This window comes from Vidua chalybeata, chromosome 4 (genome assembly GCF_026979565.1).
Source record: "Vidua chalybeata isolate OUT-0048 chromosome 4, bVidCha1 merged haplotype, whole genome shotgun sequence".
Classification (NCBI taxonomy): Eukaryota; Metazoa; Chordata; class Aves; order Passeriformes; family Viduidae; genus Vidua; species Vidua chalybeata.
The window spans coordinates 31,811,344-31,872,291 of record NC_071533.1 but is presented as its reverse complement, the minus strand read 5'-3'; the positions used below and the strand labels follow the sequence as shown (position 1 = coordinate 31,872,291).

At 39.5% G+C, this 60,948-nt stretch overlaps 2 protein-coding genes across 5 annotated transcripts; one reads left to right on the top strand and one right to left on the bottom strand.

Annotated features, from left to right (window-relative positions):
- Positions 1-5,113: 5,113 nt before the first annotated feature.
- On the bottom strand, positions 5,114-19,211 carry TMEM144 (transmembrane protein 144). 4 transcript variants are annotated; one of them, XM_053941686.1, is made up of 13 exons: positions 19,149-19,211; positions 17,933-18,045; positions 16,682-16,878; positions 15,437-15,559; positions 15,006-15,105; positions 14,333-14,413; positions 12,262-12,343; positions 11,474-11,547; positions 10,477-10,595; positions 9,077-9,196; positions 8,495-8,592; positions 6,487-6,540; positions 5,114-5,593 (listed from the first exon to the last, which is right to left on the bottom strand). In XM_053941686.1, the coding sequence occupies exons 3-13, from the start codon at positions 16,818-16,820 to the stop codon at positions 5,510-5,512; spliced, it is 1,074 nt and encodes a 357-aa protein (XP_053797661.1). In that variant the 5' UTR covers positions 16,821-16,878; positions 17,933-18,045; positions 19,149-19,211; the 3' UTR covers positions 5,114-5,509. The 4 variants fall into 4 exon arrangements, with proteins under 4 accessions (XP_053797661.1, XP_053797662.1, XP_053797663.1 ...); XM_053941687.1 differs by having other exon boundaries at positions 16,688-16,878; XM_053941688.1 differs by lacking the exon at positions 6,487-6,540 and having other exon boundaries at positions 5,114-6,440.
- Positions 19,212-24,151: 4,940 nt separating this feature from the next.
- GASK1B (golgi associated kinase 1B) lies at positions 24,152-36,298 on the top strand. The gene is made up of 4 exons (XM_053941871.1): positions 24,152-25,292; positions 31,939-32,153; positions 35,089-35,315; positions 35,615-36,298. Exons 1-4 carry the CDS (start codon positions 24,296-24,298, stop codon positions 35,820-35,822), a joined length of 1,647 nt encoding a protein of 548 aa, XP_053797846.1. The 5' UTR covers positions 24,152-24,295; the 3' UTR covers positions 35,823-36,298.
- Positions 36,299-60,948: the final 24,650 nt, after the last annotated feature.

The window sequence follows — 60,948 nt, the reverse complement described above, 5'->3', positions numbered from 1 at the left end:
TCCTTCTGCCTTCTCCTGTCCTCGCTGAACCTTCAATAAACCCTTGGGAACAACGGCGCTCTGAGTGTCCTCCCGTCCTTTGGTGGATTGGATCTTGCGCTATCTGGGCTCCTGTTGATCGGCCAGCAGTGGGCTTCCCTGTAGGACCAAGGTCCAGGGCGGCCTACACTATACATAAACTGGTGAAGAGTATGCACCTCACTGCCATATTAAAGCCTATCTGTAAATCTGAGGAGCCTGAGGATATGGTGTTTTGGTTTCTCCAGTTCTTTGTCTATCAGCAATTTTCTGGCATGGAATATATTTCCGGAATATTTAAGAAGGGAATCCTTAAGATTGTGATCTTTAAGAAATTAAACAGAACCAAGGAAATTAATAGATGTCCCATTTAATTCAAGTTATTTCAAAACCACAGTGAATATATTACTTTTCCTTGTCTGAGTCAATAGAATAATGGCTAGGTAAGTAACAGTCAAGTGTCTGTCAAGGAGAAATTGTGCCTGACCTGGGTACTGGACAGAAAAAAATCCAGTTTTCAGTTCAACATCAGGTATTAGGATAGAAAACATCATGTACCTTGACTTTTCTACCAGATGTTATGTAAAAGCTCTGAGAACGCAGTCTAAACAAAAGCACTGCAAGATACAGGAAAATTGTACTCAAAGGTTAATTAATTGTTCCCTGAAAAGTAAAAAGAAGTATTAGATACCAAAATGTAAGTAAAGACCAGTATCATGCAGCATTTTCATTAATTATTTATAGCAATTAGAGAGTACATGTATTAAATTTGCAGATTACATCCGGCTGAAAAATGCTGCCGCCTTGTTGGAAGACAAGGTTAACATAGAGACCAAAATTGGAGAAATGCCTTAGAGGGGAAAAAAAACTGTCAGACACTAAGTTCTGACATCTACGTAGAAATAAACACAAAATGGGAAAAAGCAGGTTGAGTAACAGTTCTAAAATCAAATTTGGTGCAAAGCAGACAAACAAAGGTGGAAGGGAGAAAGGACAAATTATTATTGCAATCTAAACATGTTAACAATATCAAACCACGATGGCAAACAGCTGTGATGTGTAACTATGAACAAAGCTTGCAAATTGGATGGGGAAAAACACCCATAGTCTTACAGCTGCTCTTCTTGGTTTTTGGCTACAAGACTGTAGCCTGACTGCCATGTTTTGGAACTCTACACAGACCCAGTCCACTTAGTGAGAGATCAGCATGGAGACGGCTTCAGGGAAACCTCACTGCAGCCTTCCAGCAGCTTAAGGCAGTGTATAAAAAGGAGGGAGAGGGACTTTTTATACAGGCAGACAGCGACAAGGCAAGGGGCAATGGTTTTACACTGAAAGAGGTTGGGTTTAGATTAAATGTTAGCATGAAATTCTTTACTGAGATGGTGGTGAAAAACTGGAATAGGCTGTCCAGAGAAGCTGTTGATGTCTTGTGGGAGGGGCCCCTGAGCTGCCATGGGAGGTTACACAAGTATAAGGGGACTTGTCCATCAGATGCTGTACCATCCCCGGTCCATGTCAATCAACAGCTGTTCTACTCCCCTGTTCCAGAAAGTTCATTGTTCTCATTACCCCTATTGGCTCTTTCTGTAAAACCACTCCTTTCCCCTTTCTCCATTGGTTCTGTGTATGTCACCCCATCCTTGTTCCTCCCCTAAGCCTTTCCCCTATTGGCTCATTTGTACCCCGACCACGCCTACCCCTCCCCAGTTATATACCCTAGCCCCGCCTTCCCACGGGGCTCTCAGAGTCTGCTTCCCTTCCGAGCAGTTGTCTTCCTGCACCTTTCCCTCCTCCCTCGTCCTCAACACTGCCTCTCCTTCAATAAAACCCTCGAGGATCACAGCAGCCTGAACATCCTCCTGTCTCTTTGGTGGGGCTACACATACCTATCTGGGCACCGGCTGATCAGTCCGCTGTGGGCCACCCTGCTGGACCAGATCCCGGGGCGGCCTACAATTGGCGCCCAAACACTCTGACCACTTCCCTGGCCAGTTTTGAACATCTCTTTGAACTTCTTGGATCTGTGACCCAGATTTTCAGGAATCTAAGTGTCGTTCGGAGCCAATCCCGGGAACAGTCGTGCTTTTATCAAAGAAGACTTCTGCTTCCTGGCCCTGCTGACACCCTGTAGAAGTCCAAATCTGCAGCTTCAGGGGAAGCTTTGGACCCTACTGAACCTGCAGGACTCCACTGCCCCTCCACTGCCCCTCCAAGGCTCCCTTCTTTTCGCCTGTGTCTTCGTGTTGTGTGGTGAGTTTTTGCTGCTTGGGCATAACAGCTGACACAGGCCCTTTTCTTTTATTTCCGTCCTTTGCTTTGGTGGGGAATTTCACAGCTGCGGGAATCACGGGCAATCGCCTTTCCCCAGCTAGACAGGAGTTCTACTCCCAAGTTAAATCCACCCTTGTCCCTGGGAACATTTGTTTTAAGAAGAGGGAGTTAAAAGCTTTTGTTAATTTTATTTTTGAGCATTTCCCAGATGTAACTAAGGAAGATACTTCATCTGTACTGTTCTGGGGAAAAGTTGGGAGGTATATTTATGACTTGCAAGTAGTGGGGAACTTTAAAGCGGGCTGTTATTTTCCTGTTTATGATTCAATTTTTAATTTAGTTAAATTGAAAGGGGAGAGTTGGGTCCCCAGTTTTCCTAGCCCTTGTTCCTCCCTCCCCAATCCTAATCCCACTTCCCCTAAGGGTGGGTTGGGAGACAGATCCTGCCAAAAGGCGCAGGGTTGCTGTCGTCTCCCTGCTGCCTCCCGTCCCACTCTGTCCCTCTCTTGTGCTGGGACTGGTCACCCCAGTATGAGCCTTACCCACACCCTTACTCCAAAAACCCCTGATCCCAGTTTTAACCCAGATTGCTCTGACAGTTTTAATACGGGGTATATGGCACAAAATGGCGACGGCCACATGGCCGATTGTCAGACCCCACAAAATGGCGCTTTCCCTCCTTCATCGTTCCCTTGGGTTCCCGCTACTCCACCGCCACTTCCTCCTTTGTTGGGTGCCGCCCCTCTGTCGGGTCCCTCCCTCGCCATCGTGTCGACTTCTGTGTCATCGGGACCCTCCCCTCCTGCCTCCCTGACCACTCCCCTGGGTGGGCCCCTTGTGGGTGGGACAGGCCTATGGGAAGGCCACGCCCCAGTGGGTGGGTCAGGCCACACCTCCTCTCCTGCCACTTCTGCTCCCCACGCCACCGGAACCGGAAGTAGACCTGGCCGGAAGCAGGCCATCTTAACTTGCAGGGTCTCCCATCACCAAGTCCCGCCGGTCAAGGAGAGGCTCCACACCCTAGCCTGTCCTGCTTCATCCTCAGATGAGGATGAGGACAGTGACAGCCCCTGGCCTACCACCACATCGGGGGGGGAGGGGGGGGGCTGGGCTCGGATTAGGGAAGAGGCTGTCAGGGATGGGGACCTGGATCTCGCCAGGAATCTAGGAGCGTTTGCGGCACGTGTGGTTCTAAAGAAAGGGAAAGAACCCAAGTGGGAACAATTGCCTTATGTCAAAGTAAAAGAATAGCGGAAAGCCACCAAAGATTACGGACATAATTCACCATTTTTTAAGAATGTCTTAGATCTCACATTCTTGGGCCACACACTAGTACAACACGACTTGCGGTAGGTATATTGCAAAGGCCCTTCTCTCTCCCATGGAGCTCCTCTTATGGGAGATCCATTGGAAAAAACTACTAAAACCACTTCTTAAAAAATATGATTTAACTGAAGTACTGGGAGAAGGGACTGAGGGACTTGAAGCCCTCGCTGGAGAGGGGGAGTCCAGTCGGCCTGAACACCAGATATTACTACCAAATGCACTGTTAGATGAGATCCGAGATGCTGGTAAAGCCGCACTTCTTAAGATCCCTGATGGGACTACCCCCCTCCAGAACTTTGCATCCATCATACAAGGTTCGGAAGAGACATTCATAAAATTTGTGGAAAGACTGAGGGAGGCTATTGAAAGGCAGATTGACATTGAAGCCAGAGATGAGCTTCTCTGCAAAATGGCCATGTCTAATGCCAACTCAGAAACTAAAAAGGTGCTTCGGGCATTGCCTCAGGGTCCTGAACCCACCATCACTCAGATGGTTGAGGCATGTTTGAAAGCTGCATCAATGGAACACACTGTAGCATTGGCTGTGAGGAAGGGAGTAGGAGAAGCCATGATCAATCTCAATAACACCAGATGCTTCAAGTGTAGGCCGCCCCGGGATCCGGTCCAGTAGGGTGGCCTACAGCGGGCTGATAAACCAGTGCCCAGATAGGTATGTGTAGTTCCACCGAAGAGACAGGAGGATGCTCAGGCTGCTGTGATCCTCGAGGGTTTTATTGAAGGAGAGGCAGAAGACGAGGGAGGAGGGAAACGTGCAGGAGGACAACCGCTCGGAAGGGAAGCAGACTCTGAGAGCCCCGAGGGAAGTCAGGGCTAGGGTACAATGGGAACAATGAACTTTCTGGAACAGGGGAGTAGAACAGCTGTTGATTGACATGGACTGGGGAGGGTACAGCATCTGATGGACAAGTCCCCTTATACTTGTGTAACCTCCCATGGCAGCTCAGGGGCCCCTCCCACAATGCCTCATCTCTGGAAGTGTTCAAGGTCTGGTTGGATGGGGCCCTCAGCAACCTGGTCTAGTAAATTGCATCCCTGTCCTTGGCAGAGGGGTGGGACCTAGATGATTCTGAAGTCCCTTCCATTCTATTATCAGGAGAGACACAGAGAAATTGCAAGCAAGTTACAAGCAAGAGAACACTGAAGGAGCTGGGGTTGTCTAATGTACTGAAGAAAAGGCTAAGGGGAGATTCAGATAACATGCTCTGCACACATAAAGGTTAGCTGCCACAAGTAAGAAAATACACAGTTGTACCTGTTAGTGTTGGTTATGGAAAACGTTGTGAAACAAAAGTATTTTATTTTGCAGCACCATTTTTACTCAATTTCCTTCACAAATCTGAAGTGACTGGAAGATAACATTTTCATGTAAACTAATGAATTTAAAGAATAATGCTTCTAAATAAAAGAAAATCTTTATTATCTTCATGTGTATCAGTTTCATAAGGAATATTTCAAGATTTATCTTATATTTAAGTCAGTAAGACAAAATGTTTTAATAAAACAAATCAGCTTGCAAACACATACAGTATTATTGACTAAAATTAAAATCATTATCCACCATCACAGCAATAAACTGCAATTTATGATGACATGAAGTTTAGCACCTGAATGAAAAAAATATTTAGTAACAATAAAATCATTTAGCTTTGATTAATAAAGTCCTTTGATTTTCTTACTATTCCGAGAAAAACAGGAACAAGTATTTTCAGATTTTCTTTCATGCCGAATGTTTTCATTTTCCACTTGGCTGAAGTAAGTTAGGGTAAATGTTGGACATACATTTTGAAAATTATTATGTATTGTGATCTACCAACACAATCTTTTTATTTGTGTTAAATGCTAGCACCATCTACTGGTCCAGAAGGTCTTTTCAAACTTTAGAAAAAGCTGTGGAAAGTGATCCAGCCAAAATGATGCAAAATGATACTGACAGTAACACATAGTTTTTCAGTCCCTGTACAGGCAAAAGAAGAGAAAAAGGAAAATACCATATTGTCATTATTGATACCACTTGAAAAAAGAATAGAACAAAGTACTAAGTTTAATTTAGGCAGAGGTTATACGAAAAGAATGAAAGGCTTAGAAAGTTACGGATTTGGGTAATGAACATTATGATCTTCTACTGTGGTCCAACACTAATCTGCAGGGGGAGACACAGAACTTCTAGTTCTAGATCCAAGTCAGGTACCTATGGATCCTGGATAGATTGGCAAAAAGAACCTGGTATTACACTGCTAGCATTCAGTGCTACAGATTCCACTAGAAAACTAGCTTCTGCCCTATATGTTAAAATCCAGGAAATTAGGTTGTTGTAGACAACCACTGCTGTATCAATTTAGTACCCTTACATTGCACTGTAATTACAAAGGTCATTACAATAATAATAATTACAATGTAATAATAATATTACAATGTAATAATAATTGTAATTACAATACCTGTTGCATTTTTTACATCCTTTGTTGACCCTGACCCTAAAAATATAATATATTTGCTTATGCATTATTGGGACAACTGCTCATTCCCTTGCTCCACTGAAAAAACTGGCTGAAATGAAAACTGTCTTCAGGCAGTGCCTGGCATCCTGCCTCCTTGGCTGTGCTACTGTCTTCATTTATATCCACTGCTCCTCATTCAGTTATGTAACTAAAATCTTCATTCCCGTGAAAATTTTTCACAGTTCTTCAGGTTTCTTGGAAAACTTAATATGGCATGATATCACTTTCAGTTTCATAATGTAATACTTGCAAGGAGGAGGAATCTGAGATAAAGCTGTATACCAAGTAATGCTGTTTCTAGAGCTAGAGGCAAGCAAGAGATATTGGGTGAGAGACCCAATTACATTACCTTGATTTCCTTAAATACAAGGACTCCCCACATTGCAGCAACAAGGCCAGGACCCTAAAGAATAAGATTAATTTGTACTTTACATCATTTCATTAAAATTTACTCCATCTCATTACTGCTCTCAGGGTGGTTTAATTTTGTCTGGATAACACATTTAAGTCTTTCCATTCTGTGTAAATAAAGCACTCATGACAAAAGCATAAACATCACTGAAATATTTACTAAGTATGATACAATAAAATCTTCAGGAAGGCCTAAAGAGTCAAGAAACTGTTGGGTTTTTTGGTGGGTTTTTTTTTTTTGGGTTTTTTTTGTTTTTATTTCAGTAGGCACAACATCTTTCTAAATTACACTGCGGAGTCTGCTCCAGCTGTTACATGTTCTTTCAGTAGACTCCAAATAACATGCCTCACTTTAGTCCAAATTAGAGTCCACAATGTTTCCTTTATTAGCATGACTAACTACTGGACAAAGTTTCATTTTATTGCTCAGTATGATATCAAGAGACTGAATGAAACACAGATGTATTTCCTGTATAGCTGGCATCTGGACAAAGCACAAAGCCAGGTCAGGAAAACTCCTGATTTTCAGTGATGTTGTTGTAGAGGTTTCCTGGCTAACAGCAAACAGTGAAACACAACAGCAACTTCCAGGCACTCTTGGTAATAGAGTTCTTCCCCTGAGGGAGAAATTATCTGAATTTTCATGTCTGATGAGAAAATATCTGACCATGAAGCAAAAACTGGCTCTGTTAATGCTGTGCATTAGAGCTGTTCTGAGAAACACTTGACAGATGTTTGGCCAGTGACCTTCCTCTCTTCATCCTCAATACAGCTGATGGGACACAGATATAAACAGCACAGTGTCTCATGCTGCATGTATGTGTGGGTGCTGTTTCCTAGTGACTTTTCCAACTATTACTTGAGGGGTTATTTCACTTTATAGATAATGTGCGCTGTGAGAGGAATGTACTTTAAAAAAATGGAACGAAGTGATAAAGGGATGTAATGAACACATCTCTAAAAATTTTCTCCAGAACAGAATTAAGCAGCAGTTCTGAAGCTGTGGAAGTTTTGAAACTATAAGGAAGTTTCTCATCAGTGCTTCCTTGTATTTAACATTTTGTGATTTTACATCCTTGCCCTTTAGGCATACTGATAACTAAATTACTAAAGCTGCTTTCCATTAATCCTTCAATTTCTAATTAGAATGATCCCAAGTTTTCTTTTCATTGCATACTGCAGAGTATATTTTGACTTACTGCATCTTGAGGCAAAGCTTAATCCCTATTAAAGTTGCTTCATTAGTTTGCTTCCAAAATACAGCTGTTAAGCAAAACTTTGGTCTTAATATTTATTTACTCTCATTTGGCACCTTTGTGTTACTAACTAGTGCAGCGTCAAGAGAGTAAATGCAAAGTTTACTTTACCTAGTAAATGGAATTTATGCTTTAAAGGCACATCATAAACAGGAATAAAACAGAGACAGAACAGGCCAACCTATTTTCCACCCATTTGCATAAGAACATTATTTTCAGTAGTACATAATCTGTTCTGTTTGTTCAAGAACTATAAAAAGAAAAAAATGCCTGAATTAAGCAAGCAAAACAACTACTACGGGATAAAATTCACAAATACAAAAATATCCAGACCAAAATGTACTTCCTGGGATGAAAGCATAAAAAATCCTTCTTCTAATCACTTCAATTAAATAGTTAATATTGATATAATTCTGCTTACAATGCTTTGGCTTTTACATAACCTGAAGACTCACACTCTCAATTTGTCTGGTTTTTCTAATGCTTGACATTGACCAAGAGGGTGCTTGCCACAGTCATTCATGTTCCTAAAAATCCAAAGCCTAGTGCAGACAAGCAGAGGAGGCACTGTATACTTTTGACTAACAATGCTCTAGACCCATCATAATTTCAACTCAGTTCCAAAGACAGAAGGGTAAAAACCCATTCACTTTTAATTCTAGTTAGAGATTTTATTTTTTATATACTTACTGCAGTAATTATTGGAAAGCTGACGACAGCACTGAGATAGTGATTGGCTAGGAACCAGCAGCAATTGGCTATTGCCCAAAGCACACCAGAAACAAACCCTAGAAAAATAAATCCCAATCAAAAACATGCATAGCAAGGTACAGGCAGCACTTTGTGGAAGTTTTATACTTATAGCATAATACAGCAATTGTATGTAAGTATTTTAGTATGTTAACTACTTCAACAAGCAGGCTCTGGCAAACTAAACCAAAGCTCGAAGGATAAAAATCAGCTACTCCAACTGAAGTAGCAAATTAATTTAAGTATTATTTTCTGGGCAATGCGCTCTCCACTCTGGCAATCAGTTTTTGAAAATTTGCAATGTCACCTTGTTCTTGTTTCAGATTAGAACAGAAGTTATCACTGTCTCCTAACCTTAATTAATTAACCTAATAGTTGATTTCAAAAGAGACAAGAAGTCAAATGAAGATACTGGAAAGGTGAACCACAATTCCAACACACAACTTGAACTAATCACTGCAAAATGGCAAAATGGTCCAAAGAGTAGCTGAAATGAAATGCTGATTTAAAAAACAGTCATACCTGGCAATATGGCTTGGGGATAAACATAAGGTTTATTCTTCCTGACTGCACAATAGATCAAAAAGTAGATGGTACTAGTAAGAAATATTCCACTGAAGTGTGCAAAAACATAATCTAAATCTGAAAGAGAAATTACAAAATGTTAGTAAAAACACCAGTTATTAATTTTAACCAAATTATATTCACTGATAACATTCATATAGACAAAAATGCATAAAGGTGCTACTCCTAATAATTCAAAATCAAATCTCATTGTGATGAACACAGCTGCCAGTCTGTGGATGCATACAATCAATGACACCTATTAAACATGAACTAAATGCTGTGTTGACTTATTACAGGCTTCTAAACATTTCTATGAGCTGTTATTTTCAGAACTCTATTACATATTCCTGAATTAACTTAATAAAACCTTGAGAAAATCCTCAGGTGAGGCTACAAAACTGGGGTGGGGATTTTATATAATGGTAGATGGTCAAGAGAAGTTGTAATTATGTTCCTGTATTTCTGTATCCTTGTTTGGTTCTGTACATTTAAGGGCAAGACAACTGCACAGACTGTGTAAGCTAAATATAGCTCAGTTTTGTCCTTTTTTAATCTTGAAGGATGTATCACAATTTTGATCACTAGAATTATGAACAATAACAAATCCTTTATGGATTTTGTACGTGCTAAGAGAGTATTTCCCAACATGGTAAAGCACAAGCATGTAGCAAGGTGATCCTTGTCTCCTTGGAGCTATAAATTCTCAACAGGAATGGCAGCTATGGTAATGACAACATTTGTTTTGCCTGGCTGGGGAATACATACGTTGCAGTATTCAAGAGAAATTGTACATGACAATGGCAACATTATGTGTTCTCAGCAGTGCTTTGCTCTTAAGGTGCTTCACGCATTACCTGATAGAGTAGAACCTGAACCTTAAGGAAAATGTTTCTGGAGGAATGTTGTTTGAAAATGGCAATTAGGCTTATGTTAAACGGTTTCAATTAAAAAAAACCCATGGTTTTAATTATGTTTTTACGTATCTGCTCTCCTCATCAGCTATGATCAACCTTCTCTTCCTTTATTGCTGTTGGCAATTGGCAAGCTCGTGTCCTAGTTTAACACATTCTCCACTCATACAAACACTGTACTTTGAGAATGCTAATATTTAATGCCTTCAGAAACATACCTGTGAGTTAAGTATGGTCGTCTTTGGGCTGTTTCTCTGTGTTTTTTATGGTGTAATTCACCTCTGAGAAAAAGAGAGTGCTAGGGCTATGATTATGACAACATCTAAAGTAGTGCAGAATTGTCACAGTATATTTTCAGGCATATCAAGAATTTCACCCTATGCCTTCAAAAAGGCAGGAGAACACGATGATGAAATTAAATAGAAGTGAGCTATTAGACTTTACCAAACTGACTTGCTCCTGTGTATACAGTTTCATTTCTTCTTCCATGGTCCTTGATGTAAAGTACTGGTATAAAACTGGAACCGTAGAGTATTCCAGCCACTACAGCCAGGCTACAGCCTCTTTAAAAGAACAAAAATAGGAGAAAATGGCCTTGCATGAGTTAAGGAAGTAGACAACACATGTAAGCCCAGTACTGCAGGTAAAAATTGTGCATCATATAAAAATTCCTAGCCATAAACATAATACATTTTAGCACATTTTTATTTTCTAGTAGAGAAATGGTTCACATAGTTTCCCTCTACTTTGTAGTCAAGCAACACAGACAATTCCTGATGCAAAAGCCAGCAATCTACATTAATGGCATGGGAAATTAAATAACTAGGATTGCCTAAAAGCAGAGCTAGGGGACAACAAACAAAAATTCAATTTAAAATGCTCCCACCCTCACCTTTGTTGTTGCCATCTATATATTCTTTATAACTTCCCAGGTTCGTTGACTGTTCAGTCCCCTTCTTGGCAGTCTCCACTCCCCACACTGGTTTCTTTTTAGCTTGCTTCCACTTTGGAGCACTTTTACTGTCTCCTTACCATGCTGCCATGCCTTCTCCAGTTGTATTCACTTGGAAACCACACCTGGAAGCATGTCATTAGCACAGGCTTCTTCTATGCTAGAGTGCTAATCAAGTAGGTGCTAAAACCCAGCTCTGTAACTACGGAGCTGATATTGTTATTTCCTTTGCCAAATGATATTTTTCACAGTAGTACTAATACTTGATTGGTAAGGTTAGACACACTCAACAGTGCCAATGGAATAATCTAAATAGCTGTGCAACTATTCATATATAGATTTGCACACTACACTTGTATGTAAAAACCTGTTATCCATTGTATGACTTTGCTAGGAAACCACAGGATACAAATTCTGCTCTTACACCATGTTTAACTACTTTCTCTGGCTACTTTCTGTGCCTCAGCAAAAGAACTGTTAGCAACTTACATGAGTCTCCTTTTTGCTGGAGAAAGTTTGTTCACCCACGAGTCCTCAGTGGTATCTTCAGAAACATTAATAGACTGCAAAAAAAGCAAGACTTTTCATGCAAATTTAGTTTAGTTTTATTTCTTAAAATGTGCAATTTTTTAATACATCATCTGTGATTCAGTCTGGTAGACTGGAACCTCTAGTGAGCATTGAGCACAGCTAGAAAACTCTCAGGGCTCTCTGTTCAGGTAGCCACTGAGCACCGACCTCCAGCAGTAAGGCACAATGGTAGGAGAAGCCTGTGGTTCTCCAGCTCTCCTTGCATACTTTGGGCTCCCTAAGGAGCAACAGCCAATCTGGTACCCCTCACTCGCCTCCAGTCTGTGCCACAGCTGATGATGACAGTCAGCAACTCTTGACAGTCTCCTGGCTCTGCAACAGGGCAAAAACCTCGCCTTTCACCTAAGCACCTTTACAGCTTTACAACTGATGTTTAATTGAAATTGCTTCCTCTTTTCATATAAGAAAGTAATACACTCTTCTATATAATCTCCATTATAATGAAGAAGGACTTTCTAAGCCATCTAAAGCTGACAAACAAGAAAGAACACTTGGGAATACCTTTTCTGTTGCTAATATCCAAAATGATATCCAAGATCCACAGATTAAGATACAATCAGTACATATTTATGTTGTTTTATGTAGTCTACCATAAATCCTAGCAAACCTGGCTACCAAACACATTTTTTGTTTTAAAATGGATATGTATTTTCACTGCTGTAAAATAACAACTGTAGAATACTTACACTTTCTCTCAGTAAAGGTGTGCTTTCTAATGAAGTTGAAGAACTCTGGACTTCAGTTTTTATAAAAAGAAATATGACAGCACTCAGAAGAGAAAAATACACCAATAAATACCATGTCAGTTATAAGGACATAACATTTACTGTCCAGAGACAAAAGTTTTATTTGGAAGCATATTCCTTTGTTTTCATTATTACCCTAGAGTCACTGCAGTATATTTAAAAAATGCAACTGCTTTAAAGTCATAACTTACTATGATTATATATATATATACAAAAGATATAATATATATATACAAAAGATAAATGTAGTAATTTTAAGTTATTAATTTAACTCAGTTAAAAGATAATCTAAGTGAAAGTAAGTAAACAAATCAGTTTTTGTATCACTTTATAGATATTTCTTCTTATGCAATGTGATTGAAACATCTTCTTTTAACAGTGTATAGTTACAACCACATTAACAACAGATTCTTTAGCTAACAGTGCCTTTTTGTACCAAACCACACACAAATGGAACACATGCTTGAAAATTCTATATGGAACAGCTTAAACCTGCATAGAATTGCCTCTATAGTCATGGAAAAATACCATTTTTAGTCTTCCATCATATGTGAGGAATGGGATACTGCTGCTACAGGGCCTTGTGAGCATAGAGAAGGAAAAGGGATATTGCTCAGTGCTGCTCAGTGCATTAAGTGAATAAAATGGGGAAGAAAGGGTAATATTACTACTCTTAACCCCACCTCCATGAGACCAGATAAATACACGCAATCAGAACTGGAAGGATCTGTTTTTTACTTTTATGAAATATATTTTAATGATCTAGGAATTTCTTCTCCTAGCTGTAAACAGAATATTTCCATTTGAAGAAGGATTCATTTCTTACTGAAGGAATAAGCACAGTTATACAAGGATGTCAGTTTCCTCCAGAGGAAACATACAGATTTCACATAGGAAGCTAAAGTGAAAAGCCTGCTTTTGAGCTCCACAGAGCAACATGCACAGGCTTTGTGCAGTTTACCAGGGAAACATGTTTGCTCACAATCTCTCTCCCTGTTGGTCACTCCTCCATGATATCTCAGAAACAGGATGCAGGTGGTGAGCTGCATGAATTCATCAGGCATGAATAGCAGTACTTGCTACTATTTTCTCAGTACCTCCCAAAATCAAGTGCGTGTAACAGGAATGGATACAAAACTGCAGACTCTTAGAAAAGAAGAAAAGTGGAAGCCAAAATCATGAATCTAAGGCAAAAGCTCTCTCCTACCAGTCAGAACTGGCTTATCTCCATGTCCTTAATACCCTCCTTTTCTGAATGGCATTATCTTCATCTTCTGTCAGCATGCTTAGAGTAAGGCCTTAGGATTTAGGGCCATCTTCCCAGCCACCCAGTTGGAAAGCAAGAACACTGCTATATAACAAAGATCCTCTTTCCTCTGTGTTTGGACCAAAATGTATGCATCATACAAAGAACAAACACAGAAAAAGAAAGAATAAAGTCCATCCAGAGATCCTGAAGGAAGAAACTACATGGGATTTGGAAATGTGGCTAAAGACTTACATGACACAGAGCTATTACAGAGAGGAAAACATGCAAAGCCTTTGGCCTTTCATGGACCCCAAAGTACCAGGGAAAAGGTTCTGTGGCATATTCTATTGTTACAAGATTAAGATTTGTATCCCTGACTGAGTGAAGTGAGATGAGAAATCTGAGGTTTTCTCAAGATTCTTTTAGTCAGTCTGTCTTCTGACAGAATTTGGGGAAAGTGAGCCATTAGAATAACCTAGCTAGGGAGGCAATCCATGCATCTCTGCTTTGCCTTGAACATGCCTAGCAGCATAAAAATATATTTTCCTGTTTATGGATAACCATTTCACCCCTGTACTAGATAACATGTCTGTTTCTCAATGAACACTGACCAACTAGTGAGGGACAGCTCATGAATTTGGAAGTAAATTGATTTGCCAAAAATTCTTCAATATATTTGTTCTCTTGTTAAATCATCTTGGTGGTTGGTTATTAAACATATATTTTACATAACAGATATTCATTATAAGAATCAACTTCTACCTTATAAGTGAAAGTCCAGCTCCAATATAATTTAAGATTGGTCTCGATACCTCTTCTGGGTCAATTCCAAACCAACCAAACCTGGAACATTTAACCAGTTTCACTTAGATGCACTGACTTTATACAAATAGTTATATTATAACCTAGCCTTTGAAGTCTTGACTCATGTAAATAATTCTGCTTAAGTATATATTTTCAGTATTACATCTGTGCTTCAGTTGGCTTGCAAAAGGCTATGTCTACTTTACAAAAACAACCTTTAATTTAACACGTATTTTTTTAATATGTATATTTAAAAACAGAAGTTATTTTATCAGACCAGATTGCAGAAGAAAAAAATACAAATATGTACTAGTTTTACATTAAGAAATACATTATTTATCGACTCAACAACATCATGGGGCGTTCTTCTTATTATTAAAACAGAGGAGATACAAAAAGCTAAAACAGTTAACTGGAGAGCTTTCCACTATGAAAGAAAAAGTTTTAATACATAGAATAGTGGTAGACTTGGCAGTGTTACATTAATGGCTGGAGTTGATGATCTTAAAGGTCTTTTCCAATCTGAATGTCTCCATGATTCTACAGGTGAGTTTTCACTTATTAATGAAGACTTGGCAACATTAATTATGTCATCAATTAATTAAAGAGTTAAGACTTAAAACATACTTACCTTGAACTTGCCCAGCCTGTCAGCAAATTAAAAGAAGCCCATATCAAAAGACCAAGAGCTAAGCCAATAGTTTTAACAATAGGAACAACAGTAACATTGCCTGAAATACAAAAACCAAAACTGAAATCAGTTAAAAAAATAGAATGTAATCTTGTATATGTTTAAGTTCTGTGCCTGGTTGGAAGGCAAAGAAATTCAGGAAGCTACAAGGTAGTAAGAAACATTGTTTTTAAAAAATAAATACACTGAACATAGACTTTTCCTCCATGTAGTTTTAAATGTTGTTTTTGGTGTGAATTTGCCACTTATAAAATAAGCCTATAAAGGTACAGTTCCATTAACAGAGAGGCTTTAAAAAACTGAATAACTATTAAATAACTACTATCTTATATATGGAAAAGTTTCAAGAATTGGAATCTCTTTATCCTTACCTGTAGCCCACACAAAACCTCCAACCATAGCCAGAGGCCAAAACTGGGGGCAGTTCTGAATCAAATTGACCACCAAAGAAACTATCCATATGGAAGCACAGAGAATCCACTGAAAGAACATGCCTGTGGAAAAATCAAATGCACACAATAGGGAATTTGTAGAATACTGCATGTGTAAATTTCTTAACAGATTATGTTTATCTTTGACACAGTAGTAGAGAAAAAAATCAAAAAGATGGCCACTGCCTTTGTGAATGTCAGCGAACCTTGTGACAATTTATTCAAGGGATGTACTTTTAGGGTGGGTTATAATTTGGTTAACCTTTTCCTTATCACACATTCTTCCTACAGAGTTGTAGAAGACACTTTGCTGGCCAAAGTTTACACAAGCCCTGATTCTTAACCACATGAAAATTTTGATGAACTTCTGAAAAAGATGATATTCATTTGCTGTAAACTTCTCCCACCACTCAAATAGCTGCTAAAACAGAAGACTGCACAGGATGAGACTTTTTCAAAGCTCAAGCTTTTCCAATAATCCTGGCCACTGAGGATGGTCAGTGACAGATCTCTTCCACCTCTGTAGATTCTTGAAGGGTCAATTAGGCAGACCAGTTAACTTTATGTCCAAGCTTGTCTTGTTAGGGTCCTATTTGGCACAAAGAGCAGAGGCTATATCCAGCCTGCAATGCAGGTACCATATTGCAATAACATAATGGCAAATTTACTCATCTACAGATCTGGTAATTGGTTATGTTTCATATAAACATGAAAATTCAACATAAACTAGTAAAGTGACAATATTCCAAGTAGGAAATAGGAATGATCGTTTCCTCTTACCAAGTCAGCAAATAAAATTACTAAAATTTCAGTTTTTGTTTTTATATTAGGTGCACAATTGAAAGGCAATGCTCCAAAGTCCAACAACTTTTACCTTATTTATAAATAACACTTTATGTATCAGAATCCCCACAAGGGTAGAACAAAGAACATTTCACTTTCCATTGTGAAATTCTCATTAAATGTACATCATCACTGTCAAACTGCACAACTTACAAAAAGGCTCTTCTAAGATATGCCACATCCTGAAGCAATATTATTGCTTTATACCCTAAGAACAGCAGACAAAATTAAACATACTCTCTGGATTAGGGCTGTGATGATGGCCTCTAGTAATTTGCTGGTAAAATATTATTCCTTTTAGCAAGAATAGCAAACCAAAGAAAAGAATATAATTAAGTTTACCATCACCAGTATGAAATTTCTTGACAGGCACAAAGTTTGTCCCAAACAGAAGGACAGCTACTGTGGAAGAGGTAAAGCCAATAGCTAGATCTGTTCCATTGCTGATGTTAGCAGCACGGTAAGCTTTCCCAATATTCATCTTTGTTCTGAAGGTGTTTCCTTTTGTGGAGTTGTTTTGCTGCAGGTCCGGACAGAATCTGGAATCAAAGAATGGAATTAAGTACGTGGACTATTAATTAATACCAACCTGGTTTAGAAATCCAAAATTTAAAGGACCCTGCTTATCCCCATCTCTCAAAGCTGAAATGTACTACGAAGAGGTTCATGTAGAACCCCATGAAAACCTGCCATAAAACATGAATAAAGTGACTTAAGAAAAGATAAACAAAAAAACCCCAATATTGTATTTCTATCTGAAGACAGAAGAAATGAATGTAGAGGTGCACTCAGAGGTTATGAGGACTCGAATCTGTGAGGGCTATTGGAAGCACTGACGCTTTAGTGAGATGCTATTAGTATATTCCTTATTCCTGTAGCCAAAGGGCAGGGGGGGGAACTCACACAGGGGTTTGTCAAAAAATGTCAAATCTTCATTGGCAGCAGTTACAGCAGACCAATTGTCAAGAAGTCAGGAACAGGTGCAGAGATTCTATAGGTGGCTCAATGAGATCAGCATGGAATCATAAGGTAACCACAGGGATTGCTCTGATACTAAATATGAAAAAAGGTTCATTTTTCTATGGGGAACAAAGGGAGAAGCTGCCTCTAAAATGTCTTTGTTCATTCCACGTAAGTATAGTAAGAAACACAAAGATCATTTTAATCCCAGAATATCTCTGACTTTTTTTAAAAGTGAGTCATCTTGAGGTTACACTCAACAGATAAGCCACACATACATTTTTGATATGGAGTAAGACTTTGACAGAAAAGGTGTCTCTGAGGACAATTGTAACAATGTGAACTTTGTGTACATAACTTTCCAAAACTTGGGACACTTTGTTCCAAATTTGACTAAATTTAACACCCAACTTTCAACTCAATTTCAAACCCTTCAAGAGAAAGCTTAATCGGACAAGGCCTGAAGCAACATGTTCTAACTTTGATGACAGCACTGCCTTAAGCAGGGAATTGAACAAATGACCTACAGAGATCCCTTCCAAGCTAAGTAATTCTAATATTGTATGATCAAATGTCAAAAGCAAATAATAAATTGTTACAAAACATTAAGCTGACTATATTTTTTCTACATACTTTCCACATCAGAGAGCTTCTGAGAGTTCACTAAAAGCCTCTTCTCTTCAATCCTATGTTATTGCCAGATGGACTTGCATATGTGGCTCCAAAGACTTCAGAGAAAACAAATGCTAAAACCAGAACAAATGCCAAATGCTGAAAATGCTATTCTCTTAAAGCATAGTGGTTGTATCTGAAACTCAAGCAAAGGCAACTGCAATTGATTCTGTTATTGAAGGCTTTTTTTTCCACTAAGTTGTCCTTACTGAAAGGTACTTCAGGATTCTCAGCAGCAGAAAAAATACAGTTTTGCTGCTGGATGTTGGAATTTTGTTGGTACACATTGCTCTTTTCCAACTAAGTACACTGGTTCACCCCACTGGAGTGTTGTGCTCGGCATTTCCACAAGTCCCTCAGAAATATGACACCCACAACAAACCATGATGCTCACTTACTGCAACAGCAACCCATTGCTGTGATCTCTGCAGAGAGGGACAAAATCAAGAGGCCCCGTCTTTGAGAGCTTTCACCTCAATGGCAAACCAAATTGTTGCTAAGATTCCAAAGACACTCTTTGCTAATTAAGTGGGTACTTTTAAATGTTTCGTGCCATACTGACTGTTTATTTGCACATTTCTCTTATTATGCATTGACCACTAAGGGTGGATACTTTCACTCTTAACTTCGGACACTCCTTTGGGTTCCGACGTGGGTCCAATCAAGGTGCCCAAGTGACACCATAACCCTTACTCTAGCAATGCATCTTTGCTTCCCTGTGGTGAACTCTTTCAAAAGACGTTCTTCGGGCACTGTTTTCACTAAGTGCTATCACGGAACAAGGAAAACGCTCAGCTGAGAGCTCCACCCGGGCCGCCGTCCCTTCACTGACGCCACCGCGCCGGGGTTGCGGCGGGGCAGGCCCGGGCTGCGGGCGGGACTCGGCCCAGCCCTCGGCCCCGGCTGCCGCGGCAGGGCAGCCCGGCTGCTCGGCACCGCACCCCGAGGGGATACCCGAGACCCCGCTCCAGCCGGACGCCTTCCTTCCCCCAGCGCCCTGTGCCCGGCTCAGCGCCGCGGCGAGTCTTAGGGCGCTCCGCTCCGGGGCGGAAGGCGGCCGGGACGGTCCCATACCGACAGACCCCCGGTCCTGTCCCTCCGTGCCACTTCGGCTCCACCGCCCGCGCCCCTCCGCGCCCACTCCCGCCGGGACCCGCACAGCCCCGCCGCCGCTCACCGCGGCCGCCCGCCCGCGCCTGTGCCGCCCCGGCCCGCCTCCAGCCGCCTCCTTCCATCCGCCTCTTCCCACTGGCCTCTGCTTCCTCGTCGGGGAGCGGGGCGGAGACGAGGGCGGGGGGGGGGGGGGGGGGGAATGGGTTTTCGACTGCCTTTGTCTCGCCGCCGTGGCGGCTTCCTCTGGCGGGGAAGAATCACTAATAGAAAACTTAAATTAATACACTCATGTCGTGATAAAAGCGCCTTTGGTCCTCCCGGCCGTAAGCGCGCGGATGAGGCAACTCCTTCCCCAGTGGAAGTGAAGCTGTGGACTCCACAGGGCGGTGGTGCTGTGACCGTAACTGAACAATCACAGAGTCAGTTATGCTGGGAAAGACCTCTGGAGACCATCGAGTCCAACCTGTGACCCAAGACCACCATGCCAGCTAGACCATGGAGTGCACTAAGTGCCACATCCTGTCTTAAGCACCTCCAGGAACAGACTCCACCACCTCCCTGTGTCCATTCCAGCGTTTAGTCACCTGCTGTGTGTCACGTCCAGTCTTCCACACGTCCAGGGATGGTGACTCCACCACCTCCCTAGGCACTGTATTGCAATGTTTTCTGTGAAGAAATTCTTCCTAATGTCCAGCCTAGACGTCCCCAAGCTGAGCTTGAGGCTATGTCCACTCATCCTGTTGCTGGTTGCCTGGGAGAAGAGGCCAATCCCTGCCTGGCTACAGCATCTGTTCACGTGGTTGTAGAGAGCAGTAAGGTCTCCCCTGAGCCTCCTCTTCTCCAGGCTAAACACCCCCAGCTCCTTCAGCTGCTCCTCACAGGACTTGTGTTCCAGAAAAAGCACCCAAGTTTTGGCAGCACTTGCCCAGGAACACAGACATGGTTCCAAAATGGGACTGCTTGCTGAGGGGACAGCATGGCCTCCTTGCAGCTCTGCTCCCTGAGGTCTCCCTGGCTGCTGGAGGCTGTCACAGGGCTGGGGGCTGCAGGCACCCACAGAGGGGAGCAGGCATCTGGGGGAGGCAGGGACGTATGGAGGCTGTGCAGCAGCTGCTGGCCCTGTGGTGTGCAGCAAGGCAAGGAAACCACCGAGCCTGGTCAGGGCATCCAGGTTTTTATTTTTCTTAAGTACAAAAATTACCAGCTGTTGGTCTGGAAGCCCCTGTGTTGTTTGGCAACCAAAATCAAGTAGGAAAAAAATCTTTTACATGATGTCAAGAAGAGGTCTTTGTAGATTTCCCTGTAAGGATTTGATCCAGACCAGTTAAAGCACAGACTATTAGTCAGCATGTTTAGTCACGAAGCAAACATTTCTCTCTGTACTCTTGAAGTACAGTTTCCAGATGGCAGCCCAAACTGATCTCCTTACAAACACAGCATGAGACTTCTAAAGTAATGCTTCATATTTTGCAAATCAAATCTGCATTATCCATAATAAGGGCTTACTTTGTTTCTCCGGAGAATAAGTTGTCAGTCGTATGGATTCAGTAAAGCTAGGAATGCACCATTTATCAATCATTTTAACATAAATGTCTGTGCAGGTGTCATTTAGAGATGAACAGCAGAAGATCTCTATGGAAACAGTATGGCTGGAGTGCATCTAAGAGAAATAATGATCCATATCATAATCACAAAGGTAGCCTGCAGAAAAAAGAATTCTAAAGGCAGTGCAAGTGTATGTGTTGTATTATTTTATTCAGAAAAAAGTGATAGGAAAAATGTTAACCTTTTCCATTGAAGAGCCTGCACATAGAAAGCAAGAGCATGCACATTAAGGAGCCTAGTCTGTAACCACATCCTTTCAGGTGCCCAGGGATAAAGAGAAGTCAAGATGCAGGACCTTGTGACTGGTGGGCATTGGCACACTCCAGCTGTCTCTGCAAATTGGCCAGAGACCTCCTTTTAGGAGCCATGCAGGCCACCAGCTGCTTCAGATTCTGCAGCTTGTCTAGCACCAGTAGAATACCTCTTCAAATGCAGGTGTCGGCGTCAGTGAATTTCAAAGTTAAACAAAAAACAAAACAAAGCAAAAAAAGAAAAAAAAGGAAGAAAATAATTACAAATAATTAATCCAGGTAGTCATTCACATTTAAAAAGTATACCTGGGTCTGTGAAGGACTAGAAAATACTTCTTTAATTCCCCTCTTCCATTCATTGCTATTTTCCTATATTAGTTTTTATATTCCTGTATTCCTAACCTTAGGAAGATACAACACTGACCATGAAATATGGGTATATGAAGAAATTACATGAAAAGCTGAATTTAATTAATGCAGATGGCAATATAATGGTTATAGTTTAGAGCAAGGAACAAATACAAAATCTGACATACTACAGGCTAGCTGTAGGTGTCAAAGTGAAACAATGTAGGCCAGAATTTGGTCACACAACAACTGCTGTTCTGATAGTTTGTCTTAAATATTTTATTACCACTGAGGAAGCACTCTTTCATCTTAGTAGTACCCTTTAGTGCTTTGCTGTAGGTTTGGGTGAGAATGATTCCAGAAGGAAGAATAGTACCCACCTGAACAAAACCTATTTTCTTTGTTTCCTGTGAAAGATGATGATTTTTTTTTTTTCCACACAACTCCATAGTTATTTTAGCCTTCCTTATTTTATGATATCTGCTAGGACACTGGAGCTGTACACCACAGGGTGTGGTGTACAATTAAAATTAAAGTGAAAATTAAAAAAAAATCACTTGAAATTTGCCTTTTAAGAATCCAAAATTGGAGGCAAGCATCTGTTAAACTAACAAGATACTGTATTCTATGTAGCTGATTTTCTACCACCATCCATTCCAAAGAATATACCAGTACCTGAGTTCTCTCTTGTGAACATGAGAAATAAAAGAAATACAATTGCTATTATCAAATTTAGAGAGCCTCAAAAATCCCCAGCAGTCAACACTGTACATAATATGAACACCACATTACAATTTCAAGGCTACAAATGAAATGAGAAGTGAAGAATGACTCTCCATATCCTTTCATAATTTCCTCCAGATAATATTTAAAGAGTAGGAGTAGAAAGATTACATAGATTACAGAGAATTTCAGAGAATTGTTATAGGAGAGGAGAGCTGTTAGTAACTGGAATCTACAGTGCTTTGGTACTGCTTGGTTGTAATAGACAGGTGCTGTGTACATGCAGGAGCTGAGTATTTGAAAACAACTGCTGCAGTGGGATGTATTTCCAACTCAAGCAACTTGTCTGGAGCTTTTGGAATTAATAGTTTTTGTTTGGGATATGTGCCATCAGTCAAATTTGAACTAAAATGAGAAAGAGAGAAGAACTGAAGTGGATGAAGAATTTATTACAATCCCAATTCCTCCAAAAACTCAGATACGGAAAAAACAGGTAACAGGAAGGCTCTTTTACTGCTAATAGGCATGGATATTGAAATTTTAACTTGACAGTACATATTTAGACAAAAAGTAAGGATAAGTGATGTCTTGTGGAAAAAAATACACTCACAAAGTTTTATAAATTCATATTGGACCAATAGGAAACATAAATGAACTTCTTGACTGTCTATTCTCCTTTAATAGTAGCTAAGGAAAAGAGAATTCATTCCTTGAATTACAGTGAACATATACATTTTATTATTTTATACTTAGACTAGGAAAAGAGTCAGATGTCAGAGGTTTGCCCTTGGCTTCTGTCTGCCCCAACTTTTCCAGCTGTAGAGGGATTATGCTATGCCTTGCTCCAGAAATGTGCAAATAGGAGACACTCCTGAGCTGTTTAGTAGCTGTTTAATAACATTTTAAAAGTGGCTGTTTTTTCACTTCTCATCACAACAATATATGATTTTCAAAAGTTATAAAATCCAGGGAGTGAGCGGTATTTCAAACTCAAAAACCCCAAAAAACAAAATGCAGTAAAGGGAATTTCTTTAGTACTTTTGCAAGCAGTGCACTAGAGGGCTCTCAGGAGTTAGAGATAGATGGAATGCTCTTTTGAAAGGCACATACTTCACAGGACTTTTCATTACAGAATTTAAAATAGAAGTTGCTGTGGTTTTATGTGGGGGGTTGTTTGGTTTGGGGTTTTTTTAATAACGTGAGGTTCATGTAAGTTTATAGCAGTTCATATGCAACCACCTCTCAGTAAAGTTAGCTTCTCAACAGTTCTTAGCTTGCAATGAAATACCTAAATGTGAACCATACTTAAAAGTGAAATATGTTCTAGATGCCAGCTTTTACTGAGTTTCTTTTATTAACCTAAGGAGTTTACCAGAACAAAGGATGTGTCAAGCTGAATAGGTAAGACATTTTATTTTTATAGCAGTCTATATACAATGTGCACTTATTCTTTGTTTCTTGGAAAGGATCTATAAGCCATTGTCATTTTATTTTAAAAACTATAGCTAGATTCTTTTTATGGCTTCACAAGAGTGAAAAGGATTAACCAGCTTTCAATTTTAATGTATGTTTATGAATTATGGGAACTATATTCACAGTCAATTAGGGAAATTTGGCACTGCTTATTATATTATTTTTTATTAGTGAATATGTGCATATTTAACTTCGTGTCACTGGTTCATATTTGGGTCATTTACAGCATTTCCATAACATGAGGTTTAGTGAAGACTTTGTCTTCTAAGAAAAAGATAATGATCTGGGTTTGACAAGCATTTCTTCCAATGCTGGAATACATCCAGCTGAGATTGAAAATTGAGCCTGTATTTAATGGTTTTGGTGTTTGATTTCTATTGTAATGAGAAAGTAAAAGATCTATCCTGACAAATTCCTACATGCATACTGTCTCATCTAGAACTTTTTTTTTCTGAAAAATATAGAGCCACAGATGCTATGTGTGAGTAATGAAAGGAAATGCTACTATTTTCTTTTTGCAGTTTGCAAAGAAGATACATAGATCTTTTAGACTACAAGTCAGTAAACTTTGCTTACGCAGCTGGCTCCATTCATTCTCTGAAGCCAATCACTTCCTCTGTGGTGGCTGATAAGAATTTAACAGTTTGAGAAGGTGGAGTGTCAGCATCCTTAGTGCTGACCACTTTCCCAGGCATATCAGTAGCCTCTGTCCATCACACATGCTGGAAGCTACTTGGAAAACGAGAAATAGAAATTGTGGAAGGGAAATGATGCATCATCATCATCCTGGCTGGAATGTACAGAAGACTTTATGCTGTTTTCATCATGTGGATTCACTAGAGAAATGACCCCTTTTGATCAGCCAAGTAAAATCAAAAACTTCTTTATTTGCTGCCTGTGGCCCTCACGGCTGCTGAGGCTCTGGACTTGCAGGCGTCCAAGGACAAGGAGGAATCTGCTAGTGGGCACTGCCTGTGTGATCTACCTGGGATTTCTTGTCAGCCAAGTGGGTCATGTTTTACCACAGCACAAAGGAGGACATGGAAAGATCAGTTCCAGGAGTCTCCAAGATGCAGCTCAAACTCCTTTTCTGGGCATCCCACTGGATGGCACCCTGTCACCACCCAATTTCCAGGAACTCCAGCTTGGTAGCAATGGGACCTTGCTGCCACCCAATGTAGTTTATATCACCCTGCGGTCCAAGCGCAGCAAGCCTGCCAACATCAGAGGCACAGTGAAGCCAAAGCGCAGGAAGAAAAATGCAATCCCTTTGTCCTACGGGCAGCACTTTCCAAAAGCCACTTTTATGGGCTGGGAAGAGGCCTTTGCCCAACAGGCAGGGCAGGCCACACGTGCTGCAGGAACAAAGGGACCAGTGATCTCTCTGGAGGCAAGAAAGTACCAACTGAATGAACACAGGCATAAAGGAATGACTGTCAGGGAGAGAGGTCACCAGAGACCTGGGAGGATTTCTGGAGCTGTAAAGCCACAGCTCCAGCCTGAGGAAAGCAATATCAGGATTTATAGTGAGAGCCCTCCCTCATGGATGAGCAAAGATGACATCCTAAACATGCGCATGCTGGCAGACTCTCCCATTGAGAGCATTCAAGAAGTACCTTTGCACAAAGCAGTCCTGGCAGTATTTGCAAGAGGTCCCAGCACTGTGGGAACTGCTTGTAATCAGGGACACTGTGGAATTGTCAAAAGACCTCTCGACATGAGTGAGGTGTTTGCCTTTCATTTGGACAGGATCTTGGGGCTAAACAGGAGCTTACCTTCTGTAAGCAGGAGATCAGAGTTCTTCCAAGGTAACACATTCATGTGGTTTTCAGCTTGCAGGTGGGGTGCAGAGGTTTCCTTCCTGCTTGGCATTAGCCATGGGGCAGCAGCAGTCACCCCCTTTACCTCCTGTGAGCCCGAGAACTAACCCCATTGTTACAGGGAAATAAAGCTATTGTCTGTGTCTAACTTCTGCAGTGCAGTTATTCTGTCCAAAGGATGAATACCCCAAAGTTTACTACAAATACGATAGAATTGCTGAGAGCAGTAAGTTTCCTAACACGAGTCTGGAACAAGAAAAAAAAAAAAAAAGGCGCAATCCATAGATTGCATGATGTTGTACAGACTGCCTGAAGTGAAACTGGTGAGAGTTTCCAGAATCTCTGTGATTCAATGGGTTTTTCTGATGTTTTTAAATAAACTTTTCATATTTTAGAATCAACTTTAATAAAATACTGTTGGAACTTGTCACAAAAATTCATCTCTCAGGTGGTAGGAATGGGGTCAGATCATCTACTCATAGACATAGGGAACCTGCCTGCAGAAGCTTGAATCTTCTTTCATGGCACTAATCGCCTTGGGAATGGAAAAGTTTTTTAAAAGTGCTTCCCTTTCTTCTGGTAGTTAAAATCCAAAAAAACCTACATTTCAGTGAATTCTGCTGTACATTTTGAGGTTCACTGCATGCATCTATATATTATCCAAAGATATCCAAACACATAGTAAATATCTCAGTATGCCTGTTACATGATTAATATAGAATTTCCAATTAAAAAGTTGATTTTTCACCTTTAGTGAAATTAAAGGTAGAATTCAGACATGTAATGTGATCTAGAAGTTTACTTTAAAATTGCTACCTTCTTAAATATATCTTCAGCATAAATCCTATTTTTGTACAGTCACAAATCCAAAAGGACTATGTTTGCATTTTAATGAATCATTGCAAAAGCAGCTAGCTGTGTTTTTGCTGTTCATTTCTTGCTTCGAAATCAGCTTCTATCAAATAGTTTTTTATCAGTCTGCATTTCTTAAAAAGAAGAAACTCAAAAAAGTAATGCTAGAATGATTTTCTAAAGTCTGACAGCAGGAAGACAACATCGTGATTTCCAGTGTCTTCCTGCTTTGTAAACCTTTCCTTTGGCAGCCTGTACAACAGTGGGAATGAATCTCTAGGAACAACAGTTTGGAGGCTTCTGAATATTATTCATACTTGCAGAGCATGGAAGATACATTATGCCTATTTTATTTTTAGGAACAAGATTATTGCTATAGAGCTGTCATAAGGCATTAAGGCAGTTCACATGGGGAAACTGCACAGTGTGGCTGCAGAAATGACAGACTGCAAACCTCAGAAAACTGCTATTAGGCTAATTGTGCATTGTGTTGTTCAGTATCTGTCACCTTACTGTATGTTTTGGACTGTCTGGGACAGAATGTGTCATTCTGCCCTCTAATTTTCTTTTCCTCATAACTGGCTAAGTTCCTATTACAAGAGGAGTGTTGCTAGGTGATGAGAAGAGAAATAACACTATTTTGGTCTCACTTCATTTTTTCCAGCTAAAGGCTGAACAGAGCATTTGGAACAGTGACTGCACCTTGTCTCTCATGATTTCTTTATTCTGGAAATATGCTGGAACTCAGATGCCTTGCAACTACTTGAGCTCTTTACTATTTAAGTGCTTGTGTCTGGCATAATGTGAAAATATTTGTGGTAGGAAAATGAGCAAAAATATAATTCTTAAAAATAATATGAGTAATTAGCTCATTGAAATAACCTATATGTGTTTCAGTTAAGATAGGTGGGCTCTGTAAAATTTTTTACAGAGTGGCTTGTGTGAATCAGTTTTTCACATGGGAAAGCAAGCAGTGCAGGATTAGAGACTGTGCATGTGTGTACGAATGTACACTATTTCTGGGCTGACATATCTCTCTCCCCGACACATCCCTTTAGCTTGCCTCAGTTGTGATGTGATCCAACAAGACATGTTTGATGTAGCATTAAAATCTTAAAAAATGGGCTTTTCAAAACTGTCATTCATTTTGTCAAAAGCAGTTTCAAAGAACTGCTTAGTAAATCCCTGTACAGGTTCTATTTCTCTTATTCCCACAGATCTGACACTGACTTTTTTTTTTAAAGTCTAGCAAAATACTGTATTCAAGTTCCCTGTCTGCTGTCCTCACCTTCCCTTGTTAATTGTCAACCCTTTTAAGTGTTAACTGAATTTTTTTGTGGCTTGTCTAATTTTTCCATCATTCATCCTGGATGGAAAAATCAGGTATGGTAACTCTTTCTCTCATACATACTTTTACAATGAATTGATGGGATGTAAAAAGCCTGAGTAGTATAGGTAGGAAAAGTCCTTTTGAGCTGGGCATAAATGTCTATAAGAGCATGATTTTGTGCATACACAAGCACTCATTCGTTACTTCCATTGCTACCTACAAGATGTCAAAAATGTCTCCAAGCACCTATAAAAAAAGGACAATCCTGTAAAACATCAAGAAATAATAATAGAATTCTGTCTATTGTGGAATAAATGAAGGCTGACGCTTATGTGCTGAGTTTTGGGATGGTCACATTAATACTACGGCACTAAGGTACTTCATTATTTCATAACCTTAACCTGAGGAATAGAAGAGACATAAGTGACCTTGCTTGGTGTTGCAGCCCTACCTTAATGACCTTTGCACAGGAGCTAAGCCAAATGCCTGCATGGATGGCCTCCAGCTCAGCAACTGCATTTGTGGGCTGGGACAGTGGCAGTATTTGTTAGGCTTGAGCTACAACTGGAGTTTGTGGGCTGGGGCACGCTGGCTTCTCTGTCTCACCTGACAGCTGTAAGGATAGTGCTCTGCCTCCTTGGAGAATAGTGATGATGCTGGGCTTTTTGTTTAGCTTTTGGTACAATAGCTGCTGTTATGCAGTTCTGTTGCACCTCTTGCTGAGGGACTGAACTACTGCATGCTGATGGCTACTTCCCCTCTGGTTTTCTGACATCCTGAGTCTGACTAAATTGAGAATAATAAGCAGTGGTGTACTCAATCCACTATTTGTCCAGAACCTCCTTTTCCCCCCAAACATGCAAGAAACTCTTCCTTTGAGTAACACATTTCATTGTTGGTTTAGTGCAAATAGATGAATAACATGATAGCTCCACTGGTTGCACTTGTTTTGCTTTACTGGCCTCTGCATGACTATAAACAGTGTCCTAGTTTTTATCTGTTATACCCTGTGCTATCAGCCTGCTCTTGCCATCCCATCAGAAATTATGCAATATGAATCACCAATATCAGGACAAAAAGTACAAACCTAGCGCTGCTTTATGCTTTCAGAGTGCTCTAAAATACTTCCACATAGTGCTGTACCTCTCAAAGGGGTACAAGAGGCATATTTCCAGTATTCTGTTGGGTAGAGAAGTTCATGTGCAAGCACTAATGCAGTCCATAGTCTAGAGAGCAACTAATGCACATTTCATGCATTCCTTAATACTGACATCCATATGAGCACAGGACAGAACATTGCAATGAGGTGTATAGGGATGAAAGAAAAATAAATGGCCTAACTTCTCTCTGCTTTCTGCTTTTGTTCCTTATATTTTACCTAAAAACATAAACTCTCAGAATTTTGCTCTGTATGCTGGTCCCTCTCATTTTCCACACTAAATTATCCTTTCTTACTAATGCATGGACAGCTAAACTCTTCTGGCAAATGTGGCAGTGGTGAGACGTACTGCCCTACAGTGAACAATTCTGAGTTTGAGAAAGGGCATTAACTACCTCATGAAAGATTTTCTGGTTTTAGTGTTGATCTTCTGGGCATGTTTGAAAATATTTTCTTTCAAGGAAGTTAGAAAAACTGCTGTATCTATAAGTCAGAGCAAAAGATGAGAGAAGTGTTTGCAAGAGCAAAATGTGGTTCCTGACCACATGAAGTTCAGAAGCATGCAGTTTATTTTGAAAGTGATGTGGGGTGTGGAAATCTAAGATGATGGCTATGTTGAAGAAGCCATGCAGTGATACATCACTGAGCTGCACATGAAGCAGTTTGAGTACCTTGAGGTGGTCTAGCCTTAGCAGCCTGAGGTTTCATCTGTGTTAGCTTATTCAACTTAGCTAAGATATTTTTTAGAAATGTTTTGATGTTCAAAAATATGTATGAATTACTAGGAAGATGGTCTCAGCATTCTCATGCAATTTTGAAGATTGCCTTTGGATAGTTAAGTAGATATATAGATCTAAAATAGGAGTTAAAAATAAAATGAACCCAATCAGCTCTGGGTGAGATTCAATGCAGTGCAGTTGCAGCAACAGAAAAGCAGCACCCCTCTGTGTGATTGTGTAAAGCTGACTAGGAAAGAAGCACATACAGAATACATTGGACTTTTTCTGAAATGTGCTTCACCTTCCAGGTTGTGGCTGTAGGTCTCTTCACTGTTGAGGTAACTTCAGCCCAATCCTAATCAGGTTTGAATCAGAAAAGCTTCACTGATTTGACTGGGGTCATGCCAATTCATGCAGCTGTGAATCAGACCCCTTATCTGCTTTAATTCAGCATCTTCATGTTTTTCCTGCAAGTGTCAAAAATTTGAGTCACAGCTCTTTACTGAAGCCGCTGTTTCATATTCCTGTAATCCAATTTATATTTCAGAGTTGAAAGATTTTTTTTGGATCTTCTTTTCTGCTCCCATTTCCTTTGAAATGCAAACATTTCCTGTATTTAACCTTAGTATTTTAAAAATGTTTTTGTATCTTAATGGAAACTGACATGATATTATTCATAGTTTTCAACTATTTATAATACTATTGTTTATCATGTCCTTTTTAGGTAGACAGGAGATATTTGTTTTCTTAGAAAACTGTTTATGTATTTGATTTGTGAAAGAATTCATGGATAGTTACATAAGTTGTAACTGGAGATATAAAAATAATAGGTTAGATTTGGTCCTGAGGAAAGTTGTCCTTTTTTTTTTTTTTTTTTTCTTTGTGACAATTCCCAATGCTTAGATAGACTTTCTCCAACTTTCTTGGAAAAGAAACCTATCCCTTAGCTGTTCTAATTTGGGTAAAGTTATCTGCAGTGTAGGTGTTAGAGCCAGAGTGAGAGAGATGGAGAAATGGGTAGGATTTCCCAAATAAGTTACCTAAATACTTATTCAGGCACCTCAGTAGAGGAGAAGCCTGATTTTCAGGAGTGCTCAGCTCATTTTTTCAGTGGAGGAGAGTGTGGAACATGGTGCTGATAAAGGTAATACTGATCATAAAGAAAGAGTGATTGATGTTCCTAATGGAAAGACACGTTCTGTATATCTAAGGAAACCCTGGGCAACTGGGAGGGAAGTTAACTGGGTTGGCTTGGCTTTGGAAGGACTACCTTGTATGTACAAGCCATGGCAGAGAGATCAGGTACATTCTGATTTGGAAAGGATATGGCTTTTCTCTTGGGCTGGATCGCACGTGGGGCCGGCCTGTCATGCTTGTTTGGTGAATGGGAGATGGATCTTTGCACATCTTTCAGTACTAGGTACAGGCAAAGATAATTTCTTACCTGTTGTTTTACAACCGTCAGCATCCTTTGAACAAGTTACTTTTGATTCAGCTGTGTGGAGATTGTTTTTCACAGTCCTGGCTGCTTACAATTGGAGCATTGACATTGGCAGCTTCTACCTCGCTGTTGGCACTGATACCTGGTTTCCATGGGCTATTTTCTGTCTGGTTTGCTTCTGAAGAAGCAAACCTGGACCTCTTGCCTTCTAAAAGCTTTTTTGCAGATCTGTCTCTGTCTCCCTGGGCATGTGGAAGACAAAGAGACAATTTAGGCTGCACTTAACCATGCAATAAATTGTGCAGTAGTGTAGACTAAGTTCAATGAACTTCAAGATGAATATGAATAATTTTTAGAGCTTTATATGTATTCCAACACTTTTTAGTAAGCAGCGCTTAAGCTTTGCAGTTAAATGGTTCTTCCTCTCTGTACTAAGACATATTTTGATCTTTTGTCTACACACCCCAAAATATAAAGGATTTCTTTGTTTTAATGTTTCTGTGTTTTAATATCTGCTATACAAACCAGATCTCATATCTAGGTAAAAAGCCCCAAACTTGTCAAGTTGTTTATTCATGCTATGCTCACATTCTCTAGTATTCTCATATATCCTTTCAGAGCTGTGGAGTAATACATTATAGGTTTAAAATACTAAAAATAACAAAATAAATCCACTCTGAGTATAGGATTTGTGGTGTCTCTATGTCCATTATGCAAAGAAAATCCCTTTGACATAAGTTTCCAGCTCTTGAAAATCAGCAGTTCACTGGAATCAGAAGGAAATTACATTGTTGATTCACAGTGGCATTGTAGGCTTTTAACCTACCTAGAAACTTTTTAATAATTAATTTGGCTTAGTATATGATTTTGTACATTAATCTCTTTCTTCAAACAAAGAAAATCTTTTATGCCCATGTTTCCAGTCCTGTGCTGGCTGCTTATGGATGTAGGATAAGACCACATTAACCAAAGAATGTCAAGATATTAGTCCCTGGCTGGTTCTCCTGTCAGATCTGTAAAATGGTCATTTTAGGCAGGCATTTTAGGTCATTTAGGCAATGTCTAAGGAACAATCAAATAAAACCGATAGTATTGCACTGTAATAATGGTATTTTTTTTTTTCCTTTTTTCAGGTGGTCAAGCCTGTCCTATTATTCTCTGGGATTCCTCACTGAGTCCAACAGATAATAGTACTCATTCTTCAGTGAGGTTAACATGGGGACAATATCAGCAGCTACTGAAGAAGAAATGCTGGCAGAATGGTAAAGTTCCCAAAACTGAGTGGGGCTGTACTGAAATTCATCATCATGAATGGTCCAAGATGGCACTCTTTGATTTTCTGTTGCAGGTAAAATGTTTGCTGAACACAATTATTTGTCTCATAAGCCATGTGATCAAGCATAGGGTTTTTAGAAAAAGTAATTTTAGTGTATTTATTTTTTTTAATGGGGAAGAGAGGTATTTGCATAGTTTGAAATTATGTCTGGTTATTTCTTATGATTAAAATATCCAGAATGCAGCTTATAATCAGGCAGGAAACCTAACTGACTCATTTCTTTTAAAAGAGGAAGCAAAGGCTTTTGCCTTGGTTTATTTCATACTGAGTCAGGCATTCTCCAAACAGAGATCTTGACTGTGTTCACAACTGTAAATCTCTGTTTACTCTGTGGTCCTTCCTGCACCTCCCCAGCCCCAAGAGGTGACTGAAGTGGTTTTGGCAAGGTAACAGTTGTAGTGGATAATTTTTCCTTTTTTTTTTTTTTTTAAAACCCTAGACAGTGACTTAGTAAAGAAGGAGTAGAGCAGCAGCTGATGAATGATAAATCTGCTGTTCTATTATTCAGAAGGAGTGGTTAAAATAAGATACAACAGGATTGAACTTCGCATGACAGGAGACAAATTACTCTTGTACTAATAGCTGGTATCAGAGTGATTTATATCTCTGGTTGCCTACCAGACAAGAACATGCATTCCAAAAAGTGACTCTCATAGTTCTTAAAGACTACAGTTTTATCTGTGTGCTCTCAGACTTTATCAGCAGCAGAATATAAAAATTTGAAAACAAAAAAAATGCCAAGAAAGGGTTCGGTATTAAAAAAAAAAATCTGTGCTTCATGAGTCATTCAGAAATAAAGAATAATGGTGAAAAGTATTCTCTGTTAAGTATAATTCCCTCAGAAGAATAGGTTTGACACCTCTAATAGATCTTCCTAATCTCTGGTTTCAAATGCTGTAAAACAGGAGCAGGATATAAAATGCTTATAGTTGACCTTTACTCACGTCCTGCAAGAACTCAAGCAAAATAGATTCTTTAATATTGGGAGTTTGGACCTCTTATGTACATAAATGTATGACAGAAAATTCTGCCAAACTATATGCATCAATTCCAGAGTGTTCCATCATTATGTCTTAGCACTGAAATGGTGCAAGATATTGTGAAGAGGCTGTCTGTAAGAACAAGATTTCCTTGTCTATTTAATGCATGCAGAGAAGTGCAAAGGAATGGGGTCTATACATCAAAGGAGTCTTTCTAGAAGGACTCTGCTTTACTTTTTTACCTTTGGATGGATTGAATAAGAAATCCCAGGAGAGAGAACACTGGAAACAAGAGGGGCTCTACAGCTTTCAGATTATGGATGCTGCTCATGAAAGGAGAAAGAGGAAGAAAAGTCTGTTCCTTTCCTTGGGATTTTGATATTTGGAAACGAACACTGGCATTAATACAACTAGAAATAGAACTACGTGTGAAAAACCCCAAACAAAATCAAAACAAACCCAATTCTCAGACTTCCATTTGATTAAAGAAGTGGCCTTTTTATTTCAACATGCAACAAAGTTCTTCATCAGGTGGGGTCCTAATTTTGCTGGGAAGTTGCAAAAATAAAATGGTAGTTTATTTTAATTGTATGTAATGTAATGGTAAATGTAATTTTAGAAGGCTTATGTGAACAGTAATTCTTTTATGCTTAGAGCAGTTTGAAGAGTTAACAGTAAACAATGAAGGACAGAAAAAATTATTGACCTTTGATGAGCTACTCATCAAGTCTTATGCACCAGACCAGACCTCCACTCTCTAAACATCTGTTAGCAGGAGCAAGTCTGCTGTCTTGGAAGATGAGCTGGAGCCAAAGGCAGCTCTAGGACAGGCAGGGTCAGCAGCAGGGGAGGCAGGCCAGCAGGAAGAATGGTGAAAGCCACAGGCCCCATTTGTAGCCCTGTGAGCATCAGGCATAGACAAGACAGCTCCAAAACTGACAGGCAGGAACCTCAACCAACAACTCAATCACAAGCAGCACAAGACTCCCCCACACACCCTCTCCTCTGAAGGACACAAGAGGAGGGCTGAGCTGCCTGAGCTTAAAGGGGGCTCCTGTGCCCAGGGGCAAAGGTGGGGCATGTGGAAGTCCAAGGTGAGACTTCTAAGAGTAATCCAGGCCAATTTGTGTGCCCAGGGCTGTAGCAATGTTGAATATTTACTTTCATCTACTCTCAAGGGGTAGCAGCACTTTCAAGGAGTGATTTATCCTTCCTATATTAGATGGTTATCCTAAAATGGCATCCATTGCTCTGGATGTGCCTTGTTCTTGTCATTGTTTATGAAAGGGAACAGAACTGACCAAGTAAAAAGAGACGCCTAACATCTAACTAACCAAAGTTAGTCCAGATTTATGTATTCTTTCCAGCTAAGTGCTGTGTGATGAATAATCGAGGTTCTGCATGGGAAAAAATAGTCTAGACCACCATGTCATAAAAGTATATACCACAGGGAGGCTGCTCTGTGATTATAAGTACACTGTTCTTACATTTTATAGTTTTTGATGGTTTGTTATGCCCCTCACTGCTCTTTTAGTTATTTTGCATACTGTTAGACTATAAGATCCCACAAAATGAAGATACTCTATGTGTGTCAGACTGTGCTCTATTGTTCTCCAGCAGAGAAAATGTAAGGAAAAAAGAAAACTTCTGACAAAGGAAATAGAATTGTATTCACCATCCTCTTATTCCACTTACACGGTGGTATTGTTCCATTATTTTCAAAGAATTTCTACTGACATAATAGATCATGGCTATAAAATGGATAAAATAGAGTCTGAGAAACTGCTTTTAGCTGTACCTGAAGGTATGAGGACCAGGTCTTCACTGCTGTTTCACTGTTTTTAATTACACTTGTCCTGAGCTTGTTTTTCTGTCAGTTAGGTTAGAGAGCAATGTCTTACAGTGACACTTTGCCCCAAGTACTTTGGTATTGTTTTCACTTGGCACTCTGCTGTGCTTTGTTTCAGATCTATAATCGACTAGACAGAAATTGTTGTGGATTCAAACCTCTCAAGGAGGATTCTTGCATGCAGCAAGGACTGAAGCTGAAATGCAATGATCAGGATTCTGTTGACCTGACACACATCGTTCAGAGAAGGCATGACCAAAGGCACTTGGCCTTTATAGACAATAAGGGTTTCTTTGATAGAAATGAGGACAATCTTGACTTCAAAATACTACAAGGAATCAATGAGTAAGTTTTAAATTATTAATTTTGTAAAAGGATTGATAATTTCTTCCCAGTTTGAGTATGAGACACTAAGCTACTGGAGTAGATATCATTGGCCCAAAACATTGACAGGATGTATCTAAAAATTTATGAGTAATCCCACAGCTGTAAGAGATACAATTAACATACATATGATTAGGCACACATGGACTTCCTTTGCTGAGTTGCAGCCTATATTCTTAGAATTGATTGCTAAACCACAACATAAATACTGCAATTCAGAGTAAAGGCAAAAACTGATTAATTTCTTTGTGCTTTTCCAGATTCCCTGAATCTGCAGTTTCAGTGCTGAGGAGCCAGCGTTTACGTGAGAAGTTGCTCCAGTCTTTGTTCCTTGACAAAATATACTGGGAGAGCCAAGGAGGCAGAAAAGGAATTGAAAAGCTTATTGATGTAATAGAAAGGCGGTCCAAAATTCTTCTTACTTATATAAATGCACATGGAGCCAAAGTATTGCCCATGAATGAATGAAATAGTCTTGTTTCCATCTGAGAGAAAGTCTTTAAAAAATGTTTTATGGGGCAGAAACTGATGGTAAAATTGATTTAATTCATAGCATCATTTTTTCCCCAAACTTTCAAATGTACTTTTAAATAAGAAATCTTACATGGTTTAAAAGTAACATTAAATGTCAGCTGCAGCTCAACACAATGTAGTCTCTTCTATGTCACCAGTGAAATGAAAAATAACCAAATGATAATATGCAGTAATATGTAGGTACCATGAACACTCTTTCTATTGAAGTGCTTGAAAATTAGCAACAGGATTTTCAGTACATTAGCCTGGATTGCTCTTACTTCCCTTATTGAAGTCAGTAGATTTTATTGCAAGTTTAAATGGGAAAAGAGATGTGTAAGCACTTGATATATTGATGACACTTGCTGAAACATATATAGTTTAGGTATTTCTTCTTTTATTAGGTATACTAAAATGCCAACATTTCCAAGAGCCTCTTTTACTTTATTTTATTTTGATCTTTTGAAATATAAGAACTAAATTCAGCTCTTTTAAATGCAGGAGTGCTTGCGCTGGACATGAGGAAATTTTAAAAAGAGAGTGAGGTGAACATGGCTTTAACAAAAATAATTATTTTGACAAATACAGTTTTTACTTGTCCATTATGGAGTACAATTCATCATGAGTCACTCATTGCAATGTATTTTTTTCAATGCAAGTTGTTCTGATGTGGGGGTGGATGATCAGGCATTTTCTGCCTATTGATTAACTGGGTATTTTTTTAAAAAAATAGCTTTAGCTTTGTGTGAATATGCTGCTAAATAAGTACATGTTTTGTTTTTGCAAAATTCTTGACAGCATTTTTTGAGAATATTATCAAAAAGCAGAACTCCTAACAGACTGTTGTTAAACCCGGCAGAGGAAATGTTTATTGTGTGTGCTCAGCTCTAGCCAGCAATTCAAGCTTGGGTTTCCATTAAGATTGACCACTGTGAGGTGATGATTGTAACTGAGAACTTGCCCTGAGTGTTCCCACAAGTGTGGTTGATAGGGAAGGTTGGATAAGCACTTCAGATTTTTACCCTTTAAATGCTCCAGAAAATAAATATAAATTGACACAGCCTATCATCACATCCACCTTCTACCTGACTGTTTAGAAAAACTCTTACCATCTTTCTAGAGAAATATCATCTTCTAGTCATGAGGTAATGGTAGAAGTTGGATACTTTCATAGCTACTCTTGTCTTTATGTGTCGTAAAAATATATAGGGTGTGAAAGAATTTTAAAAGTGCTGGTTTAATGTTATTAATGACAAACTAAAATGTCTAATGTCACTGCTAATGTGGATGGGTGAATTTAATGTTTTAAATAGCTACAATTCCACTGCAGCTAAAATCAGTTTTCTTTCCATTAAGAATAATTGCATTACTAGAAGAAAGAAATCTCATTATAGGTAGAGTTAAAAAGACTTAGTAAAATTTTAAGACCTTATTCAGCTAAATAATCTTTTATTTTATTTTGTCAGCAAAGGACAGATCAATTTGTTAAAATTTCCTAGAACTTAACCATTGCCTCAAGAGAACGTGTATTAGAGTGCCTTGCACTTTTTAACACCAAGGTAGAATTTTACAGGATTTTCAATTTATCCCTTTCTTTAAAGTGTTGTAACTTATTAGCCAGATAATTTTCATCACAGAAACAAAAATATTTTGGCTTGCACTGTGACCAGAGTCTAGACAAATGAACAATCATCAGGATACATTTCACATGGAATTCCTGTTGCAGTGGATTTCACTCTGTGAAATCACAATCAGTTTGTCTCATTTTCTAGCCTATCTCACAGGTTTCTTCCTGCTAGATACCTGTTCTAGCAAACAAATTTATTATCCCTCACTGCTGGGAGTGAGAGAAAGGCACAACTCTCAGCAGCACGGAGCTTAGGAGAGGGCCCAGCAGAGTTGTGAATGTAGCTGATTATGGCAAGGTCCATATGAGACCTCTGTCTTCTATCTTTAGACTGTACATCCTGATGCTGAGTTTTTGCCCAGTTGTATTTTTTTTTCCAAAATTGGCTCATTGCTGAAGAAGACAAGGAAATCCGTTATCTTTCCAGGCTGAATAATTTATTTTTTATGGTCATAACTTGATTCATTCTTCTCCATTTCTTCTGGACATGGACTAGTACTCATCCTTGAGTATGATACATGCTTTTTTATTTGCCTGGCGGTTCAGTGCCAGCTCTTAAAGAGCAATATAATTGCCTATGAAACTGCCCTAAAGCTGACCTGAACCAATGCCTTTCAGTAGTCCTGGATTCTAGAGAACTGAGTAGCCACAATGCTGTGCATTACTTAAAAATCTGACCAAGCATGAAAAGTGTAACTGTAAAAAGCAAAATTTATGGAGACTTTCCAAGGGCAAACAAATACTCCCTATGCTGGGTTAGCATGCCATATTTCATGTACAAACACTCTTGTAGTCTTCAGGTAGGCCAGGAGACTCTTTCTGAGATTGGACAGTGAGACAGGATTGCAGGTTGTTTCTAGTTCTCTCATGTTGATAACAAACTGCAGAAAGTGCTTTTTATCCTGCTGCTGTGGAGCTTGGTACGTAATCCAGTATTGTTAATAATGCAAAATATGATTGCAATAGCTCTTAGGAATGCATACTAGCCAAGTTCTAGCATTTTTTAAATGAAAATGAAGAATTTTGTATTTTTGAGTGCATTTGCAAAAATGCTATAGTAAAAAATACAAAAGGAGCACTTTAAGTTTGTTTATTCTCTGCTACTACATTTAAGATACCTGCTTCAGTAACATGGGTAAAGTTTATTGGGAAATTGGTTCACATCCTTTGGAAATAGCATGATTTTGGACTGACAGGAGCTGCACTGTAGCTAAAGTAATATCAACTGAGAGGAAAAATTCGGAAGAAGCCTTATTCAACCTATGGTGATTGATAGAAAGCCAAGAAACTGTGCTTTAGTCCTCTTTGCTGGCCTGTCTTCCATTTCTGGGCATATGGGATCAGACAAGGATTCATGTTGCACATTGCGTGGAAGGGTGTAACCAACAGCAACAGTGCAAAACCTGTGGGTGGGAAAAGACGATTATGTCATTCTTGAATCTGCCTGAAAGCCAGAACCACATGAAATGGAATTACTAAGAAAGTCAAAAGAGTTTGCTCTCAAAAGAGTTTGAGATTTCATAACACTGGAAGACAGAGCTTAAAATAAGTAGCACAGGCACAGATGCCTTAAAATTCCTTGGGAGCCTGCCAGCAAGTTAATAGTCTTAAATGTTTCAGAAGCTGAGGACATGAAAACTGTGGAGCACTGTGAGAGCAGTTTCCTTCTTTTCTTGTGTGGGTATTCTATAAAACACCATATTAAAATAAATAAATAAATAAATAAATAAATAAGCAGATTAATTCCATGGTTTCAAACTAACAAATGCAGATTCAGGGTACATTAAGGGACAAGGTTCCCACAGCAAACCTGGGAACACTTTCATGCATATGTGCATATGCAGACACAAAAACACATATACATGTATTTACACTTTGGTTTGTTTCTGTAAAATGGTCAATTTAGCTAATAAAGAGTGAGCTCTTTATATAATTTACTGTTTACATGAGGAATTGTATTTGTGAGCTTAAGTCCAATTTCGGGTATACACAAGTTGAAGTTTAAGCAAAACAGTAGATGAAACTTTTGTCCTCAAAGGATTGACTCTTCTTTTGCTAACACGTTTATATAATCTTAAAAGTTTTTTACTGACAGTTGTAGAGTAAAACAGGAGTATGTATCTGTGCTAAACTTCCAGAGTGATACCAACTCACATGTTTTTAAAAGTTTTATACTAGATACTGAATTTCCATTTTATTTTGGAATTTGTGAATTTTAGAAGTCCCTTTGTCCTTTAATTAGTAACAGTGTTTTCACAAGTAATGGCTCATTTAAATCTCTGCTGCTATTGTCATGTAATATGTAGGAATATACAAAATAAAGAAAGATCTTTATCAAATTTTTAGTTCAGACCTCTAAATTGCAATAAAAAAATCCTAATAGATATTATTGTGATGTGTGGACCATTAGTTACTGTTTAGAAAGAACTGTGGCCTTGAAACTGCTTCTTCATAGAAACAGGCGAAAACAGATCATAGGAATCTTTCAGTAGAAATATTTTCTAGCTATTTACTCATGAGACTTGCAACTCTTTCTCAATAAGCTGATTCAGTGTAGCTGTGAATCTTCTGGCTACTGCAGCATTGGTATTTGCTACCTTCTTTAGCCATTCTGACAATACCTACTTGCACAAACATTGAGCAGAAAAGGCCATGCTCATTTATAATGCCCGGACAGAAGTATTGGTCAGTGACTTGTAAACTTTCTAGCATGCCATGAGCAAACACAGGAATAGCAGAGAGACACTGGACTCAGTGTGGAATAGAGACTCACACAGAGTTAAAGTAGCCTAAAAACTTCTGGCCTCTGAAGTTTATAGTTTTTGCCATGATCCAAGAGAGACTAGTGGGAAACACAAAGATGCGGAAACATTTTAAACATTCTCTTTCCCACAAAATATAGTTTGTTTTATTAAAAATATTATTTATTTTTGCACATTACTGCATGCTTCAGGCTAAATTCTGTCAGCTACATTTGTGTGAATTAATTTCAATTTCACTGAATTATCCCATTTCCAGATAAACCAATTTAAGTCAGGTTAATCTGTAGTCTCAGAGGTTGGAGAACTGAAGCCTCAGCTCAAAGGGAGGTCTTGCAAGAGTGACATATTAATAAGGACAGTTTCCTGAAATATAACATGAATATAGAACTTAGAACGTAAGTTCTCTAAGCAATATCTGTGGCATCCAAGAAGGGTCTAAAAGTGTTCTTTGAAGACTTTCAGTCTGTTTCACCTGTATTTCTGTGTGTCAGGACATTCAAAGAGGATTAGACAAATTCAAGGACAACAAGTTTATATATGGACTTTGTAAGAATTAGATAAGCTTTTATCCTCTAACATTCCTGATACAATAATTCTGGGTGCTGAAGAATATAAGGGAAAGGGGCCACAGACAATGCCCCAAGCTCATGTTCTCAGCTCACAGTCTGAGCTGTACTGTTGGGCTGGGTGGCAAGCAGGGAATTCCACGTATTTTTGTATTTGAAGGCTATTTAGCCAGATGCAATATTGTAAACTCTTCAGGCTTCCTTTTATAAATAAGAATATATAGAATTATCTTTCTGTGCAAGTATGGGGATGCTTGGGGTGTTGTGAATCTGCTTTGTCTTTGATGAAAGAAGAGACAGAAAACAGATGGCAACCTTCTAATGCCTAAAGATTTCCAAAAGCAGTTCCATGGATTTTGTTCTTTTGGAAAAAACAAAATGAACAAAAATGCAGAAACTTTTTTTTTTCTTTACTGTGATGCATTGTCCTTTCTGTATTTGGCATTGTGTATGCCAGTATCATTATGTGACTGAAATAAGTGGCTTTTTCTAAAAATTAGTTCAGTTTCAGTAGTTATTTCCTTTTTAGTCTTCTGCAGTACATTTACTTCTTATTTAATCATTTGGTTTCAGCATTCACTGTTCAGGAGCGCTATCTCTATTTCCTTCCATGGAAAAGCTGGCATGGCATTCCATGGAGGTCTGTTAAGCTGTACAAGCACGCCTTATCAGAGGTACTCTTCAGCTGGCTATGTGAAACACTTTGAGATTTGGATGGAATTTATTAACTGTGTGAAATCCAGCCTTCTGAAGTGTGAGGATTATGTCTGACAGATGGTACAAGCTGGCAGTCCAACATGCTTCTATGCTCTGGGAATTCTGAAACAACTACAGGTCACACAACTTAATTTTCATATATAAGTGGATGTATCCCATGCTTAAGACAGGGTCTTTCTGGTCATCTGGCATTTTTTTTTCCCTACCTCAGGTCTCCCAAAATAGAAATATGCAGTCAAAAAGTAAAAGTGAGAACTGGCTGAAGCATACTCTCAATACAGCTGTGACATAGTTGCAGTAAAGACGTGATGCCCAAACGAAAACTAGACCTGCCTTATAAAAAGATCATCCTGAAGGAAGATGAAAGGATTCCTGCTGTTATATATGTCAAGACTTAACTTTAGAAACCCTCATTATGTGAGGATAATATCTGAGGCTTTTGATCTGAGATATGATCAGGCCCAAATGACTGTAGCAGCTCTCTCCCCAAAGTCCCATTTACTCATTCTGCTACACTTTTCATGATCACATGGACAATTCTTCCATCACAACCCACTGGCCTATAACATGAAGGTTTTTGAAATTAGACAGGTATATATGTTTGAATACCCAGTACACGTCTAAATTTTGCTGATTATTTCAATGTAATAGGCTTAACTTTTCTCCGTCTGGGCTGAAAAGCTCTGAACACTACCCCTGCAGTTTTTATGTTGCATCTGATCCCTACAAAATACAAATCTCTTTTGCAGCTGATCAATAACCAGGACTTTTTCTCTTGGTGATGTCTAACAATGTTAAGCATCAATACCAATCATTTCTCAGATTTCAACTACAAATGTGACATCTTTTTCCCTTACCAGGTCTTTTTCTTCCATATAGTATTCCTGTTATTGCAGATATCACTGCTACTGTCCAGAATTTCAGTTGCAGCTTGGATGGAAAAATGCTTGGAAAGAATCTCCCAATTTATTTATTTTGTATCATTTTTAGAGTGTACCCAGCTGAATTTTTGAAAAGCAGGTTCAGGTGAGAGATAGATTGTTATGAGGAATGTCAGAAGCCTAGTCATTGGGCTTTTTTCTTTTCTTTAATAGTTAGGTGAAAGAATGCTAGAACTGTTATAACACAGGTAATCCACAAAGTATTGCTGAGTCCATCTTGACTGATCACTGTTGTGACCCTCATTTCTCCTACTGTGGGTTCTTTTCCTTCTGTGGGTTCCTTTTGTAGTTATTCAGTTCCTACTGCACTTTTGACTGGGAGACTTCCATTACAGGGTTTTTAGATGAGAAGGCTTTGTGGCTTAATAGGGAACCAGAAATAAACCTCTCCTATAACATACATTAAAATGCAGTATTCTGTTTTCTTAATAACCAGATAGAATTGTGTTACAGTCCTGTTTCAGTGCTGTTCTGCCTTTCTCTGACCTTCTGCAGGACAGATACTCAGCTGGCTTGGCAGTTTCCCCAGACTCAGTGCAGTGCCAGCTGCTTGAGCCATTCCTTCTAAAGTTACTTTCTGACTGAGCTCTGAGGCTCTTTCTGTCCAGCTGCAGGACTCACTGCACTTCGGATCGCAGCTGGGCCTGGGTGATTCACGGGATTTGTACCCCACTAGGTAGTGCTGATAAGACTCTTGTACTTGCTGTTAGAAAGAGTGCAATACACCATCAAGCCCTGCAGTGCAGTCACACTTGAATGCTTGCTTGGCTGTATCAGCATGAACTAAGCCAATAAGGCAACTCATGCGACAGAAGCGTTGATGTATTCTGAGAGCCGCAAAAGGTCAAAGAACAAAAGAGATTAAATCCCCATTAAAATCACAGCTTTCCACTTCATTTTGCTTTGTGTGCTTGTATGTCCAAACTTGAACTTGAAATGCTAGTTTGCAAGTAGCTCTAATGTGCAAACACAGCTTTTGTCGATTTGTTAGTGTTTGTGTTGCGAAGCAAGAGATCCGAAAGCCAAAGAACAACAGATTAAAGCTTATGCAGTGTCAACATCATACTGGGAAAGAATTCTTACCCTCTATCACAGTCTTATCGGAGTGATAATCTGCATGGCCATGAAGAGCTGACTCCTATTTTTTGTTACACTGTTGGCTTAGTGCTAAGATTTCTTTGATTTTCTGCTGTTAGCTTTACCACCCAGTGTAGATATCCCCAGGCTTTCACAATTGCTCTCTTTCTTGCTAAGAAAACAAAACTTACATGTGTTTCAGTACTTCTTGGCAGCCTGCCTCCCACATATAGTTTAGGGTGAAATTTTCTACCTATTTGCTTTTCCTGATTTTAAGTATAGGTAATGGTATAATTAGCAAACAAAAATAAGTATTTTTTCCCCTTGGTTTGGGAATAAGTCCTGCTAAAAACTGTGTAAATTCTCATAAGAAGGGACTGCAGATCATCAGAGAAAAGCGTACTTCAGAGGTGTAGATCTGAAAATTTGATACTCATTCAGTTGCAAAAACAACTTGCAATAGAGCTCAATATTGTGGCTATTCCACCTTTTAAGAACTGGATGAATGTTTAAGAAAATTAAGAGACTCTCCTTGACCAAATTTTTTAATAAACTGCCACCCTCCCTGTCACTGTATATTGACTAAAGCCTGGAAAAGTCCTGCACTTTGGATGACTTTCACTGTGGGATCCAGATAAAGGGAGGCCATAATTTCTCACGTAGCTGTCTGTAATCTGCTTTCCTACAGTCACTATCCCTGGGGGCCACTCTTACAACCTCTTGCAGCCACAACAGGCTTGTGTTACAACACAGTGTATGGTCAGCTTTACTAGATTCCTGCCTTCTCATGTGTATATTTCAAGTCCTTACTCATAATTAAGTCCTTACTTGCACTAGTGAAAGCAAAGGCTGCATTCTTTAAGGCTCACATCTGAGCCTCCAGTTCTAGGGAAACTTCTGCAATTGTTTCCCATTTCTCACTTGGCAAACAGATGTCACCAAGATCCGTTCAAGCATTCTGGAGTCAACTGAATATGGATTATGCAATTTTCATATTTTTCAGTGGAGAAAAAACACTAGGATCCTCCAGAAAAGGAGCCTTTTGGTTAAGTTTGCAGCTGTTAATTCCCAATGAAAATAGGTGATTTCCTCCAGCCTACATGTAAACATCTAGCTTTCACCATATTCTTCTGGCTAAATTAGGAGATTGCCCAATTGGAGTTGTGTTTTGTGGTGTGTCTCTCACATCATGAGTCACAGGCAATAAAGGTAATTTGGAAAGAAGATAATTTGGAAAGAAGATAGCTAATGGAAGATTAGGTAATGGTCGGCTGTATCTAGGTTCTCTCTCAATTTACCCAGCTCCTCCCTAAACATTAGCAATGTTTAAATACACCCCTAGGCATGATTTCACAAAAATTGGAGACTTCAAATTATCCACATTAGTTCTTTATGAGTTCCTAATGGGGTTCTGATTCTCATTTATGCTGGCAGTTATAGAATAGAGAATTCTGTACAGTAACTTTAGTGTAAGGTGCTTCAGTATGTTAAATGAGCCCCAAATATACTCTATACTTGCTAAAATAAGTATCAACTTTTCAGAAGCACAGTAGATAACATTGCATTGCTAGATTAGGCGTGATGTGACACATCTTTCCATTCACTACAGATACAGAATTTTGTATCTGCAGTTAATGGAAAGATGTATCACAGAGATATCCTGTGAATGTTCTCTAAAGGTGCCGAAAGAACACATGAAAAGTGAATATATTCTTATCCACATATGAAGTTTTCACCAGTGAGGGATTTCTTACAAAAAGCATGTAGTCATAAAACAATGGAAAAAGCCTTCAAACTGAAAAAGAGTAGATTTAGATTAGATGCTAGGAAGAAATTCTTCACTGTGAGTGTGGTGAGACACTGGAACAGGTTGCCCAGAGGAATTGTACATGCCCCACCCGCAGAAGCATTCAAGGCCAAGCTGGATGGGGCTTTGATCAAGTTGGTCTGGAGCAAAGTGTCCCTGCCAATGGCAGGAGGGCTGGAGCTAGATGATCTTTCAGCCAAGTCATTCTATGGGTCTATTAATCCAAGTGTTATTCTACACATTTTTCAAATACAGTTCAGAGTAGTTTTTCATTTAAACCAATTTAACATCCTCTGATGTAGAAGGATATGATAAATTAGAAATTGCAAATGTGGTTCACAAGGAAGGACATTAGTGCTTTCTAAAACATCTTTCACCTTTGAATTAATACAAATATGTAGTATATGAATTTTTGTCCATTTAAAGCTCTGTTCTTGTTTAGGTTTCATGATTAGTTCAAAAGCTACTAGCCTGTGTGCTACATTTTACATAATGCTGTAGTTTCAAATTGCAAAGTAGTATGGATCAATTATAGCAGAATATTTACATCAGAAAAGAAATCTTAAGTTAATTTCAGATCATACATTTCCAGCTAATACATCAAACATACATTTCCAGCTAAAACAGAATGTCTAAATCATTTGGATGCAGCAATTTTATCTGGAGGTCATTCCTCATTTAAAATCTGGTGGAACATTCCCTGAAGACCTAATGGCAGCAGTCCCAGGGAATATGGTAACCATTGGCTCAGGCTTCTGATAATGATGGTACACAGTCAGTTGAGAGTCAGGTTAATCTGTTCTTCCCAGCATGGTGTGTTAGGTCTATGATTTCCAAAATAGAAGATCATCAAGCACTTTGCTCCAAGGAGACAATCCAAATCAAAACCCAAAGAAGTAAAATAAAGCAGAAAACTAAGTCTAAATATGATGGAAAAGATGAATAAATGAAACAGGCTTAAAACCAGGGAAGTTTTCTTGAGAAAGCTCCGTTTTGTGTGGGTGAGTTCTACAATACACAGATGCTGGAAAACTTTAAACATTTGATATTTTTCAGCATAGCCATCTGAAAAACTACCCTCCTGCTTGTTACAAAATCTCTGATGAGAAAATGTGTGCACATCACAATGAATTCTGAGAGGACAACTTCTTTTAATCACTAAGTGGGAGTCATTTCTGCCTGACACTGCAGAGGAAAAACTGAGGAAGGAAAAAAATCCTATCAAAGAATGGGACTGTGCATTGATTCTGATACTGCCTGCTCATAATACCTTTTTCTGGGCTCATTCATATAATTTGCTTGTTTTCTTTTTCATTAAAGATGTACTTTAGATGCCACATCAAATTAATTAATTAGTTACAAAATTATGCAAACAGTTCTTAAAATGGACATGCATTACTTACCATTTTAGATATGCTCTAGTAAAAGTATGGCACATTGAGACAGTTGGCTTCCCTTTCCCATTTTAAACTCTTAGAAAATTTCACATGAACCTGATGTTGCAATTGAAAAACATTTCCTAAAATGCTGTGAGTTACAGCTGACTTAAGATCTGATAGCAGCTTTGGAAGCCAGTCAATTGAGTGATTGACAACGCGTGACAATACAGCTTCAAATCAGCTTTGAAACTATCACAAGATTATGTCCAGGTGAATACCTGCAGTTCCTGAAGCTGCAATCCAATTAGATAGCCTTAATTTTCTTGAAAATATGAAAATATTTTTATGAATTCTCTGAAGCGTGGGAAGGAGTTACTAATTTTTGTCAGAGAGCATTAATCTTTAATTAGGCCATTCTGATTTGGAATCTAGTCCTGGAAGGGGTGACACTTGCCAGCTGGTTGGCTCAGACAGGGGATGTTGGGTTGTGAAGCAAAGCCCCCAAGGGAGCAGAAGGCTCTTAATGAAGCCCTGTGTGCTTCCACTAGCTCTTGTTAACACATATTTCCTTTTCGTCTCCTACTTTTCTGTGGGTTTCTTCCATATCTCTACAGGCAGCTGCTTTCTTGTAGTGATATTTTTTTGTTGTAGCTCTGAAAGCAGACAAAAGTGTGTTTCAGTAGTTAGCAATATCAGTGTTAGAGCCTAGCATAAGAGCTGTAGGCATTTTGTCTGTCAAGTAGTTTATCTACACCTACACAGATCTACCTCCTGTTAAATGGGCCTGTTTCCTGGAGCTTGGATATAGTTCAGAACTTCAAATGTATGAAACTTCTCACACATCCAAGACATTTCAGTTATGTATAAAACAGCTTTTAGGAAACATGATGGGTTGAAAAAGGCAGAGCACTCTTAAAATTACTTGCATTCAGATGGTTTTTATTTGTGTCTTGGAAGCACTTGTTAACTTGGAAGGATTCAAATTCAGATTCAGTTTGCATGCAGAGTTTGTCTGAGATATAGCTTCAGGTTTTACACAGTTATTGTTCTGTGTCATTTTCTTTCTGCCTGAAAGTAGGATGCAAGTAGTTAAAAAGCCAATTGCATATAAAAAGCATTGGCAGAAAGACCTAATTATATTGTGTGGGAATGGGTGTCCAGTTCAGGTAGAAGCTGTCAGGTCTCTTGCACTTCAGGTGCCCTGCATGCCTGTCTGCAAAGAGCTAGAGCGCAGGTTTGTAAGTGTGTTAAGTCTCTAATTGAATATAATTTGGGTAGCACTTTGATTCACCTGGGAAAATGGTGATTCTTGCCTGGTATACTGACCTGTGATAGTAACTACATTAGAAATTGAAACAGAGCTATCATTGAATTACAATTGATTAGGGTTCTGCACCTGAAAATTTGCCTATTTTTTCCAAGTGTATCAAATAATGCCTCAAAAATTATAATCTATTTCTTTAAATTGCTTTGCTCAAAGATGAAGATGCCTAGTACAATAAAGGAAGGCAGGCATACATTGGATACATAGACTTCTTTCTACATACACGTTGAAGGTTTCCTTAGCCTCAATTCTTTAACCAGGCTTGATCACACTTTCAATAAATGAAGAGACATCTGGTGAGGGGTGGAAATACGTGTAATTTTGAGAATAAAATTAGTGATGCCCTTAAAAATCATATATTTTATAGACATATTTGAAATTAAGTGTTTAAAAGCAAGAGGTAAGATCCAAAATAGAGCAATACTTTGAAGACAGGCTTTGAAAAAGGAATCCCAGACAACAAAATCCCATAGAAAATGAAAAATCCAAAAGGACATCTAGATAATTATGGTGTTAGAATTATAGTTTTGTTTATTTTTGTATAATTAAGCCATACAGAACTCACTGTTTGAGCTTTCCAGTCTCACTTTATAAACATTTTAAAGCTGACCTGACTGAAAACAAAAAACAGGATAAAGCATTAATTAAAAATGGAATAAATCCTTAAATGTCTTTTGACTACTCAACACGGTGTGATTATTTGAAAGATATTCCTTGTTGTAGAATAAAACCTTCATGCAAGATGAGGATCTCTGTTTAGGGCACAGCTGTGCTTCTGTTCTAGCATTTGCAAAAGCAATATGATGATGCTGGGAACCTGACCTTGCATCCCAGAAAGCCACACAAATAGATGTTTTTAATAGTTCTCCAGCATGAAACTGGAATATATTAGGAAATCCTGTGTCTGGTTTGGATACTGTTGTGCAATTGTTGCACACAGAAAGCTTCTAGAGCACTCCCCAGGAATCAGAATGGGTGACAGCCAAAATAGATGGTAATTAACAGCATGTTTGAGGCACTTCTTGCTTTCCCAAATTATTCTCAACAAAGTTTTTGTGATAAACTTTGAGAGCATAATTTAAATGGGTTTCATATCTAAATGAACTTTTTTTTGTTTCCTCCAGATCAGGTCAGGGAAAGCTCAAGTGCTTCTATTTTCAGGATAATACAGGCAATTTTTACAGACAGGGACAAAATTTCACCAGACTCTATTAAAGAAAAAAAGGCTGCTTTGTGCAAACCCAGCTGCTTGAAACTGTGCCAGAACATATCCTATAGGAATCAATCTTCTTTTTTTCAGGGGGATTGCGTCTAATTTATCGTAGGATACAATTTTCCATTTCTGAGGCGTGCTTAGTACACAAGGCTGTCTTAATGGAGCATGGCAAGTCAAGTCAGCCACTGGAAAATGAATACCATAAAGCATCTCCTTGAAAACTTTTGCCCACCTTGGTAGAAGTGATCAGGGAAGTTTCTCCTGAGCCTCTTGCTCTTCAGGGATGTGAATGCAAGACTTGGTAAATCCTCTGAATGAAGGAGACATTGTGGGGCAAGGGAGCATTCAGTTGTGAAACAGGCAATGGAAGAGCCAAAAGCTTCATGCAGGAAGATGTTGACACCTTCCAGCCACATAGGAATTGTGAAACAATTGTCTTCTTTAGGTTGAGGTATGGGATTGCTTATCTAGGCTGGGCTGCTTGTCATATAGTTAGCTTGAAAATGGAACCAAGCAGAGAAGACAAGAGCAAGACTAAGCATATCGCAGCACAATTCAGCTGAAAGCCTTGCATTGAAAGGCAGGTTCCCAGCGCTAGCCACAGAGAAAGAATTGCATTTCTAGGAGTGGGGAGAGCAAGGAGAACACTGGAAGATGACCTTGTCCCCATGCTTGTATCTCAGGGACCCATGGGAGTGGAGGCAGACTGGCAGATGAGGCTGGCAGGGACAAGTGCGGTCACCCCTCCTTAGCCAGAGGGACAGAGTGGGTCCAAGTGAAACCAAAACAACAGTGTGGCGACCACCAGGCAAGTCCATGTGGCCAGACACAGCATGTATGCAATATGTACTTATACAGTATAGCTCGACAAGGTCAGATTTTCTCCAGTGGAAGGCAGAACATGAAAATAGAAAATTTTCTGTTGGGAGATGACAGTGAAATGGACAGCTGCTAAGGATCACTTAGGAAAGATGGAGAGGAATTTGCACCAAATATATGTATTGATTCTGTATCCTTTTCTGTTCTTTGAAAATGCAGAATTGTAGGAATTATTTTTTCCCTCTTGCATGCCATTTCTCACATCAAGATAAGATAATCTCCTTTTGGGAAAAATTCAAGACAAACTATAAAAGCAGCTTGAAAGTTCACCATTGTTTCAAACAGTTCCTCATTGTATTTTTAAAACTGACTTGAAGTATCAAACCTCCAGTTTGTTTTGACTGGCCTCAGCCTGGTATCATCTTAAGGGATTCTTGCCAGCTGCTAAACTCTAATGAAGGTATGAATCTTTTTCTGCAAATCCTTGCAGACATGTCCCCTGTCACTGGTGACAACATCAGCAGCCAGCTTGTCGCTCAGACCTGCAACTTCACTGTCAGATTGAGATTTGAAGTTCTGTGCAGTTTCTACAGCACACAGCCTTCTCCCGTCCACCCACAGCTGATAGTTTCATACAAGCTCTCAGGTCATGCCTGGAGTCATGCCTTGAATCTGGGCTGTGCTTGCTGATCGCAATTTTGCCATGCATGCAGCCATTCATATTATCACTGTGGGGATGGGGCAACCCTGGGTGTGGGGACAGACTGGGGAACAAGGGGATGGAGAGCAGTGCCGAGGAAAGGGGCTTGGGAGTCCTGGTTGATGGCAAATTGAACTCGAGTCATTGTGCCCTGGCAGGCAGGAGGGCCAGCCCTGTCCTGGGGTGCATCAGGCACAGCATCACCAGCCAGGCAAAGGAGGGGATTGTCCTGCTCTGCTCTGCACTGGGGCAGCCTCACCTCGAGTGCTGGGGGCAGTTTGGGGCACCACAATAGAAAAAAGATATAAAACTATTAGAGAGTGTCCAAAAGAAAGGTGTGAACATGGGGGGAAGAGGGGAAGCCTTATGAGGAGTGGCTGAAGTCACTTGGTCTGTTCAGCCTGGAGAAGAGATTGTGGGGAGACCTCACTGCAGCCTACAGCTTCCTCATGAGCAGGCACTGATCTCTTCTCTGTCCCCACCGTGGGACCTCAGGGAATGGCATAAATCTGTGTCAGGAGGGGTTTACAACAAGGTTCCTCACCCAGAGAGTGGTTGGGCTCTGGAATAGATTCCTCAGGGAAGCAGTCACAGCTCCAAGACTGACAGAGTTCAAGAAACTTTTGAACAATGCTTTCAGGCATCACATCCCAGTGTGATTCTTTGGGTTGTCCTGTGCAGGGCTAGGACTTGGACTTGATGATCCCTTCTAACGCAGGATATTCTATGATTCTAGGAAACTAGCAAAGATTATGACCACAGGAGCTCTCTTTCTTGTAGCTTTCAATTCCCAAACACACCAACTGCCAACATTGTCTTTCCTTTCAAGAACTTTATGGCATGTCTCTATGGCAAATCCTTCCTATGCTGGTGCCAAAACCAGCAGGCTCTGGACTGCGCATTGCCAGAGCAGAAATGGTGTCACTACCACTGTGCTATTGTTTTCCCGGAGGATTGCCTCTTATACAGGTCCATAGATTTTGTATTTAGGTCCATAATTTTTTATTGTTCAAAAATACAGATGGAAAGTAAACTTTTTTGGATAATATGTAATTTCTTTAGTCTTATTAAAAAGATATGAAGGAGTGTACAAGTGCCAGCTTCTGGATTGATTTCTTTTTTTAACTCTAACTCCACAAATGAGGTGGTATCAAGCAGAGGCCAGTCAAAGCAAATAAGCCAATTTAAAAACTGAGTTAAAACAGATAATACCCACAAGATAGGTGGAATCCAGTCCATAATCTGCATGGAAAGTCAAAATATAAATTAATCAATTTTTATGATTAATGAATGCTAAGTATAACTTGCTAGAATATTCCCATAGTTTATGATAAATGTTCAACTAAATCTCTAAGAAATGGTTATCAGCCTTTTGCTCTGTACTCAGTGTTGAGACAACTACTGGCAGATTTGCTCCTTATATTTTTAAAGTAGCCCCCAGACACGAGACTTCTTAGACAAAAAGAAAAAATGTTTTGAGTTTGCAAGATTAATTGCTTAAGTGAAAGTTAATATGTGGCAGTGCAGTGATATGTTGGGACTAAAGATCATTATATCCCAAGTGGAATTTTACAAATAATCAAATAGCAGCATTGTTTCAAGCAAAGGGAAAAGGTGACTGAGATTTATAAAGTTAACTTGTTCTTGGGGTGCCTTGGTATTTTGCTGCATGTGTAGGAGGATTTGCAAATTCAGTCAACAACAGCCCATATGGCAGAGCCTTGCCCAGAGCTGAATGAACCATTGAGAACATTCCTTTGAATAACAGCTTTTTAATAGAACATGAAATTCAGTAAACATATTATTTGCTGAGTGCATTTAACAGACTGTCTGGTTCTAGAGGGAGTAAAATCTGAAATGCAGATACAATGCAACCAGTAATTTTAAAGTAATGTGCCAGAAAGGTTATCCTATACATATTAATCAACAAGCTCTCAGTCTGATGTCAGATGGAGTCTGAGTGCTTTGGCAAGCACCAATGGAGTATTATTTTCTGGAATAAAACCCCAGTAATCTTTACATGCTGCAGGTACTGTGTCATACATTTCCTGCTCACTAGCTCAAATTCTCTGCAGCATCTTTGTGTCCCTGTGCATGTTAGTGTTTGAATTTTCCCATATGCATCAATCTTCTTGATGGTTTTTAAGCTTTGTAGTGTAATGGCAATGAGTTTCAGGGTTAGAGTTCATGGCAATTTTTAAGTGTGAATCCTTTTAAAGAACAATGTTTTATGTCTCCTGTGAGCTCCAAGTAGAAATTTGTACCTGACAGACATCACTCATTGTATTTTCCTTTGCAACATGTTTTCCTCCTCTTCGGATAAACAGTTCAGATCTTCTTGCTGCCCTTTCTTGTCATCTTGGTTTTGGTCAAGGTAAGATCAGAGCAGCTACACTGTTCTTGTCAAGCAGCCATGAAAGCTGGGAGCTCAGAGATAAAAAGGTGGCAGCTTTAATTATGCAGAGGGGCAGCAGGCACCCTTTACAGTTTCCATAACTCAGGTGTCTGAGCCCCAAGATTTTGTCTGTAAAAATGAATTCGCAGGTAAAATAATGAATTAAAAACCATGAAAATTAGCTTTTAGTTTCTTTGCTGTGGCCCCCTGCCTTCTGTGCCACAACAATTGTGTATGTTTCATTTTTTCTCAAGACTTCTTTCCCCCTAACTGAAAGATCTGGAAATACGCTTTAAAAAGAGGGAAAAAGGTGTCTCCCTTCCCCGAGATTCTGCTGCTGCAAGTTTGGGTGGGAAATACCACCCAAAAGGGCAAAACTAATACTAAAACTGTCAGCTTCGGCAACATCATTGCTCCATATGGCTGGCAAATTTGCTTTTTCTTCTGAAATGTGGTGTACAGAGGTGGCAGCATTCTCATGGCTCTTATTGTGGGGCCAGAGGGGGAGCGCTGGCCCGGGGGTTTAATGGCGATATTGCGACAGTCCGTGCAGCTGTTGGACTGCACGGTGAGGAGAAAAATTTCCATCGAATTTCTGCTGTGTGGGGTGAGAGTGGGAACATTTAAACCTCGTGTTTAGCTCCCAGATGCACAAACCACATGTCTGAGCTGACACACAGGGAAGCATTGTTCATCAGTTAAAAATTGGCATCGGTTACTTCCTCCCTTTGGGCCAAACTGAGAACCATATTGTGACTCCTTAGGTGCTCTGGCAACAAAATTACATATTGCCCCACACTGAAGGATTAGTTCTTAGTACAAAGGGAAGGACTGTGAAATACAACAGAAATGTGTAGTATCAAATGCAATGGGATGAGACAGGTGACAGGAGACACACAGGAGATGGGTGACAGTTTTGAACTGGGTCTGATTAAGAAATGGATGTACCACTGCACATAGCGCTGCCAGACTCATTAGTGGTTTTTTTTTTTTTTTTTTCCCTGATATTTAATAAATATTGGAAAAAGTGCAGAAAAAAAATGAAAACCACAGAGATCTGTTGATGTTTACAAGACCTCAGCTGGACTGTGCTCAGGGAGCAGTTGCTTTGCTTTTGCTGGTATTATTTCCCAGGCTGACTTTCCCATGTAAACCACAGCTGTGAACAGGTGGCAGTGCATGTTCATGTGTGCTTCATGTGGGGGAATGGCCTCTCTTTGAATCTTGTGCATTTTTTTTCACGTTCAGCTGAAAACATAATTTACAATGGCAGATTGTACAGATATAAACAAGAATTTCACAAGATGAAAGTAAAAGACAAAGTCCAAAACTCCTAGTTTCTTTTGGTTTCTTTTCCGAGTTATACTTGATATTTAAGTGTACTTTACAATCAAATGCATGTTTAGAAAAGAGGTCAGACTGGGTGAATACATAAGCTAATTTCTTTTTCTTCAGATGAAAGTGGATTTTTTTTTTTTTTTTTTAATTTGGAAAAAGGTCAAGCCTCTCTCTCCATTACTACATTTTTTTTTTCCCATGGAGAATAGACTTGATTGTTCTCCAAACATTGTTTCCTGTTCTTCATGGAGGGGAAATGTTTATTCCTTGTTCCTAATAATCAGACATACTGTAATGACTTGCCCACAGGGAAGAAAAAAATTCAGGAAAGTTAAGACTGATGATTAATGTTTTCTTTATTCTGAAATTTTAACAGCAGTAGAGCAGGGGCTGTTATAGTGAAATAAGTGTGATACATTGGAAAGCCTGGATAAGCTGAAGTATGTATATCACAAGCAAAAGAAGAGTATACAGAGGCATTTATTTGCCAGAGAAAATGGAGAGAAGCATTTTCTCTGTCACTGCTCAGCCAAGCAGGCACAATCTTTTTGGTGTCTGTAAGAAGGGTATGAATGCAAAATTGGAAGGCCATCAGACTAATGCTATTCACTTAATTGCTTTAGTGGGTTTAATTGAGATGATCCCAGCGCATCACTCAAATGGCAGTTTAATGTGTCCCAGCAGATATTTTAAATTGCTCTTCAGGCAAGATCTGTTGGGGTGAATGTTTCAGGACATTCCTGAAGCCATGGCTGTTCCCCATGCAGCAGACCTTGGAAAACCAGGGGTTTGCTTGCAAGAGAGACTTTGTCAGTCATACCAGCATAATTACCCCTGGAGCCAAGGTGCACAGCTGTGCATACTAAAACTCCTCTTGGAGTGACATAGGGTAAGCCAAAGCAAAATACAGCAGTTAAAGCCACAAGCCACATGGTTTTCCTGCCTTAATTTTTTAACATAAAGTCATGTACTGAAAAGACTTTCCCACATAGTCCAAAACTAGATCTTTTATTGTAACTTTTCCACATCTATAGATTCTGCTTGAATAAGCAGCCTATTAGTTGTTTTCTAAATAAAATAAATGTGTTAGCATTTATAAATGCTAACAGTGAACTTCAGTGACTTACATTTGTTCACAGTATGTTTGCTTCAACAGAGACTAATTTTTCTAGTGCAAATGGTGGGGTTCTGATATCCCAGAATCAGTTCCCAATCTCTCAATGTGAGATTTTTGAGTCAGGGAATCTATCTATCTATCTATCTATCTATGAATCTCCACTATTTTTATTCTACTCAACTCCTTATTTCCTCATGCCCGTACTTATACAGAGCAGTGCTTCTCCCAAGATAAAAAAAAGTTGATTTTTCTGAATCTCATTCTCCTTCTAGCTGCTCATCTGGAACATTCACTTTCCTTTTCTGCCATGGGTTTAGAGTAAGTGTTGCTAGTATCCTAAAATACAACTCATCAGTTACTACTGAGGGCATAGGAAAAAAGTAACAATTCTGTTGTTTAAACTTTAGGATTTTTTTTTCACAGATACTAAATATCTCAAGAACAAATTCAGAGATAATACATTTAGAATGAAGAGTAATCCTGTTCTTCAAAGTCCTTGTTCTGAGACTTTCTCCATCAGTTTTTCCCTTTTGAATACTGTCAGGCAAATTAGAAGATAATTTATATGTGCTTTATATTCTTCCCAGATGTTCCTATTCCATCCTATTAATTTAATGTTAATTCTCAAATGTAATGGATTTTTAATGAGGGATCTAAATTAAGATATAAAATAAAACTAATTAATTAAAATGTAAATGAGTATTGGAAGCAATGAAAACAGCAATAAACATGCACAGAGAATCTAAGACTAAAAAGCATCAACAGAAGACAATGATATCATGTGGCAAAGAATTAGGGTGATGTATTTCTAAAAGTTATGAATTTTTAAAATCAAATCTCTGGAGGAAGAGGGTGTTCTGTAAGGATTTTTCTGTATAAATAGGAAGAAAATTATTAGCTTAATGACAAGTGGTGGAAAAAACCTAAACCTGAGGGAGAACACCAAAATTGAGCTGAGTTTGAAGAACACTCTTGATGCTACAAAATATAGTTGCAAATCTTTTCTGAGGTGTTTATGTCAGAATTCCAGCTGATAAAACAAGATGGGGCCTGTGTTTCTTTATGTTGATTTAATTCCACCCAACTTAAGGAATCACACTGAGTCCAGTGCACTACGTTATAGGGAAGGCATTGATAAGCTGGAAAGGCCTCAGAAAAAAAGCAGCGAAACTGAGTGGAGAGGTAGAGTGTGGAGTAAGAGAAAGAAAAGATAAGTAAAACAAGCCCAGAGCAGCATTCCTTAGTTATAATGAGAACAAAATAAGTGGTCTCAGTCTGTGATGTCTGGGAGACAGTGAACCTATATTCACCTAAGAATGTAACTGGAGCAGACAGGATTGTACCAATGGTGGTTATGGAGCAAATAATAAAGAAAGCCCCTGACACTGAAAGTCAGAGCTTCTCGAGTCATGGTACACCTACCACATTAGCTTGGTATGTGACAGAAACTCGTTCCTGGTCCCAGTTTCTGCCACCACCTAACCCAAGCTGAGGCAGGAGCCAGCACTGGCCTCTTCCAAGCACCAAAGCTATGGCTGGCAGCTAATTCACAGAATTTCCAGGCTCCATCAGACCTGGCTTTTGGGTCCCATGAGTGCATGTCCAGCTGGAGGCAGGCAGCTCCCATGGCACAGATGCCCAATGCCAACCCCCTGCCTTCTTCCAGCAAAGGGTCCTTGGGCAGGAAACTTGTGTTTACAGCAAGAATTTTGGTAGAGAAGGACACGGAGATGTGACTCTAATCAGTGAATATTTATTATAAATTCCAGTATTGGATCTCATCTCTAGATTGTACACCAGTGGAGGGGAAAAGAGACACCATTTTCCTTCCTACACAACAGCATGGTTAGGCACAGAGTCAGAAGGGGTTTAGATGCTCCTGGAGCTGTGGACCCCATTTCTGACAACAGCTGTAGATCATGTAAGCAAAAAGGTAAACCCTAAATTTCCATAAAACAAATCTAAATCTGTTACACAGATGATAGATGAACTATGTATATATTTAACCTCTAACTGCTGTGATTGTATAATATCAACATTCAGGATTTTACACATCAATATCTGTCATTATTTAATGTTAAAGGATTACCTCAAGTTTGGTAGTAAAAGAAAAGCTGGTTGTTATCAGAGACATCCAAGAGATGTACTAAGCATGGAGTTGGATGTGTTTGGAGCCTTAGGGAGAGCACCAACATAAATTACACAAGCAGTGGTTAGGATGAGGAGGACAGGAACACACGAGTTAAGTGAATTGCAAATATGTGACCAATCTTAAACCAGCAACATTTCAGCCTGAGCTGAAATAATCATGTGAAATTTTAGTACCATGTTTTCTCATACTAAAAAGGTGATGCTTTGTATAAGCAGCTGTGAATGTCTGAAATCCCTTCTAAGCCATGAGAAATAATTAGATCAGTTGACTCAGATACAACAGTGCTATTATTCACTGACTGGGCTTACTTGTGACACTGGAAAGGTCTGAATTTTTATAGGTTTATGAGGCTGAAAATGAGACTGTCTTAGAAGATGTCACAGCCCTGAAAATGACAAGTAATGGGTCAGAATCTGGTGATAAAATGTAATCTGAGGATTTGATGATCAACTAGCACCCGCATCCTGTTCCTTTATGATTTTTTTTCCTGCATGCTTCCATCTGGCCTGAATGCAGCTCAGCAGAGAGCCCTAAATCCTGCTGGTTTTGTGTTTATAGCAGCATAACCCTTGATTCAGAGCCTTTGGTAGCTCCCCTCTGGCTGCCATACACCACACATGTGCAGGAGATACACACCAGCTGTGAAGTCAAGCTGGCAGGGACTAAAGGCTAATGAGACTTTGTGTAGCTCCCAGTTCTCACATCAGAGAAGTGCTCCAGCAGCTCCTGCCAGGTTCAGCTGTGTCTCACTGTGAAACAGCCCTTTAGTGCACTCCCCTTCCCTTCCAGTGTCCTCTGGCTCCTTTTCTGTGCCCAGCTAGTCCAGACAAGTGGCTGAAGGGTTTGGTACACTTGTACAGGGTGGGCTCTTTGGGAAACTGTGGTTAGGATGTAGCCTTTGGTTCAAGAAGCCTGTAAATCACTGGTGTTGGGAAAACAGAAGGGTGTACAAGATTGTTTTCTATATTTTCCCCTAAGTATCAAGTACAGGAAAGTGAACTTATGGGATTGCATTAGGTGGATATATTTTAAGGCAGTTTTAAAGGGAACATATTTAAAAGAAGTTCTGAAATTGTAGCAACTACCTCTAATTTCTTAGGATGATTGGTTGAAAAACATAACTATCTTCTAAAGAAGTTTGTAAAGGATTATCATTATAGGACTGAGTTTGGCAGACATATCCTATATTTCTGAATAATCTCAGCTCAGAAATCTGTTTCCCATTTTGCATGTGTTGTTTATGGCTGATAGATATTTTTTCACTTTCTCTGATATGAATTATCTCCCTTATATTGAATAAATGGGCTTTGTAGTAAATGTGATATGTAGCGTTGTAGTAGCAACTTTCACATTTATCTAATTGTCATGGTTTGACACTGGCGCAATGTTAGCACTCTCATGAAAATGCACTTTCTTTAAATAAATGCTGTGAGATGTTATCAGGGACAGAGCAGAGCAGGTTTAAGCTTAATAACAAAGGAAAAAAACTTTATTAAACTACTACTAATACAGAAAACACATAAACTAAATCTAGGATGAAGACCTTTTAAAACTACTCTTCTTCTTCTTAATTCTAAACACACTCAGCCATGAAACATCACCCGGGATTCTTGATCAAATTACTACTTTTCAGGTAATCTATGCTTAAACTATCAAGGGAGAGAGAAGTCTTTCTTGCACCACAGGCCCCCCAGGAAACACAGCTGCTCTTCTGTGTTTCCTTGTCACACATGGCAACCGCCCGGAAGAAAAATCTGCCAGTGTGACACTCTCTTTTCTATGTTACAGTGCTCTCACTACTGTGCATGGACAGACTGCTCATAGGGCTCTTTTAAGGATGCTTTGCTACGGACTTAAAGATATAACAGTTCAGTTTCTCATCTTGGGACTACAGTCCCCCCCATTTTCCCCTGGGGCTGAGGGGTCTAAAAACAGGACTCATCTTCTTCTCGAAGTCAGAGGGTATCACTATTCCCTCTTCAGCTCTCTTCGTTTCTCGCTATTCTTGTGCTGTTCGAAGCTGAAACAGGTCTCCCTGGGTCACTACTGCATCCCCTTAAAATGCAGTCTCTATTGCAGGAGATTTTGGTTCAGTCCATGGCTAACAAGAAAAGTCTAGCTAAAAAGTTACTTCATCATCTCCTCTTACCTAAATATTTCTTCTTCTAACATCTCAGGTCCCGGACTATCTTTCTTCTACTACAAATCAAGGAGGAGTAATACTTTCAAAAAGCTCTCATTCTCTCGAAAGGGTTAAAAGTTCAGACTCCCTGGACGGCCGATATCTCAGTCTGGCGTTCTGCCTCTCACGCTGGGCATTTCCCCCCCCCCTTCTCTTTCTCTTCTGCCGGCAGATTTCCAGGTGCCGCCAGGCTCTCTGTCTCTTTTTCCCACATGGGGGGGGCAAAGGCATCTCTGCTTCTCTCCACCCTTCCGTCCACAGGAGCTGGCTGGGTTCCAGACCCTCAGCCCCCTCGGCCTACTTGGACAAGGCCGCGTGGCTTCCCCTCCCCCACCCAGCTTAAGGCTGGGCAGGGGAGAGTCTGCACTCTCTGACGACCGGAACTAAAAGAGAGACAGTTCTCCTGGGAGTTCTTGCTTTTAACCCCCTGTGTTCTCAGAGGCGTGTCCATACTTTCAGTGGTCACTCCAGGTGCTAATATCTAAACCTGACCACTGATTGGTTTGACCCAACTTCCTGGAAAAAATTCACTTCTATGTCAAACTACGACACTCTACCCTTCGCCTCTGAGAACACACATTTCTAAAATTATTATCAAAATTACATTCAACACACTTATACATAAAACAATAACCTATACTAACCCTCCACCTCTATATTGGCACCATAACTTAATACATGCTTTGCTCTTATTCCTTTTGATCCCATCTCACAGCTCTCATCTTATCATCATCTCATCTTGCTCAGAATTCAGTTTCCCGGTCAGGGAACCAAAAAATGTCATGGTTTGACACTGGCGCAATGTTAGCACCCCCATGAAAATGCACCTTCTTTAAATAAATGCTGTGAGATGTTATCAGGGACAGAGCAGAGCAGGTCTAAGCTTAATAACAAAGGAAAAAAACTTTATTAAACTACTACTAATACAGAAAACACATAAACTAAATCTAGGATGAAGACCT

What these genes read in the sequence shown, in the direction of transcription:
- GASK1B (XM_053941871.1), top strand. Translation starts at nt 24,296, where the DNA reads ATGCTGTTTTCATCATGTGGATTCACTAGAGAAATGACCCCTTTTGAT. An exon ending in GAGATCAGAGTTCTTCCAAG is followed by an intron (nt 25,293 to 31,938) that starts GTAACACATTCA and finishes TCCTTTTTTCAG; the next exon opens with GTGGTCAAGCCTGTCCTATT. An exon ending in ATACTACAAGGAATCAATGA is followed by an intron (nt 35,316 to 35,614) that starts GTAAGTTTTAAA and finishes GTGCTTTTCCAG; the next exon opens with ATTCCCTGAATCTGCAGTTT.
- TMEM144 (XM_053941686.1), bottom strand. Translation starts at nt 16,820, where the DNA reads ATGAATATTGGGAAAGCTTACCGTGCTGCTAACATCAGCAATGGAACA. An exon ending in GAAATTTCATACTGGTGATG is followed by an intron (nt 15,560 to 16,681) that starts GTAAACTTAATT and finishes ATTTTTCCACAG; the next exon opens with GCATGTTCTTTCAGTGGATT. An exon ending in CCAGCAAAAAGGAGACTCAT is followed by an intron (nt 10,596 to 11,473) that starts GTAAGTTGCTAA and finishes GTTCTTTTAAAG; the next exon opens with AGGCTGTAGCCTGGCTGTAG.